Source organism: Mirounga leonina, unplaced genomic scaffold, assembly GCF_011800145.1.
Source record: "Mirounga leonina isolate KUSES-001 unplaced genomic scaffold, KU_Mleo_1.0 Mir_152, whole genome shotgun sequence".
Lineage (NCBI taxonomy): Eukaryota > Metazoa > Chordata > Mammalia > Carnivora > Phocidae > Mirounga > Mirounga leonina.
In genome coordinates, this window is record NW_023270380.1 from 2510211 (window position 1) to 2568870 (window position 58660).

The 58660-nt window shown below is 37.9% G+C and overlaps 1 protein-coding gene across 1 annotated transcript; it reads left to right on the forward strand.

Annotated features, from left to right (window-relative positions):
• Positions 1-19142: 19142 nt before the first annotated feature.
• Positions 19143-52545, forward strand: TSNAX (translin associated factor X). The gene is made up of 6 exons (XM_035008462.1): positions 19143-19342; positions 19813-19917; positions 22231-22345; positions 25253-25383; positions 46836-46963; positions 50692-52545. The coding sequence occupies exons 1-6, from the start codon at positions 19327-19329 to the stop codon at positions 51067-51069; spliced, it is 873 nt and encodes a 290-aa protein (XP_034864353.1). The 5' UTR covers positions 19143-19326; the 3' UTR covers positions 51070-52545.
• The last annotated feature ends 6115 nt before the right edge of the window (positions 52546-58660 follow it).

Consider the following 58660-nt stretch of genomic DNA (forward strand, 5'->3'; position numbering starts at 1 on the left):
TTCCTTCCTTCCTTCCTTCCTTCCTTCCTTCCTTCCTTCCTTCCTTCCTTCCTTCCTTCCTTCCTTTTCTTTTTAGAAAGGGAGAGGAAGTGGGGCGAGGGGCAGAGGGAGAGGGAGAGAGAGAATCTTGAGCCCCAATGTGGGGCTCCATCTCATTACCTGAGATCATGACCTGAGCCAAACAAGAGTGATGCTTAACTGACTGAGCCACCCAGGCACCCCCATCAGTGAGATTCTTAATTCTCTGGGCAAATTAGTTATGTACAAGCAGATACCTTTTGGGGGGTCCTCTGTGCTATCCAAAGTTTGTGATTTCTATTCTTAGGCATTCAGAAAGGTTTGATTTCTCAAGAAATTCTTATTTTGAATTTAATCTTTGTGCCACTTGATAGACTTGGAAGAAAAAAATATTCCAAGTGATACAGTGGGCGACTGTTCCCTGAATTCAAGATCTTCTTAGTTCACTTCTAACCGTAATTTATGGCCAATACCATCTCCATACATACGGACATAGGAATGTAACAAACGTTATTATACCATAGGTTGATACAATGACATGGGTAAAGAAAAAGAAAGAAAAAATTTTTATGTAAGATACAACAGCAAGGAAGTAGAGGTAGAGCATATAGTTCTTGTTTCTGCAGCTGGTCTTGAGACTATAACTGGCATTTCCCTCCCTTACCACATATTTCATGTTTTGCCTATCTTTGGCTAACACTGTGGCTAGTTGGAGTGTTTTGCTTAACAGGACAACTTATATCTTTATTTCCATGGGGCTTAAATCCTTAAATCCTTAGTGGTCCTGTCTGCAAAGGGCTGCAATAGTCTGCTGATAATTTTGATCACTGCACACAGTATACAACAAAGGAGCCCTGGGAATACTATTCTAGCTGTACTTCTCCCAGCACTTATTGTGAAACAACAATCCTATTTCCTTTTTTTTTTTTAAGATTTAAAAAAAAATTGTTTTAGAAAGAGAGAGTGGGGGAGGGGAGGAGCAGAGGGAGAGGGAATTTTTTATTTTTGATCGAGGTGGGGCTTGATCTCACGACCCTGAGATCATGACCTGTGCCAAAAATCAAGAATCAGATGCTTAACCGACTGAGCCTCCCAGGTGCCCCAGTCATATTTCCTTTTGATAGTCAAGTTTGGTTAGTAGATTTGCCCTTACCCCCTATTCCCTACCTGTTTACTGCTGGATTGCTCAACCTCTGTGCTATTGACATTTTGGATAGTTTTGTGCTGTGGCGTTGTTCTGTGCATTATAAAGTGTTTAGCAGTATCCTTAGCATCTATCCACTAGATGCTAGTAAGAACCGTGGCATCCCTAATTGTGACACCCAGAAAGGTCTCCAGCCATTGCCAAATGTCCCCTGAGAGGAAAATCACCTTTTCTTGGGTTTAGTCGTTTGAAGAGCCCCAAAGGGACAGGTGAGAGTCTCTGTCCAGTCTTCCCAGTGAATGTTTCTCATTACTATCACTTCTTGACCAGTGAAACCTATGCTTAGAATGCTGAAGATCCTCCAAATGTTGAAGGGCAAGTTACTACTAGAGTGTGAAGGGCTAATTCATGCAAGGAAGGGATGCTGGGCAGAACAAAGGAATAAAAGTTCACTGCATCCATTTTACAGTAATAGAAAATCTGAGTTATATGGAGAGGAGGGGGAAAAAAATCCCCATATCCAGACATTCAAAGACAAACAATATTTTTCTAAATAACATTTTCTCCCTTATCATAAATATAATGCATACTTATAAACAATTTGGGAAATGAAAATAAAACTTCCCATAATCATATCATTTAGGAAAAAAAAACACATTTAACCCTGAGACATATTTACTTCCATCTTTACAACAAAATTTAAAGCCTGTATTTTCAATTATAAAAGTAATACTCGGTTATTATAATATTTGAGCCTTATAGGAATTTATACTTTAGAAAATAAAAATTCTTGCTATTTCTGACTCCAGATACAATTCTTGCCCACACTTCTTTCTATATTTATAATCCTAAATTACATTTTTAAAAATTTATGAAATAAGATCTCACTCTAAATGCTGTTTTGCAAATTGTGTTTTTCTTCTGTTGATATATTTTGGATATCTTTTAACATAAATGCATTAATCTAGCTTATTCTTTTAAAAGTCAATATAGTATTCCAGTGTATGAGTACATCCAAATTTAGTTAATGCAATATGGCAGACATTAAAATAATTGAAATAATTTCCAATTTTTAAATATGATAAACAGAGATGGCAGGAGTATTGTGTGTGTGTATGTACATACATTTACACAAACCACGGTGTTTTTAAACTATTCTTTATAAATATACAAACATATATTACATCAGGGGTCCATTTCTCAAGGTTGTGTTTGCAGTGAGCAATCTTGAGAGAGAGGTAACATCTCTCTCTAGGAAGAAGCAAGCTTGCTTACTGATTATCTATAAAAGTAGTGGATTCTCCAATTCAGTGTTCTTCGGCTATGATACAAATATACTATGTGCACAGAATCCATCTGGGCTTCTCTGCATTGCTCTTGTGGAACTTGGGGAGCAAAGGCAATAAATAGAACATGATATATTGCTTGTCGTAAACAATAAAGTTCTTTATCTCTGACCCAGGAGTCTCACATCCTCTGCCAGCATCCATGAAATACTAATAGGCTAACTTATTAGCTTCTAAGTAGGGTAAACTTTCAGACCCTGACAAAAGTAACATATTGTAACTCTGTGAGATGAACACTAAAATACTTTTGTAAAACATGTTTATAATGGTTACATAATTATCCTTCAGATGGGTGCATCGTAATTTATACAACCTAACTTTACCTATTAATGTACATTAAATTTTCCCCAAAATTTTGCTAGTCTTATGTTGAATTTGTATTTAAGTCTTTGCCTACATTTCTAAAAGCTGCCTAGGATAAATTTCAAAAAGTACAATTGCTACTAGGTCAACTAGTATAAACATTTTAAAAAGTCTTAATACAAGCTGCCAAACTGCTTTCTAGAAGAGTTGCTCCATTAACTTTATTGTCCCCAATTCACTGCACACATGTAAACGATATGTTAAAAATGTTTTTCTGTGTATTTTTCTATGCTTAGTTGTGATCAAACTATATTCACCTTTTTTCACTTAGTCATATACTTCTGTGTGACAATATCTTAATATCATTTCCAAATACCTTAGTCATTCATTTATTGTTCAAATATTATTCACATTTTTCCTTCTTTTAATGCAGCCCTAAACATCTTAAATATCTTAAAAGTGAATCTTTGTACATAACATTATCCTTGACACAGACTTAGTATTCAGGCTTTTCTGGCTCAAAATAATATTATCTACTAGTTAGATACCCAATTTGATACATAAAAAATAAAGATTCCACTGACACTATTTACAAAAAGTGTAAAGTTCATAGCATAAAGCTAACAAAAACTATACGGAACCTAGGAATGAATCTAACCAAAGTTAAGTAAAATTCTATTTATGGAGAACATAAAAAAGGTAATAAATCAAGAGATACAGTATAGCCATAGTTTATAGAATGAATAGAAAACTCACTGCCATAAATTCTTCCCCAATAAATATATATATTCAGTGCTCTTTAACAGATGAACAAAGTTTTTCATAGAACTTAATAAGCCAATTAAAAATGGAGAGGAACCATATGACCTAGCCATTCTGCTCCTAGGTATACATACCCAAGAAAGCTGAAAGCATATATTCACACAGAGACTTGTAGGCAAAGGTTAATTATTCATAATAGCCCAAAGCAGAAACCCAAATGTCCATCAACTGATGAGTAGATCTACAAAACCAAGTGTACCTTTACAATGGAATATTATTCAGCCATGTAAAGGAATGAAGTACTGCTAGGTACTTTGAGGTAGATGAACTGTGAAAACATTATGCTATGTGAAAGAAACTAGACATAAAAGACCACACACTGCATGATTCCATTTGTATGAAATATCTAGAATAGGCAAATCCATAGAGGCATAAAATAGATTAGTGGTTGCCAGGATCTGAGGAGGGAGGATGGGAAGTGACTGCTAATGGGCATGGGTTTCTTTTTGGGGTGATGAAAATATTGTGGAATTAGGTAGTGATGATGGTTGTACCATCTTGTGAATACACGAAAAATCACTGAGTTACACACTTTTATTATTTTTTTAAAGAAGTCTTTTTTTTTTAAGATTTTATTTATTTATGCATGAGAGACAGAGAGAGGTGGAGGCAGAGGGAGAAGCAGGCTCCGTGTGGAGCAGGGAGCCCGATGTGGGACTCGATCCCAGAACCCTGGGATCACGACCTGAGCTGAAGACAGACGCTCAACTGACTGAGTCACCCAGGTGCCCTGAGTTACACACTTTTAAATGATGAATTTTATAGTGTGTGAATTATATCTCAATTAAAAAAATTGTTAAAAATGATATGAAAGAGTACGTATATATGTATGTATATACACATGTAAATGTATATAAAAGGGATAGAGGAAGGATATAGGAATATAGAAGGGATATAGGAAGTGCCAGGAAGGACATGGTTGCCATTTTAGATAGAATTGCTAAGAATTTATGTTTCTAGATAGATTCTATTGCTGCTATAACAAATGATCATAAACTCGTGGCTTAAAGCAACACAAATTTATTATATTTCTAGAGGTCAAAAGTCAGAAAAATTTTATTGGGTTAAAATCTAGTGTTTGCAGTGCTGCATTCCTTCTTGAAGCTCCAGGGAAGAATCGGCTTCCTTGCTGTTTTCCAGCTTCTTGAGATTTCTGCATTCGTTGCATCATGGCCTCCAGCAAACAATGTCATCATTGTTACTTCTTCTATCGTCATTACCTCCTTTTCTGACTCTCCTGCTCCCACCATTCACTTATAAGTATGTTTGTGATTACACTGGACCCACTTGGATAATCCAGGATAATTTCCCTATCTCAAGATACTTCATTTAATTACATTTACAAAGTCACTTTTGCCATTAAGGTAACATATTTATAAGTCCCGGTGATCAGGATGTGGACATCTTTGATTTTTTTTTTTTAATTTAAATTTTAGTTAACATACAGTTCAATACTGATTTCTGGAGTAGAATTCAGTGATTCATCACTTACATACAACACCCAGTGCTCAGCCCTTCTTAATATCATCCTCCATCTAGCCCATCCCCCACCTCCCTCCCTTCACCAATCTTCCCTTCTAAGAGTTTCTTAGGCTTTGTTTCCCCTTCTCCTTTTTCTCTCCCTTCCCATATGTTCTTCTGTTTTCTTTCTTAACTTCCACATATGAGTGAGATCATATGGTATTGTCTTTCCCTGACTGACTTATTCCACTTAGCATAATACATTCTAGCTCCATCCATGTCTTTGCAAATGGCAAGATTTCATTCATTTTGGTGAAGTAATATTCTGTTGTGTGTGTGTGTGTGTATATATATAAATATATATATATATATATATATATATAAAACATCTTTTTTTTCCATTCATCAGTTGATGGATATTTAGGCTCCTTCCATAGTTTGGCTATTGTTGATAATCCTGCTATAACATTGGGGTGCATGTACCCCTTTGGATCTGTGTTTTTCTATCCTTTGGGTAAATACCTAGTAGTGCAATTGCTGGGTCGTAGGGTAGTTCTACTTTTAACTTTTTGAGAAACCTCTATATTGTTCTCCAGAGTGGCTGCACCAGTTTGCATTCCTACCAACAGTGCAAGAGGTTTCCGCTTTCTAGGATGTGGACATCTTTGGAGGGCCATTATTTGGGTTACCACAGAAAGCCTCAATGAGAAGGTGCCATTTTCAGTGAGGATATGAAGGAAGAACAAGTCTTGAAGAAATCTGTGGAAAGAGCCATCCATGCTAAGAGAACAGTAGGTGCTAAGGCTTTGAGGCAGGACCATGTCTAGCCTGTCTGAGAACAAAAGGTTAAAGAGGAAGGAGCAGAGGTAGCAAATAGTAGATGAGAACAACGTAATGAGGTGGTGGTTAGGGCCAACTATGTAGGGTCTTGTAAAAACTTTGGCTTTTTCTCTGAGGGAGAAGAGTATCCTTGCAGTTTTTTTTTTTTTTCTTTGTTGATTTTTTTTTTTATCCTTATGTTAATCCCCATACATTACATCATTAATTTTAGATTTTAGTGTTCCATGATTCATTGTTTGTGCATAACACCCAGTGCTCCATGCAAGATGTGCCCTCCTCAATACCCACCACCAGGCTAACCCATCCTCCCACCCCCCTCCCCTCTAGAACCCTCAGTTTGTTTTTCAGTGTCCATCGTCTCTCATGGTTCGTCTACCCCTCCGATTTCCCCCGCTTCATTCTTCCTCTCCTGCTACCTTCTTCTTCTTCTTTTTATCTTAACATATATTGCATTATTTGTTTCAGAGGTACAGATCTGAGATTCAACAGTCTTGCACAATTCACAGCACTTACCAGAGCACATACCCTCCCCAGTGTCTATCACCCAGTCACCCCATCCCTCCCACCCCACACCCCACTCCAGCAACCCTTAGTTTGTTTCCTGCAATTAAGAATTCCTCATATCAGTGAGGTCATATGATACATATCTTTCTCTGTTTGACTTATTTCACTCAACATAATACCCTCCAGTTCCATCCACGTTGTTGCAAATGGCAAGATCTCATTCCTTTTGATGGCTGCATAATATTCCATTGTATATATATATACCCCACATCTTCTTTATCCATTCATCTGTCGATGGACATCTTGGCTCTTTCCACAGTTTGGCTATTGTGGACATTGCTGCTACAAACATTGGGGTGCACGTACCCTTTCGGATCCCTACTTTTGTATCTTTGGGGTAAATACCCAGTAGTGCAATTGCTGGATCATATGGTAGCTCTATTTTCAACTTTTTGAGGAACCTCCATACTGTTTTCCAGAGTGGCTGCACCAGCTTGCATTCCCACCAACAGTGTAGGATGGTTCCCCTTTCTCTGCATCCCCGCCAACATAGGTTGTTTCCTGACTTGTTAATTTTAGCCATTCTGACTGGTGTGAGGTGGTATCTCATTGAGGTTTTGATTTGGATTTCCCTGATGCCGAGCGATATTGAGCACTTTTTCATGTGTCTGTTGGCCATTTGGATGTCTTCTTTGGAAAAATGTCTGTTCATGTCTTCTGCCCATTTCTTGATTGGATTCTTTGTTCTTTGGGTGTTGAGTTTGATAAGTTCTTTATAGATTTTGGATACTAGCCCTTTATCTGATATGTCATTTGCAAATATCTTCTCCCATTCTGTCGGTTGTCTTTTGGTTTTGTTGACTGTTTCCTTTGCTTTGCAAAAGTTTTTTTATCTTGATGAAGTCCCAATAGTTCATTTTGGCCCTTGCTTCCCTTGCCTTTGGCGATGTTTCTAGGAAGAAGTTGCATCAGCTGAGGTCAAAGAGGTTGCTGCCTGTGTTCTCCTTTAGGATTTGGATGGACTCCTGTCTCACATTGAGGTCTTTCAACCATTTGGAGTCTATTTTTGTGTGTGGTGTAAGGAAATGGTCCAGTTTCATTCTTCTGCATGTGGCTGTCCAATTTTCCCAACACCATTTGTTGAAGAGACTGTCTTTTTTCCATTGGACTTTCTTTCCTGCTTTGTCAAACATGAGTTGACCATAGAGTTGAGGGTCCATTTCTGGGCTCTCTATTCTGTTCCATTGATCTATGTGTCTGTTTTTGTGCCAGTACCATGCTATCTTGATGATGACAGCTTTGTAATAGAGCTGGAAGTCTGGAATTGTGATGCCTCCAGCTTTGCTTTTCTTTTTTCCCCTGGCTATGCGGGGTCTTTTCTGGTTCCATACAAATTTTAAGATGATTTGTTCCATTTCTTTGAAAAAAGTGGATGGTATTTTGATGGGGATTGCATTGAATGTGTAGATTGCTCTAGGTAGCATTGACATCTTCACAATATTTGTTCTTCCAATCCATGAGCATGGAATGTTTTTCCATTTCTTTGTGTCTTCCTCAATTTCTTTCATGAGTATTTTATAGTTTTCTGAGTACAGATCCTTTGTCTCTTTGGTTAGATTTATTCCTAGGTATCTTACGGTTTTGGGTGCAATTGTAAATGGGATTGACTCCTTAATTTCTCTTTCTTCTGTCTTGTTGTTGGTGTATAGGAATGCCACTGATTTCTGTGCATTGATTTTATATCCTGCCACTTTACTGAATTCCTGTATGAGTTCTAGCAGTTTTGGGGTGGAGTCTTTGGGGTTTTCCACATAAAGTATCATATCATCTGCAAAGAGTGAGAGTTTGACTTCTTCTTTGCCGATTTGGATGCCTTTTATTTCTTTTCGTTGTCTGATTGCTGTGGCTAGGACTTCCAATACTATGTTGAATAGCAGTGGTGATAGTGGACATCCCTGCCGCGTTCCTGACCTTAGGGGGAAAGCTCTGTTTTTCCCCACTGAGAATGATATTTGCTGTAGGTTTTTCCTAGATGGCTTTTATGATATTGAGGTATGTACCCTCTATGCCTATACTCTGAAGAGTTTTGATCAAGAAAGGATGCTGTACTTTGTCAAAAGCTTTTTCTGCATCTATTGAGAGGATCATATGATTCTTGTTCTTTCTTTTGTTAATGTATTGTATCACATTGATTGATTTGCGGATGTTGAACCAACCTTGCAGCCCAGGGATAAATCCCACTTGGTCGTGGTGAATAATCCTTTTAATGTACTGTTGGATCCTATTGGCTAGTATTTTGGTGAGAATTTTTGCATCCACGTTCATCAGGGATATTGGTCTGTAATTCTCCTTTTTGATGGGGTCTTTGTCTGGTTTTGGGATCAAGGTAATGCTGGCCTCATAAAATGAGTTTGGAAGTTTTCCTTCCATTTCTATTTTTTGGAACAGTTTCAGAAGAATAGGTATTAATTCTTCTTGAAATGTTTGGTAGAATTCCCCTGGGAGGCCATCTGGCCCTGGGCTTTTGTTTTTTGGGAGATTTTTGATGACTGCTTCAATTTCCTTAGTGGTTATAGGTCTGTTCAGGCTTTCTATTTCTTCCTGGTTCAGTTTTGGTAGTTGATACATCTCTAGGAATGCATCCATTTCTTCCAGGTTATCTAATTTGCTGGCATAGAGTTGCTCATAATATGTTCTTATAATTATTTGTATTTCTTTGGTGTTGGTTGTGATCTCTCCTCTTTCATTCATGATTTTGTTGATTTGGGTCATTGCTCTTTTCTTTTTGATAAGTCTGGCCAGAGGTTTATCAATCTTGTTAATTCTTTCAAATAACCAGCTCTTAGTTTCATTGATCTGTTCTACTGTTCTTTTAGTTTCTATTTCATTGATTTCTGCTTTGATCTTTATGATTTCTCTTCTCCTGCTGGGTTTAGGCTTTATTTGCTGTTCTTTCTCCAGCTCCTTTAGGTGTAGGGTTAGGTTGTGTACTTGAGACCTTTCTTGTTTCTTGAGAAAGGCTTATATTGCTATATACTTTCCTCTTAGGACTGCCTTTGCTGCATCCCAAAGATTTTGAATAGTTGTGTTTTCATTTTCATTGGTTTCCATGAATTTTTTTAATTCTTCTTTAATTTCCTGGTTGACCCATTCATTCTTCAGTAGGATGCTCTTTAGCCTCCATGTATTTGAGTTCTTTCTGACTTTCCTCTTGTGATTGAGTTCTAGTTTCGAAGCATTGTGGTCTGAAAATAGGCAGGGAATGATCCCAATCTTTTGGTACCGGTTGAGACCTGATTTATGACCTAGGATGTGATCTATTCTGGAGAATGTTCCATGGGGACTAGAGAAGAATGTGTATTCCGTTGCTTTGGGATGGAATGTTCTGAATATGTCTGTGAAGTCCATTTGGTCCAGTGTGTCATTTAAAGTCTTTATTTCCTTGTTGATCTTTGCTTAGACGATCTGTCCATTTCAGTGAGGGGGGTGTTAAAGTCCCCCCCATTATTGTATTGTTGTTGATGTGTTTCTTTGCTTTTGTTATTAATTGCCTTATATAATTGGCTGCTCCCATGTTAGGGGCATAGATATTTACAATTGTTAGATCTTCTTGTTGGATAGACCCTTTAAGTAGGATATAATGTCCTTCCTCATCTCTTATTACAGTCTTTGGTTTAAAATCTAATTTGTCTGATATAAGGATTGCCACCCCAGCTTTCTTTTGGTGTCCATTAGCATGGTAAATGGTTTTCCACCCTCTCACTTTCAATCTGGGGGTTTCTTTGGTTCTAAAATGAGTCTCTTGCAGACAGCATATCGATGGGTCTTGTTTTTTAATCCAGTCTGATAGCCTGTGTCTTTTGATTGGGGCATTGAGCCCATTTACATTCAGGGTACTATTGAAAGATAGGAATTTAGTGCCATTGTATTGCCTGTAAGGTGACTGTTACCGTATATTGTCTGTGTTCCTTTCTGGTCTATGTTGCTTTTAGGCTCTCTCTTTGCTTAGAGGACCCCTTTCAAGATTTCTTGTAGGGCTGGTTTTGTGTTTGCAAATTCCTTTAGTTTTTGTTTGTCCTGGAAGCTTTTTATCTCTCTTTCAATTTTCAATGACAGCCTAGCTGGATATAGTATTCTTGGCTGCATATTTTTCTCATTTAGTGCTCTGAATATATCCTGCCAGTCCTTTCTGACCTTCCAGGTCTCTGTGGATAGGTGTGTTGCCAATCTAATGTTTCTACCATTGTAGGTTACATATCTCTTCTCCCGAGCTGCTTTCAGGATTTTCTCTTTGTCTATGAGACTCGTAAGTTTTACTATTAGATGTCGAGGTGTTGACCTATTTTTATTGATTTTGAGAGGGGTTCTCTGTGCTTCCTGGATTTTGATGCCTGTTTCCTCCCCCAAATTAGGGAAGTTCTCTGCTATAATTTGCTCCATTATACCTTCTGGCCCTCTCTCTCTTTCTTCTTCTTCTGGGATCCCAATTATTCTAATGTTGTTTCGTCTTATGGTATCGCTTATCTCTCGAATTCTGCCCTCGTGATCCAGTAGTTGTTTCTCTCTCTTTTTCTCAGCTTCTTTATTTTCCATCATTTGGTCTTCTATATTACTGATTCTCTCTTCTGCCTCATTTATCCTAGCAGTTAGCACCCCCATTTTTGATTGCACCTCATTAATAGCCTTTTTGATTTCTACTTGGTTGGATTTTAGTTCTTTTACTTCTCCAGAAAGGGTTTCTCTAATAACTTCCATATTTTTTTCAAGCCCAGCTAGTATCTTTAAAGTGATGATTCTGAACTCTAGATCTGACATTGTACTAATGTCTGTATTGAGTAGGTCCCTGGCAGTCGGTACTACCTCTTGATCTTTTTGTTGAGGTGATTTTTTCCGTCTTGTCATTTTGTGCAGAGGAGTATAGATTAATGAGAGAACAAAATGCTAGCAGAGTAACAACGTCCCCAGAAAATATACTCTAAACAAATCAGAAAAGACCTGAAGCAGTGGGAAAAGAAAGGGAAAGAGAGAAAAAAGAAAAAGAAAAAAAAGAAAAAGAAAAAGATAAAGATAAAAACAAACAAAAAAACAAGACAAAACAACAACAACAACAAAAACCAGAATGTGATCAAATATGATCAGGCTGGTATATAGATCCGTGCCACACACTAGATTTGGGGTGTATTTTGGTCTTTTAGAAGAAAGTGACTCCCAAAATTTTAAAGAAAGAAAAACTTATATATGTACAAAAATAAGGGTTGATATGATGAAGGGATGGAATATGACTGTAAAGATGGAAATTATAAAAAATTTTATAAAAGGAATTGATAAGAAGTTGTTTGAAAAAAGAAAGAAGAGGATTTAAAAAAAGAGAAAAAAGAAAAAAAAAAGGGACAGAATGTGATCAGGCAGGGCAGTAGAAAAAACCATATACTAGAGATTTAGGGTATATTTTAATCTAGGAATCCAGGAAACTATCTCGAAATTTTAAAGAGAGAACAACTTATATATATATGCCAAAAATACGGGTAACTACTATGAAGGGATAGAATATGACTCTAAAAATGAAAAATAAAAATGTTTTTTTTTTAAAAAAGGGATTGATAAGATGTTGGTTGAAAAAGGGAAAAAGAAAAATTCAAAAAGAAAAAAAAAAAGACAGTTAAAAAAAATAACTTTGAAAGACTAAAGAATCATGGTAAAAAAGCCATGATTTCTATGTGCAGTATTCCCCTAGCACTGGAGTTCTGCCGTTCTCATTGATCGGTAAACTTGGTCTTGACTGGCTGTTCTCTCTGATCTTCTGGGTGGGACCTGTTGCTGTGGTTTCCAAATGTCTTTGCCAGAGGCGGAATTGCCCCGCCCTTGCCCCCTCCCGGCTAAGTAATCTGCTCGGGTTTGCTCTCCGGGGCTTTTGTTCCCTGCGAGCTTTCCCTACAGCTTTGGAGGTGGAGAGTGAAAATGGCGGCCTCCCAATCTCCGTCCTGGAAGAGCCGAGAACTCGGGGCCCCGCTCCTCAGTGAGCCCCCAGAGAAAAGCCGTCAGTCGCTCCCGTCTCCCTGGTCTCCGGCTGCACTCCGTGCTCACCCGGCCTGTGACCGCGCGTTTCTATCTCTGGCACCCGACCCCGGGTGGAGTCTCCAAACCCAGCTGATCCCTGCGGTGCACTCCCATGCCACTCCTCCCGGGGGAGGAAGGTGAGTCTCCCCGGATCTGCCGCTTGTTGGGTCCCTGCTGGAGGAGCAGTGGCCCGACTGGGCCGCGGATCACGGTTTATGGCCACCCCGAGCTGAGAGCCCGCGCCTGGGCTCCGCCTCTGCAGCCGGCTTCCCTGCTCTGTTACCTGGGAGCTCTACCACACTCAGGCACCCCCGGTCTTTCTGTGACCCCAAGGGTCCTGAGACCACACTGTCCCGGAGGGTTCCACCCCCCGCTTAGCCACCAGAGTGACATCCCTCAGCGGAGCAGACTTTTAAAAGTTCCGATTTTGTGCTCCGCGGCTCTATCACTTGCCAGAAGCAGCCGACGGAGGCCCCTCCCCCGCCGTCTATCCTCCCGAATATCGCCTCGGATTCACTTCTCCACACGTCCTACCTTCCAGAAAGTGGTCGCTTTTCTGATGAGAGAGTTATTGCTATTGTTTTCTTCGATCTCCTGTTGAGTTTGTAGGTGTTCAGAATGGTTTGATCCCTATCCAGCTGAATTCCTGAGAGGAGACTCCTCTGCCATCTTGCTCTGCCCCTTATCCTTGCAGTTTTAAGTAGAGGAGTAACATCATCTATATTTTAATGGAATCATTGACTGCTGTGTGGAAAATTTACTGAAAGTTGGGCAAAACTGAAAGCAGGACACCAGTGTGTATCGGTTATCTATTGCTGCATAACAAACTACCCTAAAACTTAAGGGCTTTAAAATGACTGATTGGTTTTCATGATTTTGTGGGTTGGATGGATGGTTCTTTTGCTCCATGGTGGTGATTGCTCGTGTCATCTTCCTGTTGCGTTCAGAAGGGAGTTCAGCTGGGACTGGAATATCCAAGATAGCTTCACTCGCATGGCTGGCACCTCAGCTGGGTTGGTTGTAAGGAATGGGGCTGATCAGGCCTCTCTCCCCAACAGAATAGTCAGACATCTTACATAGTGGCTTACGGATCCAAGAGAGCTAAAACAGAAGCTGTTGGGTCTTTTAAGGTCTAGGCTTGGAATTGATGCAGTACCACTTCCTCCATATTCTATTAGTCAAAACAAGTCAAAAGGCCAACTCAGTTTTAAGGGGAGAGAAAATTGACTCCACCTGTTGATGAGGAGGACTGACATCTATATTTAGTTAGGAGAGTACTGCAGTATTTCAGGTGAGAGATGATGGTAGTTTGGGTAATGGGAAAACAGAATTTGGGGAGATTGGTTGTAATATGAATATATGTGGAAGGTAGAGCCAATAGGATATAGTAATGAATAGTGGCTTAGTCTGCTTGGGCTGCCATTAAAAAATACCATAAACTGGCTTGCTTAAATAACAGAAATTTATTTTCTCACACTCTCGAGGCTTGAGGTCCAAGATCAGGGTTCCAAGATGGTCAGGTGGTGGTGAAACTTCTCTTCCTGGCTTGCAGATGGCCACCTTTTTGCTGTGTCCTCATATGGCCTTTCCTTGGTGTATGCACATGGAGAAAGAGAGCGCTCTCTCCCATGTTTTTAAGGTCACCAGTCCTATCAGATTAGGACTCCATCCCATGAACTTACTTAACCTTAATTACCTCTTAAAAGCCCTATCTCCAAAGATAGTCACATTGAGGGTTAGGGTTCCCACAAAGCCATTTTGGGGGATGCAATTCAGTCCATAGCAAACAGGAGGTAGAATGTGAAAGAAAGAGGAGTCAAGGATGAGTCTAGTTTTTCAGTCTGATCAATTGGAAAAAGAGATTTACATTAACTTAAATAGGGAATAATGCCGAAGATAATGAAGATAATAATGCTGTTTGGGGGGACTGGGATGTTCAATTTTGGACATGTTAATTTAGAGATAAATATTAGACACTCAAGAGATAGGTGAATAAGGTAATGGGATACGGGTTTTGACTGGATATGAATTTTCTAGACCGGAGACATAAAGTGGGGTTTTATTAGATTATTGATGGCATTTAAAACCATCAGAATGAGGGGAAACAGGGTGGCTCAGTCAGTTAAGCATCTGCCTTCGGCTGGGATCATGATCCCAGTCTTGGGATAGAGCCCTGCATCAGGGCTCTCTGCTCAGTGGGGAGTCTGCTTCTCCCTCTTCCTCTGCCACTCTCCCAGCTCATTCTCTCTCTCTCAAATAAATAAAATCTTAAAAAAAAATCAGAATGAGGTCAACATGAGACTAAGTGTAATAGAGAGGAAGTCTTTTGAGAAATTGATTGTTGAGTTTGTGGAGACAAGGATGAACAACAAAGGATTGAGAATTGGCTAGTGAGGGAGAAGGAGGGCCAAGAGAATGTGGTGTCTGGAAGTGGCACTGATAAGAACTGTGTTAAATGCTGCTTATAGGTCAAGTGAGATGAGGAATAAGTATTGATCACCAGATTTGGCATTGTGGAAGTCATTACTGATATGGCAGCAGGAATTTCTGAGCAGTGATAGCCTGATTAGAGATGAACCAGGAGGAATGGGAATAGAGGTAGTATAAAGGTTTTACTGCAAAGAGGAGAGAGAAATGGTGGGTAAGTTGAGGTAGAAGTGGTTAGGAGACTCCTTTAAGATGATGTTATGACAGCAAGTTTGTATTGTGATGGGAATGATGCAGTAGAGAGCAGAAGAAAAAAAGAATAATATAGGAGAGAAAGGGGAGAATTACTAGCACACAGGGAAGAGAAAATACCCCAGCTATTTGCATGGCCCACTTGTTCACTTCCATTAGATCTATGCCCACATGTCCCCTTCTCAATGAGGTATTTTCCAATTACCCTATTTCAATTGCAACTCACCCTCACCCCTGGCAACCCTATCCTTCATCTTTTTCTTTCCTTCACTTTATTTTTCTCTATACCAGTGATCAATTTCTAATGCTACATACTTATTTTGTCCTTGTCTGTCTCATCTCACTAGAAAACAAGCTTTATGTGAACAGGGATCTTTAATCCTTAGAACAGTACCTGTGACATGGTAGGTGCTCAAAAAATATTTGTTGAATCGTTAAGAAAATGGCTGTATCCTCTATGGCACAAACCATATTGCCAGGCATAAATTAGGCATGGAGATATTTGTGAAGATTATCAGATCTGTAAGGTTAAAGTACTTCACATCTTTTTATAGATTATTAAAAAATAAATTTAAGCCACATTGTTTAAATGCTCTTCCTTAATGACACTTAAGTATGTCTATATATCTACATGTATATACCTATAGGATTTAAAATGAATGTTTACATCACTCTTTCCAAAAAAAATTTTCAACAGCTTTATTGAGATACAATTCACTTATTTACAATTCATTCATCTAAAGTGACAAATTCCATAGTTTTAAATATATTCACAGATATGTGCAACCATCATCACAATTTTAGAACATCTTTATCACCTAAAAAAGAAACCCCATATACTTTAGCTATCCTTCTATTCCTCTGCTCCATCTCATGCCTCTCAACCCAAGGAACTGTAAATCTACTTTGTATAGATCTGTGTATTCTAAACATTTCAAATAAATGGAATCATATAATTCGTGATCTTTTGTGACGGGCTTATTTCACTTAGTATGTTTTCAAGGTTCATTCATATTGTTAGCATGATAACAGTCATTCATACTGTTAGCTATTGCTAAACAGTATTCTATTGTAGAGATGTTTCACATTTTGTTTACCTATTCATTTGTTGCTGGACATTTGGCTGGTTTCCACCTCTTCATTATTGTGAATAATGCTGCTATGAACTTTCATGTACAGGGTATATACTTAGCAGTGGAATTATTGGGTCATATGATAAATCCCTGTTTAACTTTTTGAGACTGCCAAACTGTTTTCTTACAGTGGCTAAACCGTTTTACATTCCTACCAGCAATGAGAATTCCAATTTCTTCATATCTCCACTAACACTTGTTATTTATTAAAAAAAATTTTTTTTATTATAGCCATCCTCCTGATTGTGCTCTCTCATTGTGATTTTGCCCATCCCTTTTTATTCCCTCAAATACCAGCTTTCCCTCCAGTAAAGAACTGGAAGGAAAATAATTTTCTCCTACTACATCCTAGAATTGCTTGAAAAATAAATCTGTGAATTGGTATGTATACACTTCACAATACCACTTCAGACCCTATAGATAGCTTTTAAATATTATGGTTATTTTAAAAATGGTCACTCGAGATTCTGGCAATTTCCCCAATCCCCCCCCCCCCGCAGAATTTATTTAACAGCTACGTAATAAGGTAAAGGCTAAAATAGAAAATATCTTGGGAACCTGTATTTCTTCTCTTAGGTGATTATATGCTTTTTAAAAACCTCAATCCAATTTTGATATCAGATTTTTTTTCCTATAAAGGTGACAAATGTGAGAATTTATAAAAACAGGTGCGCTGGAAAGCTTAGTTTTATTCAGAGTCAAATGTGGGCAATTAAAATGCAGTAAGAGGAGGAGGAGGAAGGAAAACCTTTCCAAAAAGTAAGGTCTTACCAAAAATGTTTACCTTCCGCTTCCCAACTTGGGGTGGTAGTTTTCCTTTAAAAACAAACAAAAATATGTTTTTCCAAATACCAAAATTATGTGTATGCATCTGAAGCAACAAAACAAGAAGACAAGGTGGAGATGCCTTCTGCAGGTTACCAGAGCTTGAAAGGTATTTCCTGACAAAGGAGCAGCTTCAGATGGGACACCTGGCGAAACTGCATATGCAAATAAGTGCTGGGAAAGTGTCCCTGGGATTCACCTCCTTTGGTTACTTTGAGAAGTCATTACAGGTTATGAAACTTTGTGTTCTAATGCAAACAGGTACGGGAAGCAGTGAAAAGCAGTTCAAGTAACACAGCTGTAGTTAAACATCTGAACAGTAGTGGTGGCTGGAGAAAGAAATATGGCTGATCCAGGTTTTGGACAGTTGGGGTCTTCAGAGCTGCTATTCCAGTAGCATTAGGAAAAAAATACCCTTTTCTCAGACTGTGGTATAATAAATATTGACCCTAAAAATGTTCATAAGTTACTGGCTTCCTTGGACCTAGAGGGAGTCACATGAAAATGATTCTATTTATATCAGAGGACCCCCCCCCCACCTCCTGGTCAATTTCTCTCTAATCAGAAAAGGGGGATACTGGTGGATGTCAGCAGGCTCAGACCTCCCACAAACTCGGAATTATTTCCCCCAAATCTACAAAGCAAGAGTCCTGAGTAGCCTATTTTATCCGCAAGGAAATTGTTAAATCAATTCATATATTTGAAGAGCTGCAAAGAAATGGATGGGTGGTGGCTACTTTCTTGCTTCAGAGTTGGGAGAGACTCTAGAGATAAGCCAGAGCAGAAAGCCTTCCTACTACACACTCTCGTCTCGGGTTTGAAAATACCACCGTATTCTAGCCAAATTGTTTCATTTACTATTCCTTTATTCCTAAATTAACGAGGAGGTATTAACAAGGACTGTGTGTACAATATGTGCCCACAATATGGTGACTATTAAGGGACAGCGTAATAAAAGTTTTCCCCACTAGACCTAGGCCACCCAATTTATCAAGCCCTACCCTGGGTTTATATCTAGAAGATGCTGGATTGCTACTTAGGTACCCATAATGATGATGGGAAGAGCATTCTTCAACAAACACACCGGCTTACAAGCGCTGTGGGTTCCGGGGGTGAGGGTGGGAGCTTATAAAATGCATAAAGTCTAATAAGATATGGCAGTACCTGCCCCAAATAAAAAGCTCACAACTTGATGGTGCACACCTGTTATTACCAACCTCTCTTCTTTTTTGGAGCACGACGCTGGAAAAGGGTATGATGGCTAATGTTTAATTGAGCATTTACTGTGCGAAAGGACATTCTTCAGGGGGCCTTCGTATTAACTCCATTTGGTTCTCAAATAAGCCTACGACGCAGGTACTATTCTATCCCTATTGTACAGGTAAACAGGACAGAGGTTAATTACCCGCAAGGTCACACATCCGTGAAACGGAGTAAAGCGAGACCCCGCGGAGCGGGAGGCGCAGAAGGGAGGGGAGGGGCAGGGGGAGGAGCATAGAGGGGGGGCTTTACCTTCGTCCGGACGCCGCTAACGCCATCCGCCCACTGATTTGCATATCCCCATCTCTTTACCTGCTAGCGTCACCGGTAGGGCTGGAAACCCTCCGTAGGGTTCGGCCTCGATCCTGAGAAGACCTTCCCATAGGCGATGGAGGGTTCGCTTCTTCCTCACAGCCTGGTCGGGAGAGCCGGAGGGCCGGCTCCCGCAGGCGAACTACAACCCCCATTACTCCCCGCGCGGAAGGCTGGGTCCACGCGGAGGGAACGTGGGGGTGTTCCGAAGGTGCCTTGACGGGAAAAAAAAAAAAAAATCACGTACATCTTCCGTCGCCTTTCTACCTTCACACAGGCCTCGCCTCCATCATCTGTTTTATCAACAGAGCGTGCAATGAAGCGTGTAGAGTCGCTCTGTCTTCAGGCGCAGCAGAGGGCAGGCACGACGACGGCGCGCGGGCGCGAGGTCCCCGGGCCGCGCGCGGGGCGGAGCCAGTGGCGGTGGGGCTGGGGCGCAGGCCGGAAGTGTGCGAGGGCGGAGGAAGAGGCGTGAGTGGCTGCGGGCGCGCGCTTCCGGGCAGTGCGTCGACGTCGGCGGGCTGCAAAGGGGTCCTCGGAAGGCTCTCCGGCCAGCACCTTACGCATTCCGCTGGCTGCAAGGCCCTCAGTCTCCGTTCATCTCGCAGTAGGCCGTGACGACATGAGCAGCAAAGAAGGTGGCGTCCTCAGCGGCCCTGGGCGTTATTTATTCAGAGGGGGCGGATCTCCATCCTTTTTGTCGGATTTTTCCACTTCTCTTCACCCTTGAGGGATGCCCTCTCCCCATACAGGCTCCGGGGCGGCGGCCCCGGTGATTCCCTGGCCACGTTGGTTTACTTTACACCTCGCCTTTTTTTTTTTTTTTTTTTTAAATCCTCGAGCTGTATTTTTTAATCTTAGTTCGGTAATTGCTCCACCTTGTGCCAGATCAGGGAAGCCATTGGTGGAGGCCCGGGTGAGGTGAGCTTAAGGTTTGGGGGGAAAAGAGGCAGGGCTGTCGTTCTGTCAGTCCGCTGAGAGAGCCTCTAAGGCGAGGGCCCCGTGGGCGCAGGTTTGAGAGAAAGGAAGGGGTTAGCAGACCTTACGTTTTGTCAGCTCTTGATGGTGGAAGAGTCCTCTCCAACTTTTTTCTCCTTCTCTACGTAAGGATCAGGAGGGTTCAGGAAAAGGAAGCATGACAATTTCCCACATAACCAGAGAAGAGAAGGGAAGGATGTTAATTCATCTTCACCTGTGATGTTGGCCTTCAAATGTAAGTTCTCTGTAACGGAAGTTGGCGAAGGGAAGAGGACGAAAGAGGTTGTAGCAAGGATAATTTAGGCATGTTGTGCACACAAAAGAACAGTCCGTCAGAATGTGAGATATGCCTTGTGACTCTTTTTTACTTTCCCTGGAGGTTTGCTGGGGTGCTGGGTCTGCCATTAAAGTCGAGATCACTCAAGTGTTGACTTTTTTTTTTTTATTACAGTTCTACAGGTAAACATTAGTTAACAAACATCAGAAATGCCACATAACTAAAAATTACTGTGTACCCGGTATACAAATATGTATCAGCTGTATATGTCAGGTACATATACACACACATATATTTGATTAGTTGACTCTTAAGCATGTATTGGTTTTGTTTCCTCAACTAGACTTTTGAAGACAGGGATTACAATTTTTGTTTTGACTGTTAACACTTTGCACAGAGTGGGAACTCATCTATTAGTAAATCATACACATGTTAAATACACACTATACATACATAATGTGTATGTGTGTGTATATATGTTACAGTCCTCCTTTTAACTTGGTCAAGTTGCTCCTCATTTCAAAACAAAACAAAACAAAATTCTCCTTCCTGTCATTCTGGATCCACCCTCCTATAGCTTATGGTTTCTGTGGTTCAGGAACCTGAGAATGCCTGAGCTGTTGATTCTAACTCCCACTTATCTGAAGGCTGGATTGGGGCCGGAGGATCCACAGCAATTGACAAGTTAGGCCGTCTGCCAACAACCAGCTCTCAGTCCTCACATGGAGCCCCCCATCGTGCTACTTGAGTGTCCTAACGTCATGGCATCTAGCTTCCCCAGTTAGCAAGGAGGAAACCACAATCTCCTTATGTCCTGATCATAATACATGGTCACTTTTGCTACATTCTGTTTGTTAGAAATGAGGCAATTTAAAAACTGCTTCATGTTTAAAGGGAAGGGAATTAGGTTCCACCTTTTGAAGGGAGTCTCAAATAATTTCTGGGCATATTTTAAAACTGCTGCACCTACAGTGATCTTAAGAGGTATAAGACACCTTGTAATTGAGAGTGTATTGATAAAATTGTATACACAGTGGAGAAAATGTAGTGGGCCAAGTATTCCCTATCCTTATACTCTTGACACAACCTATACAGAGCTGCTTGTTTCCAAGCATATGTTGCTTTTGTATGTTTCTGTTTGCCTTTTCACACATAGTTCTTTAAGCTCGAGATTGCTTCTAAATTGCTGCCCCCATTGTCTGTCTGGTGAACTATGGTTTTTTTCATGACCTAACTCAAGTATCTTCTTCCTTGGAAGCTGTTTTGATTTTTCTTTCAAGCAGATTTATTGACAGACATTGCATTTATTCATTATCCATCCATTTAGTTATGAAATATTTATTGAGCGTCTACTCTAGAATGTGTTAGTAGTAAACAAGAAAAATGTGGTTCCTGCTTTCGTGAACCTTTACATGTATTTATTATGTATTTTATTTATTTGTTTACATATTTGTCTTTAACTGGACTATGCTCCTTGAGGATAGGAATTGTCTTATTTAACTTTGTAATCATAGTACCTAATTCACAATGGTCATTAATATTTATAATAAATAATGAAAGCTTTTGATTGCCTTTAAGTATCAGGCAAAATCCCAGCTTAATTATTATCTCAGTAATAAAAGAGCAGATGTATTTGGTCCTTGTCAACCTGTTAATTTGGTTAATAGTTTACTCAAGTTCTGGGTTTTTTTAATTCATGCAAAATACACCTCTGTACTCCCTGTAGGACAGGCAATTTGCTAGGTCTTTAGCATGACAATGCTTCTGAAGGAAAGTGGTGACTAATTAAGAGTTAAGTGGTTTATGGGTATTTCAGTGACTGGGGCTTGGAAATTCAGAAAGTTAATGTCCTTAAAAGTTATAAACTTTTAATTTAAAAAAATCCAGGTTTTTGTGGGGAGAGATAATATTGCATGTGGTAGGGTGATTAAAAAAAAGTTAGGTAACTTAGGTAGTTGGAAGTAATTTTTGTAAGTCTGTGATAATTCTATGATAACAATCTCATATTTACTAGATGAGGTGTTTTTGTTTTTAACAATATATACATCTTACTGTGAGGCTGTGAGTGGTAAAACCCAGTTAAAGCATACCTGTGTTTAAATAAAGAATATTTTGGTTACTAGCAGTCTTTGGTTTCCAGATACTTTAAAAATAGATGATATGCTCTTCATTTTTATAAAGTAAGAGTTGCTTTATTGTGCGTAACAGTGCTGTTTGATAGGCTTGAAGCATAGAATGTGCATGCTTATGGTTGTAATAATGTGTTGTTAGCATTTCAGCAGGAACTTGATGCAAGACATGACAAATATGAGAGACTTGTGAAACTTAGTCGGGATATAACTGTTGAAAGTAAAAGGACAATTTTTCTCCTCCACAGGATTACAAGGTGAGTAAATATCTTAAAAATTTGTTACAGTTGCATACAGTTTGATATGTACTATGTATTTTGTAATGCTTTATACCTCAGTGGACAGTAACTTGCTGTTAGAATATTCCATGATTTATTCTATGAACCCTGGGATCAGAAGAAGTTAGCAGCAAGTAGATTTTTTTTTTTTAAGAGAATCAGCCAGCATGAGCTGAGGGGGAGGGGAAAAGGGAGAGGGAGAGAGAGAATCTTAAGCAGGCTCCATGCACACTGTGGAGCTAATGTGGGGCTCAGTCCCACAACCCTGAGATCATGACCTGAGCCAAAAACCAAGATTCAGACACCCAGTGGACTGAGCCACTTAGGCATCCCAGTAGCAAGTAGGTTTTAAGAATAAATATTTTAATCAGTATAGGAAGGGAAAGTTCTTATTTTCAGAGCAGCTAGGGATTTTGTGTTAAGATCACTTAGTGTTACAGGTGTTGTTTGTGAAAATATTAAATTTCTAATGGTTTATTAGAGCCTGTTAAAGCTTTACTAGTTGATACATGCAAAATTTTATATTAGATCAGTGTTGCAATCTGCTTTATTTATCTTCCTATTCATTGTTTAACTCATTGCAATCTGCTTTTCTGCCTCACAACTATTGAAATTGCCCAGTTACTCTCATATTGCTAAATCTAGCGCATACTCTTCTTATTTTACATTTTTGTAGCATATGCTACTATTGACTGCTTAATTCTTCTTTAGAACTTCCTTTTCCTTCAGCTCTGAGGCATCTTTTCTTTGAAATTTCTTTCTGTAAGATTATTTTATTTTATTTTTCTAGGTAGGCTCTGTATATATCCTGGATTCCTTGTTTGCAAATAAAAGAAACCAGCTGATGAGGCGCCTGGTGGCTCAGTTGGTTAAGTGTCCAACTCTTGGTTTTGGCTCAGGTTGTGCTCTCCTGGTCAGGAGATCGAGCCCCATGTTGGGCTCTGCACTCAGGGTGGAGTCTGCTTGAGACTGTCCACCCCCCCACCCCCCCCCCCCCCGCTCATGTGCGTATATGTTCTCTCTCAAATAAATAAAATTTAAAAAAAAAAAAAAAAGGGAAAGAAACCAGCTTAAACTACCCCAAGCAGAAGAGGGAAATGAATTACAGAGATTCAGGAATATCTTATGAATGCAGATAGGTATCTCTATCTTCCATCTTTGCTTTGTGTTTACTTCCTATTTCATTTAATTGGCTTTCTTTGCTTCTCTGTTGTACCTGAGGTTAGAAGGTGCCCACCCGGTAACTAACTCCCAAAGAGAGACTCTTGTTAAAAATTACAAATGCCTTTAGAAGGATTTACAGTGTATGTCTTATAAAGTGTTTAAGGAAGTCCAGATATAATTTATCATCTTTTTATTACTAAAAATATTACTGGGGGCATGGGGGTGGCTCAGTCAGTGAAGCCTCTGCCTTTGGCTCAGGTCATGATTTCCGGGTTCTGGGATCGAGCCCTGCATCGGGCTCCCTGCTGAGCGGGGAGCCTGCTTCTCCCTCTCCCCCTCCCCCTGCTTGTGCTGTCTCTCGCACTGTCTCTCTCTGTCAAATGAATAAATAAAATCTTTAAAAAAAATATTACTGAAGTATTCTAGTCACTCATTTACAACTTTTTTTCATTTACAACTTTTAAGATAATGTGCTAATAGTTTAATTTTTATACTATTTTATTTATTTTATTCTATTAAGTGGAAGTGAATTTGCCATACATAGATTTACTGGAATGTGGTACTGTTAACTTTCTTTTATCTTACCTGACTCTAAAATTAGTTTTTGCTTGTTTTTTTAATGAGTTCTCAGCTTATATTACAGAAAGATTTTAAGTTATTCTTGAACTTGAGCTTGTATTACGGAAAGAAGCAACACTGTTTCGACTAATTATGAACACTTTTTCAATACAAATTGCAATTTTATTTTTTTATTTTTTATTTTATTTTTTTTTAAAGATTTATTTATTTATTTGAGAGAGCGAGAATGAGAGAGAGTACATGAGAGGGGGGAGGGTCAGAGGGAGAGGCAGGCTCCTCGCTGAGCAGGGAGCCCGATGCGGGACTCCATCCCGGTGCCCACAAATTGCAATTTTAAAAGAATTGGCGTCAGTATTCAGCAGTTTAAGAAATAATAGAACTGTGACAGGGGATCTTAATATTTTAGAAAAAGCCATGTGTTGTGTAAAGTCATCTTTTAAGTATTTCTCCCATCAAAAACAGTACATTGTTACAGTAAACTTAGAAAGTTATAATCTTTAGGGGTGCCTGGGTGGCTCAGTTGGTTAAGCGACTGCCTTCGGCTCAGGTCATGATCCTGGAGTCCCGGGATCGAGTCCCGCATCGGGCTACCTGCTCAGCAGGGAGTCTTCTTCTCCCTTCCTGCTCCCCCCTCTTGTGCTCTTTCTCTCTCTCACTCTCTCTCTCAAATAAGTGAATAAAATCTTTAAAAAAAAAAAACAAACTTAAAAAAAAAAAGAGTTATAATCTTTAGGAAAATAACAAATTGTATAAAAGTAAAGATACTGAATGAAAGAAGTCAGTCACAATACCCAAAGACAGCTACTGTAAGTGGGCAGATTTCATATTTTATACACATATTTTATATATATATACATATATATGTATTATTATTATTATTATTATTTTTTTTTACAGCTCTTTGCCCAATGTGAGGCTTGAACTCCTGACCCTGAGATTAAGAGTTGCATGCTCTACCAATGAGCCAGCCAGGCATCCCTGATTTTACGTATTTCTAATAAAATATAATTGTGGTTTTGAGTTAGAAGCATCCAGATACAATATTTATTTAGCCCTGTGTTCATTGGTATTTAGATTATTTCAGTTTTTCACTAACAAAGCATCTGGCTGATATTCTAAAAGTTCCCAATATCTTGATTATAGTGCTCCTGATACGGAAGAGATATTGACTGATTCAGAAATTAAATTGGATGGTGTTAGACAAAAGATATTGCAAGTAGCCCAAGAGCTCTCAGGAGAAGACATGCATCAATTTCATAGAGCCATTACTACAGGTAAGTGTAGGTTCACTTCAGTGGTAATATTAAAAAAAAAACAACAGTGTGTTACATGATTAATGTGTGAGTTGCATGAATTTTAATTGACACTTGGTGAAATGTTATTGGCTTTAAAAATTGGGACTTTGGAATAATAATACAAAGATAATCCAAAAACATTTAATTGGCTTTATTATTCCAATTATGTAGAATAGTCATTGATAGATTTTAATAAAGTCATTGAAAAAACAGACCTAACAGAATGAACTGTATTCTTGATTGTGTAGGGTGTATTCAGACTGGGCACATCTGTGGGTATATCTCACTGGTGGTTCTGAGTTTCAATTTAAGTAGGCTTATAAAAGAGAATATACTGCCTAGCCAGGTGGACCCAGCATCTCATAGTGTGACTCCATACTGGAATTTTAGGATAGTACTGGGTTTTATATAAACACAAATCACTTTATATATATACACAGATCGGTCACATAAATATTTAAAGTATGTGGTTCTTTTCATCCTTTTCTTGATGTGAATCCATTGACAGGAGAGATACTATATAATTCAAAAAGGTAAAGTCAAAGGTTGATTCATATTTATAGAAGAATGTGAAAGTTCTCTGTTTCTATCATATAGCTGGTTCCACTGAACTCAGAGCATTTCATCATGAGAAATGAATTTATGTGGTACCTGCTCAGTGTGTCTGGTTTTGCTATGAATTTATGTGGTACAATACGAATTTATGTGGTAAATGCTCAGTGTGAACATTTATAATTTCAACTTGTTTTTCAGAAATGTCAACCTGTAGTATGTTTAAATGTCTTTTGTTGTTGCTCAGTAATTATATATATAGTTGACCCTTGAACAATGGGTCAGGACTAGGGGTGCTGACTCCTCACACAGCCATAAATCTACATAAAACTTTTGACTCCCCCAAAACTTAACTACCAATAGCCTCCTATTGACTGGAGGTGGTACTGATAATATGAACAGTCTGTTAACACGTTATTTTTTTTTTTTTAAGATTTTATTTATTTATTTGACAGAGAGACACAGCGAGAGAGGGAACACAAGCAGGGGGAGTGGGAGAGGGAGAAGCAGGCTTCCCGCGGAGCAGGGAGCCTGATGCGGGGCTCTATCCCAGGACCCTGAGATCATGACGTGAGCCGAAGGCAGATGCTTAACGACTGAGCCACCCAGGCACCCCTAAAACAAGCCTCTTGAACAAAACATGAGAATATCTTCGTGATCTTGTAGTATAAAAGATTTTTTTTGAAATGACACTAACATTAACTGATAAAGGATAAATGGATCAATTGGATTTCATTAAAAGTAAGACATCATTTATCAGAAGACATCATTAAAGTGAAAAGGCAAGGTGAAGTCTGAAGAGAAGACACATACATATCTTGGATAAAGGACTCACATAGAGAATATATGAAGAATTCCTACAAATCAACAAGAAGACATGCAATTTTAAAAATTGGACAGGGGTGCCTGGCTGGCTCAGTGGGCAGAGCTTGTTATTTATTTATTTTTTTTAAAGATTTTATTTATTTATTTGTGAGAGAGAGAATGAGAGAGAGCACATGAGAGGGGGGAGGATCAGAGGGAGAAGCAGACTCCCTGCCGAGCAGGGAGCCCGATGCGGGACTCGATCCAGGGACTCCAGGATCATGACCTGAGCCGAAGGCAGTCACTTAACCAACTGAGCCACCCAGGCGCCCCAGAGCTTGTTATTCTTGATCTCTCGGTCATGAGTTCGAGCCCCATGTTGGGTGTTGAGATTACTTTAGAAAAAATGGACAAAAAACTTCAACAGGGCCTCATAATGAATATTCATATAGCTAATAAGCATATGAAAAGGTGCTGAGCATATTCACTAGAGTCATGCAAAGTAAAGCCAAATGAGATACCATTTACTCACCTGCAAGCTTAAATTATAAAGGGTGACAATACCACTTTAAAAAGCTTTGGCAGTATTTAGCTAAAAATTTGTGTCTACTGCATGATCCCTTCTGGGGATGTACCCAATAGTGAGGCTCATGTCACCAAAAGACATGCAAGAAAGCTGGTAACAGCTGTAGTGATAATATCCTAAAACTGAAAAATGACCCAAGATGTCCATCAACAGGAGGTTGGATAAATAAATTGTGGTATATTTGTACAGTGTAATAACTACATAGCAATAATAAATGATAAGCATACATGCCAGCAAATATGAATCTCACATACATTCTGTTGGATGAAATAAGCAGACACAAAGGAGTATCTGCTGTATAATTCCATTTAAGTGACGTTCAAAAAGAGGCAAAATTAATATAAGGAGTTAAAAGGCAGGATAGTGGTTACCTGGGAGTGGAGGTTGGGGGCAGGGGTTATTGATTAGAGGCATGAAGGAACCTTCTGGAGTGATAGAAATGTTTTGTACTTTTAGCTGGGTGGTGTTACATAGTGTACACATATGTAAAAATTCACTGAGTTACATATTTAAGATTTATATAATTTATATAAATTATAACTCATTTTTTTTTTTACAAAGTCACTATTGACAAATTCTTAGTTCCTTTTTCCAGAGCAGTTCTTTTTATCAGGAGATCATATCAATAATCTCTTTATGGTATAGGGGTGCCTGGCTGGCTTAGAAGAGCCTGTGACTCTTGATCTTGGGGTTGTGAGTTTGAGCCCCACATTGGGTATAGAGATTAGTTAAATAAATAGTCTCTTCATGGCAGTCTTGTGGTGAAAATAAATGCCATGTTTAGGGAAAACAGCTATGCCATTTGTATTGATGATATTCTTTGTCAGAATCCTTTTGGTGAGGTTTCTCTTGGGTACCCTGACATTTCTAGTTGTTAGGCAGGGCAGATAATGTTTTTTGTTTGTTTTGTTTAGATTTTATATATTTATTTGACAGAGAGAGTGAGAGCATGTGCACAAGCAAGGGGAGTGGCAGGCAGAGGGAGAGGGAGAAGCAGGTTCCCCGCTGAGCAGGGAGGCCTATGCTCTTGAGCAAAGGCAGATGCTTTACCCACTGAGCTACCCAGGCACCCCATGGGGCAGATAATGTTTGTGGCAATGTTTGCCTTGTTCTTTTTGATTTCCTGAAATTTTTATCTGCCTCTTCTAGTGGAAGTGGATTGGGAAGGAGGTAAGCTTGAACATCTAGCACATTTCCCTTTGTCAGTTCTCAGGGTTGACTGCAATCCAAAAGTGGCATTTTTAGGCTGCAGGTATGTTATAGATCTTTTCAGGGATATAGATCAAGAGCGGTGGTATTGGGGTGCCTGGCTAGAGTTGGTTGGAAAAGCATGTGACTCTTGATCTCAGGCTCCTGAGTTTGAGCCCCATTTTGGGAGTAGAGGTTACTTTAAAAAAAAAATAAAATAAACAGGAGCAGTGGTGTTTATCATTTGTTGATATGTATTATACTGCCATGAGAAGTCCCAGTGACGTATTGCTATTGTTCCTCCCTGAGAGCTGGAGTAGTAGCTTGAACCATACTAGTGACAGATCCATGGCAGACTTATATTTCAGTCAGAGTGGTCCTGCCATGTATAAATAGGTATGCATGTATAATCCAAAGGGCTACTGGGTGGTGGAATTGGTGGTGGGGAGCAAGTTGGATCTCTCAGTTTCTAGAAAGTCCTTGATCTGAAGAAGCAGTATGGTCTAAATGTCTTACTGCATCTACAGCTTCTAAGTATCCTATTAACTTGGGTAACTGAAGGCAAGAGTTTGAATAACTTCCATAAGCTTGATCATTTTTATGTTATATCATGCAATAAGCTTATCTTGTAAAAATTCATGGCAGTGTAATACATATAATAAAAGCTGGCTACAGTAGTCTTCACTTTTGACTTCAGTCCATGCTTAAAACTTTTGTACTTCTGTAAGAACTGGTATATTTTCCTCACAATGTTGGTGCTTTGTCATGATGATGTGTTTAGATTAAACTTCTCAATTCCATATTAGTTCAAGGTTAAGCCCTGCTAATCCTGATAACTTAAAGTTCTGGTGGAACAGTGTAGATTTGCTTTATTTCGCCCAGTAATCTATTTTGTATGTTCGTTGTCAATGAGTAAAGTGTAAGGAAAGACTTTAAACAAGAGCGAGGACCATATGGATAGTGACATGAAAAGAAACCTAGAAAGTTGCACTTGGCTTTTAGAACGAAACAGAGAAATGAAGAAAAAAGATAAAAGGGACATTTCATTGAATCAATAGAATGTTTCTTAAGTCAGGAAGGAGACAATGGACTCTTGGAAAGAGTTTAGATAGGGCATTAATAAAATGGAAGCAGTGTTCAGATTTTCCCTCTTCAGTGTATCATTGAGGATTATTTGAAGCACCAGTTCCATTTTAGGCCTTTATCTGTTTTTTGTAAGTTTTTTTGAAGATTGCCTACTTGTGGGTTAAAAATTTAAGGATTCCTTGTATTATCTCACTTTTCTGTCGTTAAGTCCTTAAAATGAGATTCTTTGGGGCGCCTGGGTGGCTCAGTCGTTAAGCGTCTGCCTTCAGCTCAGGTCATGATCCCGGGGTTCTGGGATCGAGCCCCACATCGGGCTCCCTGCTCGGCGGGAAGCCTGCTTCTCCCTCTCCCACTCCCCCTGCTTGGGTTCCCTCTCTCGCTGTGTCTCTCTCTATCAAATAAAAAATCTTTAAAAAAAAAAATGAGATTCTTTAAGCTGAAGCAATAAAATTGTTTTTTTCTTAAAGTTAAGGAATAAAGCAGTTAAATACAGAGGTAACTGGGACTTAAAATTTTGCTGACAGGTATTTTGTTTGATAAAATAAGGTTACTTATAATTAGAGTAGCATTAACAATATGATGTTTATGAATAGCTTGCTGCTTGTAATTGTTAGATGCTTGTTTTGGTGTTACTCCAAATAGTTGTTCTTTTGACTTGAAGATAAAACAATTCTGGCATTGAACTAAAGGAGTTCTGTGCTTTTCCTCATTAAGAATAGTGCTAATGGCACGCAGAGCATTTCCCTAAGGGATACTTGTGTGAGCTTAAACATCGAGTATCCTCCTAATAATTGAACAACAACAAAAAGTTAGGTCTGTTTTCTACACATTTCTTATCAGAGTAGATTACAGATCGTCCCAAGGGATGGTTAAACAAATGAACGAATAATTAGTTGCTTGAAATAAGTCACTTAAAAAAATATTGGGTTCTGTCATGTTTTTGTTTTGTGTTTTTCTCTTGTTGAAAAATTAACAGTTGGGGGAATATATTCTCCATCTCAAAGAAAAAAAATTTTTTTTTGTTTAGTTTATATCACTCTGATAATGATAAAAATTATCATTTAATTTTGAGACATTTTGGTGTACATAACTAAGTTCAGACCCAAACTAATATTTTAATTCTCCTATTTAGGAATGTGAATGATGGGTTAAGTGGATGTTTTGGGCCAGTTAGAGATTTTTTTTTTAAGCTGTTGTTCTTTATGACCTTTGCAGTATCTCTAAGTTATAGATATTCTTACTGCTAAATAAGTGGGAAAATTGAGTTACACAGGAGTTAAGCAACTTGCCCAAGGTAAGCTAGTAAGTGGTACCATTGGTTTCTTACCATATGGATTTAATTTATGTATTGACTTTAGAATCTACCTAACTCTTAGTAAAGGCTTAATCTTGCTTTAAGTCCCCTTCCCCCCAATATTAGGGTTTTCCTTACAAACCCAGCACACATTATATAGTTCTTATGTTGCTCTTTTTGTCCATAGCACTTAAAACCTTCTCACATACTATGTAGTTTCTTTATATATTATATTGTCTCTCTTTCCTGTATTAGAATGTGGATTCTACAAGTCTCTACAGATTTTGTTGTTGTTCACTGATGTATCCCAGACACATAACAGGTGTTTGATAAATGTTGAAAGAATGAAGAACAAAACTATTTTAAAAGGGCTTTTATTTTTTTGTTCAACCAAATCCTTTATCTGATGATTTGCTTTTGCAAATTTTTATTTGACTTTTTGTTCATTCCAAAAGAAAACGTGTTTCCAGTGGCTATTACTTATACATGGTAGTAGAAGTAGAAACAGGATCAGTATTAATATTTAGGAAATTCTAAACTTTATTATATCAGTACAGAGAAATTTGATACAGATTCAGCCTATCAGCAAAATTCAGAAGGCTCACTGAGAAAATGAACTAGGATACGAAGAGTCATAAGCCTTTGTAATGATAGTAGAATTTAGTGAAGGGAAAGATATGGCTGAAAATTGAATTTATCTGAATATGTATGAGATTCAGTATGCCAGAGATGTTATGATAAAGCTAAGAACTGAAACAGATGAATAAACTGTGACATTTTGGTGGCTTAACAAAACAGGAGTTGTTTCTTTCTCACTTTAAAGTCCAGGCTTTGTGATGGTAGTTTGCACGTGCTCTGCCAGCTTAGTCATTCAGGGACCCAGGGTCATGGGGCTCTGGTATTATCAATACATGGTTTCCAAGATGAGCTAGGGCATCAAAATAAAGCCGGTGGGTTGTGGGAAAGAAGAGTGCAGGGTGATGCCTGAGGTTTTTGTGGGCCAGCCCTGCAAAAGATAGATCACGTCTGTCCACATTTTATTGGCCAGTCACGTGGCCACATCTAACTTCAAGGGAGAATGAGAAATATGGTCTCTTCCTGTGCCAAGGATAATGAAATATGTTTGGTGAATAGTCAGTTTTTCTCTGCCCAGTATGGCAATTTGATGTCCATTTGCTTTAGTGGAAATTCCAGGTATATGCATGATGATGGATTTAAATTTTTTTTCTGAATATATTTTAATTTTGTTTGAAAACATTCATTTTACCTAATTTGAGAATAATTTTATAACTGAAAGAATGGTTAGAGGATACCTAGTCCTGCTACCTCATTTTCTTCTTTTTTTTTTTATTTAAAGATTTTATTTATTTATTTGAGACAGAGAGAATGAGAGAGACAGAGAGCACATGAGAGGGGGGAGGGTCAGAGGGAGAAGCAGACTCGATCCAGGGACTCCAGGATCATGACCTGAGCTGAAGGCAGTCGCTTAACCAACTGAGCCACCCAGGCGCTCCCCGCTACCTCATTTTCTAAATGAGCTTAGTGATGGTATCGGAATTGAAATCTGATTTGTTTCATCTGCTCTGATACATTTTCTGCTAGACCACCTCTTCTCTGATAGCTAGTATTTAGTGCTTTTTCCTATAATTGTTTTTTCCAAAGCCAAAGGCTTTTACTTGACTATCTCAGATCCTGTATTTGGTTAAAGAGACTCGTACTTCCATTAATTTTACCTATACATGTAAGTAAAATAAATGTGAGATGGTTCAGTAGACATTTTTTCTGACTATTTTAATCACAATTTAGGGGTGCCTGGGTGGTTCAGTCAATTAAGCATCTGCCTTAGGCTCAGGTCATGATCCTGGGGTCCTGGGATCGAGCCCCATGTTGGGCTCTCTGCTTGGCGGGGAGCCCACTTCTCCCTCTCCCTCTGCCTACCACTCTGCCTGCTTGTTCTGTCTCTGTCAAATGGGTGAATAAAATCTTTTAAAACAAAATCACAATTTAATAAGTGTATATGTCATAGTGCAAACCCCTGTGGTGAATAGTATGACTATGAGAAAGTCTCTATAGGCATTTCCTGGGTTACAAAAGCTCCGTTTGTAAACATTCTTTTAGATAAATGTCTGGTTCGTACAACTTAGACTGTCCAAGTATGAGGTCTTTTAGCCTAGTTTCTCTTTTCACCTTTGAACATTCCTATTTTCTGAAATCCTGTTTGAGAAAGCTACTTTTTTGAGCTAAGGTCTGTCAGTTGATAAGGATGGAGCTAAGTAGGGAACATGGAAGAGACAGCTTCTTGCTTAGTTTTGTACAAATGCACCAAGTCAAAGAGCATCTTATTCCACGACAAACTATTTTAATTTAATATGCCTTAATAGGATAAACAGTAGTGTTCCATTAATATAATTTGCCATTATTTAGTTTTTTAAATTTTATTATTTATTTATTTGTTTATTTTTAAAAGATTTTATTTATTTATTTGACAGAGAGAGACACAGCGAGAGAGGGAACACAAGCAGGGGGAGTGGGAGAGGGAGAAGCAGGCTTCCCGAGGAGCAGGGAGCCCGATGGGGGGCTCAATCCCAGGACCCTGGGATCATGACCAGAGCCAAAGGCAGACGCTTAACGACTGAGCCACCCAGGCGCCCCTGCCATTACTTAGAATTATAGTGCATGTTGGGTTAGGGTAACATTTCAAAAGAACGGCCTCTTTTAATGTGAGTTAATACACTGCAAAGAAAACAGTAACAGAAAAATCATTGATTTCTTTAAAGAAGTTAGAAAATGTTGTCTAACAAAAATTAATCACCTTCATTCTTTTTTTTTTAAGACATGATGGCAAATGCATTGTGAGCTTTATTTTTCCAAAGATAATGCCCTCATTCTTATTTTAATTATTCTCATTTCAGTTTAATTCAACAGTTTCAGAGGGCCCTTGTCCAGACACTTAACATTATTCCATATAAATCCTGCAGTGTGGGTAGTTGTCTGTTCTTCACAAATAGGAAATTGAAGTGTAGTAAAGTTAATAAATGACCTTAGTTCACACAGCTAATGAGACTGAGTTAGCTTTTGAACCTCATTTCAGGTCTGCCTTTCTTTTATGCCATTCTCATATTTTATTTGGAGGAAGGCTAGAGGCAGGGAGGTAAGGAGGCATGGTCATCATTCTAGGTGTGAAATGAATAGAGCCTCCAGGTTGGTGTTCGCAATGTGGATGGAAAGGGAAGAACATACTACTTAGAGGATATGGTTTTTTAAAATGTGCAAGAGAAAGGAAAAGTCTCAGGACAACCTTTAGGTTTCTGGTTTGGCCAGCTGGTTGTATGGGCATGTTATTTAAGAGAAGAAAACTGGAGGGTGGAATGGGTTTTGGGATGATTAATTGGAAATTATGGGGCATCCAAGTAGCTGCCTAATAGGCAATTGGATATATGGGTCTGGAGAACTGATAATACAATACAGGACTGATCTTCAGTTACAGCCTTAGAGTCATCAGCTTATCAGCTGCTCTTGGGTTTACACATATGAATAAAATTATCCAAGGAGAGCATAGCGTGAGAAGAAAGTCAAAGACTTGGTCCTGTGGAACTTTACAGGGAATAGAATATTTGATAGAATAAGATCCCAGAAGAACCAGGAGAGGGTGGGATCCAGAGTTTAGGTGGATTGACAAGCCTTATAGGAGAGGAAAGCCACCTCTTCGGAGATGGGCAGTTAAGGATGAGTATAGAGGTAGGCAGTGGAGGAAATTTTTGCTTAATATCTCTCTTTTTCTGTTGTGTGCTAAAGGAAAAAGGATGGGAGGTGAGGCAGTGGTTTGGAATTGATGGGAGACTGGAGATAAAAGAAGGACTGTGAGGGGAGTGGGGGTCAGAACTTAACCAGGGATATTTATTGTGATTGTTAATCATTTTTGAAAGTTTACCTGATCAGTAAATTTGATCTTTTCTGTATAACAGTAGGAGTGAATGAGATAAAAAGTTAGATTAATTTGTGGTTAGGGTTTTGCTAATTAGTTGCAGCAGGATGACAATGGGAGAAGTAGGACAAGATACTCTGCTCAATCAACTATTATGGCCATTTTGGTTGTTAAAAGAATACCTCTGTGTCTGTTGGTAAGTAGTATATTATTAACTGGGATGAGTAGCAAAGTCAATAAATACGAATTTCAACATACCCGGTTTATCTCCTAAGCCAAACAGACACTGTGATTCCAAGATACTGTAGTAGTTTGTAGTTTGCCATAGTAAAATACCACAGACTGGGTGGCTTAAACAATAGGAATTTATTTTTCCCCATTCTGGAGCCTTAAAGTCCAATATCAAGGTGTTGGCAGGGGTGGTTTTTTTCTGAGGCCTCTCCCCGGTATAAAGATGGCCCCTTTCTTTCTGTGTCCTTACATGGTCTTTCCTCTGTGCACAGGCATCCCTGGTGTTTGTCTCTGTATGCTAATCTCCTCTTCTTATAAGGACACCAGTCAGGTTGAATTAATGCTCTGAGTCACCAGAGTTAGGGCTTCAACATATAAATTTGGGGGAGGTACATAGTTAAGCCCATGACCTACTTTCTGGTTTTGTGCAGTGCAGCTAGGGGGCAAACTGCAAAATTAATAATGTTATTTTGGGGTGGGGAGACTGGGGAGTTGCTTTAAGTCCAGAGGTGCAGTTGGGGGGATTTGTGTTGTGCAGCGGATCCCCCCCCTTCTGTGAACCTCTGAAGAAATGCCCTTTCTAAGGGGACAAGCAGATAGCATTTGGGAAGTCTGCCAGGAACCAGGGATATAAACAGGTATTTCATGCAAAGCATATTTCCTCAGGTTGCAGTAATAGTCTTTGAGGTAGGTTCAGGAGAGCTTTACTTCAGTTGAGACATACCGCCTGATGGTGAAGGGAGAGGTCTGGGGGGAGGAATCTGCCCTAGGTCTTAAAGAATGACCGAAGGACAGCACACCTCTCCCACCCGATAAGTGGCATCCAAACCTTTCTCTTTTTCTTCTACTCCCTTTATTTATATCTCTTGGCTAGAGTGGCTAGAGTGAGGATGATGAGAGAGGAACAGAGATTTGATGAGTAGTGGAGAGAGTAGAAGTAGAGACAGGCCTGTGAATCCCCACATAGGCAGGATCCCCAGTCACTGAATGACTGTCATTTTAATGGAGGAAGTCAGGGGAAGAGTTTGATGATGTTATCAAATCATGCCTCAGTGGCTTCATTTAGCTAGAGAAAGACAGATTAAACAAAAGACTTTTCCACCAGCATCTAAAAATCCAGAAACAATTCGATAAGTAACTTATGTTTATATCTTACGGCACTTGGTAAGCAGTTTTATAATAAATATAGTTTAATATAGTAAGACAGTAAAAGAATGTATTTAGAATTTGGGGTTTATACTGATTTATATAATAATTTATGTTCCTGTTAAATATCTTGAATATCACTGCAAGGGACAAGGGAGTTGAAAATGCTGACAGGAGATGTTTAAGGGATTACTGTGGTGATTAAGTGAGATAGGAAGAGAATGGGATCCTTTGGTATTAGCAGAGTCCTCTTGGAGGGATTTAGAAGATCTCCAGATTACTATTAACTTTTCTACTCATTCAGGTTTGCTTTTTAAACATAAAATTTACTCACTGGGGTGAAGTAGAAAGAGAGCCTTTGCGTCATACAATCCTGGGTTTATGTGTTTGCTCTGATATTCCTTAGATCTGTGACCTTGGAGCATACAGTATACAACCTGTTTGAATTTCAGCTTTCTCACCTGTTATGTGGGAATAGGAATAGCTGCCTTCTGGGTTGATTTGAAAACTGAAGTATGTTTATGGAAGGCATATAACCGTTAATAAATGTTTATTCTCTTCCAGAATTTAGCAGAATTAATCTGTAATAGTGTGCTAAATTTTTAAAATTTATTCTCATTTTGGGTTAAAAACTCAGTAGTACTTTCTCAGCATACACTCTTCATTGTTAAAGTAAAAGCCATGCTCAAATAGACAACATCCAAATTAGGCAAAATCCAAATTAATGAAATTGTGCTTAAGTTTTACTGTTGGTAGTATAATTGCGTGTACTTTATAAGACTAAGGCTTATGGATGTATTTTCAGTGTATAATTTATGTATTTGTGGGTAGATTTTTTTAGCAGAGTGGCATGTGACTCAAACCTGGATCTGACTTTACTTTAACATTTCAGTGATCTAATAAAGCTAACTTCTGAAGAAATTCAGGTGGTAGTCTTAAAAATAGTTATAAATGCAGTTCTAAAAATTGACATGCAATTTATACACCATAAAATTAACCCACTTAAATTGTATAATTCACTGGTTTTTAATATAACCACAAGTTGTACGCTGTTACCACTAATTCCAGAATGTTTTCATCATCCCAAAAGGACACCCCTTACCCATTCGCAGTCACTCCTCATCTTCCTTCCCCCCACGCCAATATGCCTAAGCCTAGGCAACCACTAATTTACCTCCTGTCTCCATGGATTTGCCTCTTCTGGATATTTCTTATAAATAGAATCATACAATATGTGGCCTTTTGTGTCTGTTTTTTGTCATTTAGCATAATGTTGTCAAGGCTCTTATATATGTCGTAGCATGTATCAGAACTTTATTCTTGGGATGCCTGGGTGGCTCAGTCAGTTAAGTGTCTGCCTTTGCCTCAGGTTATGATCCCAGGGTCCTAGGATCGAATCCCACATTGGGCTCCTTGCTCAGCCAGGAACTTGCTTCTCCCTCTGCCTGCCACTCCCTCTGTTCGTGCATGTGTGCTCTCTCTCTTTGACAAATAAATAAATAAATCTTAAAAAAAAAAAAAAAAAACCTTTATTCTTTTTTAAGGCTAAATAATATTCCATTGTACATATATACCACATTTTGTTTATCCATTCATCAGTTGATGACATTTGGGTGTTTCTACTCTTTGGTTATTGTGAACAGTACTGCATTTGTCTACAAGTCTTTGTGTGAACCTCTGCTTTCAGTTTCTTGGGTATATACCTAGGAGTGGAATTGCTGGGTCATATGGCAAGCAATTTTTTAAAACACTGAAAGCCTGGAAAGAGAGTTGAGATGCAAAATTTGAATTTAGAATGAAACATCTGTTTTGTCTATTTACCTTTATATATGGTTTTTGATGGAGATTTGGACTAGATATATATTGCTTAAATATTATAAGAATAAGTAAAAATAATCAGAAGTCTTTAATTGGGTTTCCTTGTATATGTTCTAATAGGGGAACAAGGAGAAAAATAACAAATTACATAAAAGCAATCTACAGACTTCTCTCTTACTGGCAGCTGATTCTGTAAATAATTCTAGTTGGATTTCGTCCAAGGTAAAAGCAGAAGGGGAAGACATTGTTTGATGGAATATGGCAGTAGGTTGAAATTTTTCACCTTGGGGATTATTCACTGAAAATAGCGGATGTCCTTTTCATCAAGTTGAAACATAACTTGTTTAAACATCCTTTTATCTAGATGTGACCAAAACTGCTTTTCAGTGTTTTGGGCCAGATGTCCTTGAACTTTGTGTGTGGTATATCATGAAACCTAATTGCCATGGAGCAGAAATGGCCACCTCATCTCTGAAGTAACTTTAATCAAACACATTCCAAGGACAACTTAAATAATGACTTTAAATATGCTTGAAAATGCAATGTTTGACAGGCATCCATATTAAAATAGACTGACACCACAGATGAATTTTGAGGGCTGTTGTTCTGTACCCTCTTTTTTCTCCCATAAAAAATAAATAAGATAACTTTAGGACCTCTAATTCTGAACTTCATCAGTTTGAACTTTAATCTTGTAAGAATATTTCTCTCTTAATGGACTTAAATCCAGAGTACTATAAATTAAGTATAATTAGATTATTCTGAACATTTGAATACCAGATTTTAAAATATTTTTATCAAAGCACTTATAGTTTCATAAAACCAGTGAGGAAGAACTGGGGAAATTATCTTAAAGGATTTACTAAACATTTGAGTCTCTTCTCAAGGTACTTTTGGGGGTGGTGAAAGGAGACAGTTGTAAAGGCGTCCTTTTCCTTCAAAACTCTGTGGTGCAAAAAATAGGTGTTCATAACTCAGAGCTCGCTGAAACATTTAGCTGATGTTTAAGTTTTATGTAATGGGTATGGAGAAACGAGTGATGCCTTGACTGGTCATATCAGAACATTTAAACTTTTTTTACAGGTAGAAAAAGATTTGAGAGAAGGCAGTTTAGGCGCAGAATAGCATGGAGTCATGAAAGTATGGTATGAGAGACTAGAGAATAAAGTTGAACAAAGCACGGAGAATAGCTGAACTGGGGATTTAGTGGGAGAAAAAGTGATTAAAAGTGATTATGTTTTATGTGGAATTGAATGTAAAGAAGCAGGTAAGGTAGGAAGAACATGAACTTTTGAATTAGATATGTTTTTTTACTTTGTGACATGGGTGAATTTCTTAATTTCTCAATGTCTGTGAGCCTCAGTTCATCTATAAAGGAAGAATAGTAATACAGTCATGTAAGGTTATAATGTACATGAAAAAGACGGATGTAAAGTACCAGATACATTATCTTACATATAACTGACACTCGGGACTTAGTAAGCTACTACTCATATTTTATTTATATTTTTAAAAAGTCTTGTTGGAGGCTTCTAGTATACATGCAAAAACAATTAAAAGCAGGGATTTGAGCAGATATTTGTATACTCATGTTCATAGCAGCATTATTCGCAATATTCTACCAAAAGGTGGAAGCGACCTAAGTGTCCATTGATGGATGAATGGATAAACAAAATGTCATATGTCCGTATCATGGAATACTCTACAGCCTCAAAAAGGAAGAAAATTCTGACACAATCTACAACATGGATGAACCCTGAGGGCATTGTGCTAACCGAAGTAAGCCGATCACAAAAGGATAAATACTGTACGATTCCCCTTCTATGAGGTACATAGAGTAGTCAAATCCAGAGACTGAAAATAGAATCCTGGTTGTTAGGGGCTTGAGGGAAAGGGGATTGAGAGGTTGTTTAATGGTTATAGAGTTTCAGTTTTGTAAAATAACAGTTCTGGAAATAGATGGTTGTGATGGTTGTACAGTAGTGTGAATGAATGCCATGGAACTATGCACTTAAAAATATCCACTTAAAATGGTAAGTTTTATGTTTTTACCTTGTTTGTTGAGTTAAATACTACTTCATATGCATTTATTTGTAAGAATGCAAACACTTTAGCAAAAGCATACTATTAATTTCTGTGTCATTCAGCAGTGCTTTGTTCCAGAAGCAAGTGACGTTCCTATTTAGTTGCCATATCGTTTAGTTTCACTAAACGGATTTTTTTTTTTCTGATGTTTCAGTAGGAAGAATAGTTCCTACCATTCTGAATTTGAAAATTACCATAGAGATCATTGTGTCTAGTACTTCTGTTTTACAAGTGAGGGGCAGACATGGAAGTTGGTTGTACTTAGTTGATTTTATTAACTACAAATCATTTTAAGAATGTATTCACTGGAACTGTTTTCCATGCTTTGGATTGGCTCAACTGGATAAAATAATTGGACAACTAATGAATTCAGCCAAATATTTTTTTCCATTCACAGAGGAATATTGTTTTACCATATGTTCTCCTGTGGATAGCTTCTTGGTTAAATAAAGTTCATTAAGATTCAGGAATAGTTTTTATAATACTGGTTTGCTGTATTCACGGTTTGTCCCTCTCTCCCTCCATAGTTGAACTCTGGAACTTAAAATTATTTTTCTTTGATTATGGAAAGCATTTCAACTGTATGGTCCCTGTTCTGAATTTAGGTCCATTTCTACCCTTGGATGTCCCAACAGTCCTTACAGGAATCTTAAACAAAGGGACATCTACTCTGGGCTGCTTTCTGCATCATGAAGTAGGTCCTGGAATTTCAGTCTTTTTTTTTTTTTTTTTAAAGATTTTATTTATTTATTTGACAGAGAGACAGTGAGAGAGGGAATATAAGCAGGGGGAGTGCGAGAGGGAGAAGCAGGCTTCCTGCTGAGCAGGGAGCCCGATGCGATGCGGGGCTTGATCCCAGGACCCTGGGATCATGACCTGAGCTGAAGGCAGACGCTTAACAACTGAGCTACCCAGGTGCCTCTGGAATTTCAGTCTTGAACAGGATCAAGTCCTTAGGATTTGCCCTTGCCAGTGTTTATAATACAGCAATATTTGTTCCCACTAGAATGATTTAAGCCACTTTGCTTAGAGAGCTGAGGTGGTTAGAATCCTTTTGATGTTGTTTTAAGTAGCACGTTTTCCCTATTTCCCATTGGTTTTTTAAAAAATTTATAATTATATATATTTTAATTATTTATATTTTGTGTTTTTTTCAAAATGGGCATTTTTCTCTTGATTGAATGTTCTCATAAAACATAATTTAAAATAAAATTACTAAATAGTTTCTAAAAAATGGACCTACCTCATTTAATCATGTTTTTCTGCCTGTTTGCTCAAGACATATTAGCCACTAGGGGTATAACTATGAGCAAGGTAGTCAAGGTATTGCCTTCCTAGCAAGGGATCAGTGCTAGACATTAGATAAGGAATTTTACATCATTTAAACACACCTTTGATTAGTGCTATAAAGGAAGGGCATATGGTACTAGGAGAACATATAATAAGGGTTTGGCTTAGAATGGGGTGGTGTCGGGCAGTTTCTTCAGAAGATGACATTTCATGGAACTTGAAAGGATTAGTAAGAGTTTATTAGGTGAAGGAGTGAGGAGAGCATGGAATGATGCTGAGGGAACAGCATATAAGATCCCTTGAAGCAAGAGAGAGGGCACAGTATAGATGAGGAACTGAAAATGATAGGGTACAGAAGGGGAAGGAGAGATGACAGAAGTTTTATGTTATATACACACTTATGTTACGTGCATTTGGCGAAAGCATTCTGCCTTACCAGGTATGCCATTCTGCCATTTCACAGTCGAGATTCTCCAGAGAAGCAGGACAGAGAGAGCGAGTGAGGGATTGATTTATGTATTTTAAAGAATTGGCTCTTGTGATTTTGGGGGCTAGCAAATATGAAATTTCCAGAATAGACTGGCAGACTGGAATTTCAGTAAGGAGTTGATGTTGCAGTCTTGAATCTGAAATCTGCAGGCTGGAAGTACAGCCTGTTGCAGTTGTGGGGCAGAATTGCTGCTTCTTTGGGAAACCTTATTCTTTATTCTTAAGACCTTCAACCTCTCCTCACCCTCATTATGGAGGGTAACCTGCTTTATTCAGATTTATTGATTTAAATATTAATCACATTTAAAAAAATATTTTCACAGCCATATCTGGACTGATGTTTGACCAAACAAGTAATCACCATAAGCAAGCCAAATTGACAGATTAATCATTACGCACAGTATTGCCATAGGAGAATAGAGAGTAGGCTGGTTCAGTTTAAGAGATAACCTCATTTCTGATATCTTCTACCTTGAATTGCCCACTGGAATTCATACCTTGACTATCAAATCAGCTTGAGATTATATGTGTATAGATGTGATTATCCTCCAATTTCAAGCTTACATTGGCTTATACCCATTAATCCAAGATAATGATTGCTTGGCAATGTAAACCTTAGCTTGAAGGTTCAGGAAAATTTATGTTGCCACCTTCAGTTGATACATGATACAGTCACCGTTCTTATGCTCTCTCCCATCCCTATCAATTAACACGTGTAGAACAAGAACCTTGCCACTTGTGTTTGATTCTAACATTTAAAGTACTGCTATTTTTGCTTAACATGGCCCTGAAAGGTAAGCCAGCTGTAGGAATTTGGGGACAGGTTATACCTAAAATATTGAAGTAGTGATTTATACTAACGGAAAATTCGTATTGTAGACTACATACAAGTCTTGTACTTTTGTTTTTAAGGATTTTAAGAACAATTCTGACATTACACAAATATGGGTTTGTGTACCCATCTTTGAAATTTAACCTTTTGTGAGTTATAACTTGCCTATAGCACTAGTTGAGGCTGATGTAGGTGGGGGATGAAATTAAGCATGTCTTATTAAGCCATGTTAATGATTTTGCTCTGTATTCTGAGAGCCATGGAAAGCATTTGGGCTTTAAGCAGAGGAGTGATGGGATAGTTCTTTATTAAAAAGACAAACATTCAGTGGTGTGAGAATGGATGAGAAGAAGTCAAAAAGTGGATGCAGGGAAGGCCTTAGAATTGGCAAAACAAAGAGGGGGACTGCATTTGGAAGGAAGATTGTGAATTCATTGTTGGACATGTTGATTTTGAGGTCCCTCTGATGGGATTGTCAAGTATGTATTTGAATATATGTGACTCTAAGCCAGAGATGTAAAATTGAGGGATGGCAGGGGTAATTGAAGCCAAGTGTAGGTGAATTTGAGAGAGCTTGGGACTAATAGAGGCAGAGAGTAAGAAGATCTGTCCAGAGAGGTGGAAAAAAAGGGAAATCAGGAGATGATGCTATCAAAGGGACCAAAGGGAAACTTGCTTAAAGAATTCCTCCTGGGGTCCCTGGGTGGCTCAGTCGGTTAAGTGTCTGCCTTTGGCTCAGGTCATGATCCTGGGGTCCTGGGATCAGGTCCCCTGTGGGGCCCCCTGCTCAGTGCGGAGTCTGCTTTTCCAACCTCTTCCCCTCCCCCCTGCTCATCCATGTGTTCTCTCTGTCTCTCAAATAAATAAATAATAAATCTTAAAAAAGACCCAAAGAATTCCTCCTTTAAAGTGGTCAGAATGCTGACTGCTGCTAAGATTGAGACCGAAAAAAATGTCCCTTAACCTTATTAAATAGTATAATCTTTGTGAGAGCTGTTGTGGTGTAGAGATAGGCTCAGGGTAGGATGAAGTAGGTTGAGAAGTACGAGGTAAGGTTATTGAGGAATGTTGTAGCCAGCTACTTCAAGAAATTTAGCTCTGAAGGGGAAAAGAGAGATGGGGCAATAGTTGGGAGGAAAGAAGACCAATAGATGGGAGAGATCTGAGCATGTTTGAATATTGACCATTAGGATCAGATAGAGAACATAAGGTGGAACATTGAAGGGAGAATCCATTTTAAGCTTCCTGCTGGGATTGCATCTTAATCCTGATTATAGGTATAGTGACTGGCCTCAAAAGATAGAATACCTCCTCTATAGTGATAGGGGTAAAGAAGAAATAATATAATTATTTATTTTCCTAATTCCCTATTGTATTCGTCAGGGTCCAACAGGAAACAAGCTGCACAGTAATTTGAATAGTGTAAGTTTAATGTAAAGAATGAACTGTGTAAGGGATTACCTGATAAGAGGAAAAGTATATTCTAAAAAGTATAGGAATCTCAGAGGGGGCAGCCACTACCCCAGAGTTAAGGCAGGGCATCTAAGAAAGGAGCAAATCCAGAAGGGTATACCCCTCACCCCCTTGAAGGCATGGCCCATTGAATGGCGGAGAAGTCTGCTCACTGGGAAGCCACACTCAAGGAAATGCCGTGTGCTACTGGCCGCCTCAAGCAGCTGGTTGCTCCCATGGAGGAGGCTGCTAGGAGGGACACACAACAGGGAAGAGAGCTTTTTCCTCCTTTGCTTTCCTAACAGTGCTCTCTGCCAACAAAGTTTAATATTGTGCCAGCTGAAACGTTTTAAAGTCCACCTCCATTATCTGAAATAGTGGAGCTGAGGGGCGCCTGGGTGGCTTAGTCTTTAAGCTTTTCCAAAGACCTGCCTTCTGCTCAGGTCATGATCCCAGGGTCCTGGGATCGAGCCCCGCTTCTGGCTCCCTGCTCAGCGGGGGAGCCTGCTTCTCCCTCTCCCACTCGCCCTGTTTGTGTTCCCTCTCTCGCTGTCTCTCTCTCTGTCAAATAAATACATAAAATCTTAAAAAAATAAAAAAATTAAAAAAATGAAATAGTGGAGATGAGAGACAGTAAATTGACAAGTGACATCAATTATTGATCTTTTAAACTTTTTCTGGGCGCCTGGGTGGCTCAGACGGTTAAGCGTCTGCCTTCGGCTCAGGTCATGACCTGAGGGTCCTGGGATCGAGTCCCGCATCGGGCTCCCTGCTCCTTGGGAGCCTGCTTCTCCCTCTGCCTCTCTCTCTCTCTCATGAATAAATAAATAAAATCTTAAAAAAAAAAAAAAAGAAAAACTTTTTCTACTTTTTTGCTGTAATGATGATAATGATGAATACCCTTGTATGTAAATCTTTGTGCACATATCTTCTGTTTAGCCCATTCATAAGAGCTGACCATGGTAGAGCATATTCAGAGATGCAATGAGTGGTCCTTAGGTTTTGTTCTTCCCTTTTGTGTGCACGAAGTTATTTCTGGAAGGAAATGAGAAGTACAGATTGTCTTTGGGAAAGAGAACTGGGTGGTCACCTATTCTTAAAACTAAAATTTTACACAAATATTTTTTATTGTAAATGTAAAAGATGTTATCTGTTCTGTTAAACTTAACTTTATTGTTTCATTTCTCAGCATGCTATGGTTTATGAAACAGTGTCCTATTCTATCATGTCCTGTTCTGTCAGCTGACGGCACCGATTTCTGACCTTGCGTTAACATCACTGTGGCTCAAAATGAGTCAGGATATTTTCATTTAGTAGTTTCCTCTTACTGCTATCAAAACCAGGTCATCTACTTCCCTTTGTTTCTTTGACCCTTACGTGGCATTTGATGTGATGATACCACAATGGGGTGAGTCTGGCAATGTTGCTGCCAAGCCTGACTTTGAGTGTCAGCACTGGGGGGGCTCTTCACAAGAAGTGTTAGAGAGACAGCTTGAGTGTGATGATTCTACTCAGTTCTGATTTTCTTTCTGTACTCAGAATTCATTCTCCTCTTCTTGTTTTTAAAACAAAGCGTTTACAAAGAACACGAAGTTTCCCAACAATCATAACAGTCATTTTAAGAAATATTTTTCCCTATAAATACCATCTTATAGATTATGTCATAGTAAAATAACATTGAAAATTGTGGCTAGAGACTTTAGTTGTTTTAAAACACTTGAACAAGTATTTATAGCACTATTTTTGACCTTTACCAAAATGTGTTTTTATTTCAGTGTTAATTTTGTAGAACTTAGATCTGGTACAAAATTGTATTGCTCATTAGGTTTTTGTTTGTTTTTTTAAACTTAAATTACTAAAGCAGAAAAGAGTTACCTATTCTTAGATCCATTCTGGAGTAGGAGGAGAAAAACAGTATTTTGACACTTAATTCTGTATTATATAGTGCTTTCTGCCTATTAAAATTTCAAGAAAGATCCAAATGATATTTAATTTTATGCCTTGTTTGATTAAATCATCTGTTTTGCTGCTTCAGGGAGCAAAAAATAACCCACTGTATAGTTTCTGTTAAAGCCTTAAAGACTTTTTATAATAGCATTTTCTTAAATTCTTTAAACAGTTTTTTTTCCAAATATCTTTGATGTTTCTCCGTAGAAAGAGAGTAGAATTTTAAGACTAATGATTCATGAAGTAGAAAGAGCTTGAATACATTTGTATTTGAGCTGTCTATAAAGTTCAGTCACAGAAATGTTTGTTGTGTTCAGTACTAATCCTTACCATCTACCCCAAGTAATTCTTTGTAGTCTAAGTATTGAATCCAGTGTTACCATTATACTCAGCATCCATTAAGCTTTAAAAAAAATTATTTATTTGAGAGAGAGAGAGAGAGAGCGAGTGGGAGGGAGAGGAAGAGAGAATCTGAAGCAGACTCCACACTGAGCGCAGAGCCTGATGCAGAGCTGGATCTCACAACTGTGAGATCAGAACCTGAGCCGAAATCAAAGAGTCGGACACTTAACTGACTGAGCCACCCAGGTGCCGCTCCATTAAGCTCTTGTTGAGCTAGGTGATGAGCAATTTGAAGTTCTTTATTAATGACAGTCTGACTAATTCAATGGTTGTTCCTTAGTAATTTTCTTGGTTGGTATTTCAGGACTGCAGGAATATGTGGAGGCTGTCTCTTTTCAACACTTCATCAAAACACGATCACTTATCAGTATGGATGAAATTAATAAACAATTGATATTTACAACAGAAGAATATGGAAAAGAAAATAAGACCGTAAGAATTTAAAATCATTTCACATGTATTACATAATTTATATAACAGTATAGTGATGGTGGGAGATTTGCTGGCTAACAATGCTGAGAATATTGAGATGGCAGCATCCTTTCTAAAGTGTGGTTTCATAGTTACCCAGCTAAGGAAATGGCCTTTTAAAAATTTTTGCTAGTGGATGGAACAAGAATAACTGTGGCAATGTTGGGGGAAAATAATACTATTATCTAAAGCACTGCTAAGTGATTACTGATAAGTCAGCTTTTGGTTTTATTGTGTTATTTACAATGTGCCCTTTGTAAGCACTATCTCATTTAGTTTTTTTATTAACCGTATGAGGTAAGAATTGTCACCCTCATTTTACAGAGTAGGAAACAGGCTTTAGAGAGTTGAAATAACTTATCAAAAGCCACACAACTAATTAAGGGTGACAGCTAAACTTTGAAACCAGGTGTTTTGAAATCTAAGCCAGTGCCCTTGTCCACTCTGCCAGTATTTCTCAAAGTATGCTACAGAAACCCCTGCACCAAGTATCTACCTCAAAGGAGTGTTTTATAGGATTTGATTTCAGAGTTTTAAATTAGGCAGTGTATAGAATATGACATGTAAGTGCTCACTAGTTGTCTTTATAAAAGTTAATATAAAATTGTTACTATATAGGGAGAGCTGTTAATCACTTACTAAATTCATAAAGCTTGTATCTGGAAATTATGTAGCTGTTCTGAATTAAGAAAAGAGCAACTTTTGCAGTTTGACTTTTAAATAAATACAGTTTTTTCCCTGGGTTTCAGTATGTAATATTCAGGCAACAAAAGGTGAGATTTTGACTATTTGATACTTCCTGAGATACCAGTACACTTAAGGATACAATTGGACAGTTTTTCCTATCTTAATTTTTCATAATTTTTTATTACTTTTTTAAACATTACTCAGCCAGGATGGTCAGGCAGAAGATGGAGGAAGCTGTAGAAATAATGTTTTCTTGAGTATTAACTAAAATGTTAACATTGAAAGGTCAGACTTAATTTGGCATGACAAATATAACTTTCTCAGTTTTTAAAATTATATGAAGTTCATTACGGAGGACATTCATTTTTGAGAAGTAAAATTCCTTTAGATTTTTTATTTATTTAGGGAAGATTGAGTTATGGAAAGAAAGTAAGCCTATTTGATCTTGCTTCTTAAATATATTAGAGAAGTTACCACACCCTCTTTCAATTCAAAATGGAAATATCAGGGCAAAATGTAAAGAAAAACTGAGAGTAAATGCATTGTTCTCAGGATTTAGGTAGTAAATTATTCAAAGATTATGGTGTCATAAAAATTCATATATACTTTCAAATTAAGACCGCATTCATAAATAATTTTTCCTTTTAGTGCTAAAGATTCTTGGTGCTAAAAATTCTGGGAATTTGATAGGGGAAGGTATTTTGTTCTGACTTGCCTACTGAGAATATTGTCAAGACCATTTAAATTTTTAAAAATGTTTTACTAGGAAAAATTTCAAACATACAGAAAAGTAGAGAGAATAGTAACATATAGACACCCAGGTACCCACTACCTGGATTCAATAATTGTTAATATTTTGCCATACTTGCTTTATCAAAATACTTTTCACTATACTACTTTAAAGTCAGTTATAGATGCCATGATATTTCACCCCTAAATACTTCAGACACATCTTGAAAAATTGCATTTCAAGTAATTTTCTTTTATCTAATTTCTAATACACATTATCAGTAAAGCAGAATTTATTTCCTTGACAATTAGTTGAAATTTGTTAAATTTTTAACATGCTTTTTTCTCTAAAATCAACTTCTTAGTCATAACCAGGGAACTCTTTCTGTCTAATGATAGAAACAAAGAACATTAATATTTGCTTAAGCCAAAGTTATTTTTATAAACAACCTATAAAATGCAGTCTAAAATACATCTACCCTTTCTAAAAAGATGACAGTTCTCCTAACAGTTAATAAAAATAAAACAGGTAGTTTTATGTCATGATGTTGTTTCAAAGGCATCAGAAAAATTAGGAAGCTGACTTTGGGTACTTACTTGGTTCTGTCATTAACTAGCTCTATTACCTACTGCATTCTTGGACCTCACTTTTTATATCTACACTGAAAGGATTAGACCAGATGGTCTCTGAAGAGTCCAACGATATTGAGTGATGTTAATAAAACCTAACTTTGACTCTGTCATTTCCTTGCTTAATTCTCAGTGACTGTCTGTTACCCATAGGTAAAGTTCACCTTCCTTAATGTACTTTCTTTCTAGAGTCATCCTATACTACTACTCATTTTAAACTTTACCCAAGGAAATAACTCATGAGTTCCTCAAATACACAACACCGTTCTCACCTGCACACCTTTGCAGTTCTCTCTACCTAAAATGTCTTCCAGTGTGATTGCAACCTCACCCAGCTATGTCTCATACAGACTTTTAATAATAATGTAGGCCTCTCCTCTTCCAGAAAGGCTGCAGTAGAGAGAGGGAAAAGTTGATGTGGAGAGAGGAGATGGACGTGATGGTGACGGTGATAGCAGCTAACATTTATTGAGTATTTACTCTGTGTGGGCATTATGCCAAGAACTTGGTAAATGTTATCTCATCCTTAAAATAAACCTCTGAGGTAGGTACTGTTATCCCATTTTACAGATGAGGAAACTGAGGTTTTAGAGAGATGAAATAACTTGCCCAAGGGCATACACCTTATGAAGCAAGGTCCTGGAAGAGGTGGGAGGAGATGGGTCAAGGTCATTTGGAAGAGTTAACCTCAAACAAGAGGAGGGACAACTCATCATCTGAGACTGGAGGATAGAAGGTAAAGATGGATGTGGACATAAATAAGTTTTTTTTATTTTGTTTTGTTTTGTAGGATAAGGTCATTCAGAGAGCTTGTGCCAGGTGATCTGGCAAATGGCCAGGTCAGTGAAAGTAGACAAGGTCAGATTGTCTACTGAGAGTGGAGAGATTTGGGATTGTGTAGGGGGCTGAAGAGAGTGGTAAATGTTTGGAGTAGTGTTTGAAGAGACAGGAGAGAGAACTATAGGAATAAGTAAAAGGGATTGGTGAGTATTTGTAGCAGTACCAACTCTGTATAGTTGTGATTACTTTTCTTTTTTTTTTTTTTTTAGTTTGGTGGTACTCAGCCACTTGAATAAAGCGCTAGCATGAGTAGGTTTTAACAGCGATTCAGGTTTGTGTCTTTGTTGGGCAGGTGCAGAAAAAAACAACAACAAAGGAGTCTAAAGGAACTGAGGAGGATGTAGCAAAAGAGTAGTAAATCATGGTGGTCAGTGCTAAGTGGGGATGGAAGAGGCCAGAAAGGGACTAAATGACTTAGGAAAACATGAGTGGATCACAAACCTGGAGGGTTTTCTGATTTGTCATTTAAATAAGTAAGTGACTGTCATGCAATAAAGTCATTAGGCTTTTTTAAAGAATGTTTTAATTTTACTTTGTATGTCAAGTGAAGTTGGGAATAGTTAATTTTAAAATGATACAGTATATTAGATTACAAAATTATCTTGAAGTCATTTACTTCAACTTTCTACTCAGGGCATGAATTCTTCTTGTAACATCCCAAATGGTCATTAAACAAAAAAGACTTTTTATTTAGAGATTAGTATGACTGATCTGCTTTTGATTTTGTACCTTATAATAAATACATGCATATTCACTCTTTTTCACGTTGTATTTTCTTTGTGTGTGTGTGTTTTCTTTACCAGCCCTCCTCTGATGCACAGGATAAGCAGTTTGGTACTTGGAGACTGAAAATCACACCTGTTGATTACCTGCTGGGAGTGGCTGATTTAACTGGAGAGTTGATGCGGATGTGTATTAACAGTGTGGGGAATGGGGACATTGACACCCCCTTTGAAGTGAGCCAGTTTTTACGTCAGGTTTATGATGGGTTCTCATTCATTGGCAATACTGGACCTTATGAGGTTTCTAAGAAGTTGTATACCCTGAAACAAAGTCTGGCCAAAGTGGAGAATGCTTGTTATGCCTTGAAAGTCAGAGGTTCAGAAATTCCAAAACATATGCTGGCAGATGTCTTTTCAGTTAAAACAGAAATGATTGATCAAGAAGAGGGCATTTCTTAGAATACCATACTTGGTGGTTATTCTCTTGAGAGACCAGTTTGTAAGACTGTTATTTAGTATTTCATTTGACTTTATTGTGGCTTTTACGTAGAAATGTTTTCAGTTGTTTGTACTTGTTTTAAATTGTAAACAAGCTGTACATAAATTATGGAGATGAATCATTTCTTATATCTTACTCATGAAAGTTTGCATACAAATGTTTGCATATATGCCTATTTCAATTTTTGCTGGCTAAGTTTCATCATTTATCTTTGTAATGTGAACATGCTTAAGAGTGCACTTTCTACCATACCTATTTTAATTTACATTGTGTGAAGTTTGGCGTGGTAATATTTAGTGGAAGCCATTTATAATTTAAGTGGGTGATTTTGTTATATATAGAAAAGATGTCTTAGTTATACATCTGGACTTGAGCTTCCTGTTTAAATTTCTTGGTAATATTTTGCCAAGCCTCCAATATAGGCTTTTCTATAGAACACGAATTAAAAAGTATTAAGTTATCAATAGGCTTAATTTTATGAGGTATATTAGTGAGAATTCATATTATATTCTGGCCAATTTTTAGGCCAATTTGAATTCATTTAAAAGAGCCTTCCAGAAAAATTGACAGACACCCAGACTTTAGTTTTTACATTTAATTTTTATCCTTTATCACAGAAAGTCTGATAGTGAATTGGAGCTAACGTTATAATATTTTCACTGGTGTTTGAGTTCAACTATATAATTGTACATAGATCTGAAAAGCTTTTACTAATGATTATTTAGCAATTCTTTTGTTGTCATTATATTACATTAGGCATGTTTCTTATAGATGCATCTATAAGAAATTACATTTAAATAATTATAATGAAGTTTGAAATTTTTAAAATAGTTAATTCAAACCTTAATAGTTGTCCAGTTGTGTTACTTGATAGTATAAAAAGTTGCCAAAGAAAATTTATCATGTACAATTCAGCAATAAAACAATTGTCAACAGTTGGGAATAACAATGGTAGTCTCTAGTAATACTTAGAATTGGAATTTGCCAACTGAAATTAGTTATAGATTATTCCCTGTGATATGAAACTGACTTGAGCATGACACTGTTGGCTGACAACCAGACGTTTCCATTTGGTTTTGAGTTTTAAGAATCTAGATACTGGATTTTATTTGTGGAAAGACTTGCTCTGTTTGCAAGGGCTGATTCTTTGAAAATGAAATTTAAAAAAAAAAAAATATATATATACATATCATGTAAAGGAAAATGAAACGTAGACATGCCTAATAAATTAGGTTGGCTGGTTTGTTTTGGTGGTAGTAAGTTGTTTGGTTTCCCTATTTGAAGGCATTGCTAAAATATAGTCTCATTACATATTTTTGTTTCTTTGCCACTCGAAGTTAAATTTATAATGTTAAAAGTAAAATAATAAATGGATTGATGAATGTCTTACAGATGTTTAAAACTGAAGTCTTTAAATAAAATATTAAAAGATAAAAGTTAAGCTTATTTTTTGATCATATTGAGACATACTTAATGGTTCTAGAATTTTTGGGCTAAATAGGAAACCTAATGTAGAGTAGCTTAATGTGGAGATTTATTATTTCTTAAAGTAAGTCCAGAGGTAGGGAGAATTTCAGGAAGGACATCTCTTTACATCAATCATTGACCCAAACTGGGTAACATTCTCATCTTTCTAAAGCAGTTAGTGGAAAGGAGAAGGAGATCACTTTGATGGCTCAAGATACCTTTTTTCTGAGAGGATAAGGGCAAACACAAGAAACCGAGTTAGGGCATTGTCATCATAGGAGGAGGGGAAAATGGCCTTTTGGGTAGGCAGTCAACAGTATTTACTACAGGTGGATTGGTGCCATTGCTGTTGATACATTTCCACATTGCGTATCATACTAATATGGTGGGTGTTAGACCACACATAGTAGAAGATCTCTAAGTATATCTGAATGTCCCTCAGTTTTAAAATACTTGCTCTGATAGCATCATCTGTCGTAATGTTTTTCATCTTTACTATAAAAAGAAGCTGGTTTAGGTTACATGGCAAGTTACTGACAGAATTCTGAAATAAAATTGGGTTATTTCCTTCATTCATGCATAATTCCTGCATGTTTTAAATCAGTGGGTTTCAGAATGCACATTGCAGAGCCTTAAGGCTTTTTGAGGATACCTCAAAGAAAGATGCTATGTAAATGAGTGATTTGGCAGAATGGATTTAAAAACTGGATTCAAACTCTTTGCTCTCTACAAAGACTCACCTTAGATTCAAATACACAAATAGATTTAAAGTAAAAGAATAGAATAAGATATTTCATGAGAATAGTAACCAAAAGAGAGGTACACAACATAGATTTTAAGGCTAATTTTTTTTTGTTTTTTGCTGGAGACCTGAACAACATGTACTGGTTAAAGGCCCGCTCCATTGAGAATATATGGCAGTTAAAAACACACACACACCTGCACACACACACATTAACCACAGAGCCCCAGGATACACGAAGCAAAATCTGAGAGAACTGAAAGGAGAAATGGACAACTCAAATAGTTGGAGACTTCCATACCTCTCTTTCTTTTTTATTTATTTATTATTATTTTTATTATTTTTATTTTTTATTTACTTGATAGAGAGAGACAGCGAGAGAGGGAACACAAGCATAGGGAGTGGGAGAGGGAGAAGCAGACTCCGTGCTGAGCAGAGAGCCCGATGTGGGGCTTGATCCCAGGACCCCGGGATCATGACCTGAGCCGAAGGCTGACGCCTAAAGACTGAGCCACCCAGGCGCCCCACCTCACTTTCAGTAATAGAAGAATAAGACTGATGAGTAAGAAAATCGAGGACTTGGACAACACTATAGACCAGTTAGACCTAGACCTACACAGAGCACTCCAACCAACAACAAAAGACACATTTTTCTCAAGTGCATGTGGAACATAATCTATAAAATGTCAGGTTACAAAACAAGTCTCAATACATTTGAAAAGATTGAAACCATACAAAGTATATGACCACAAATGGAATGAAATTAGAAATTAATAACAATTAAATTGGGAAAATTCACAAATAGGTAGAAATTAAGCAACATATTTCTGAATAACCAGTGGATCAAAGGTGTAATCACAGGGAAATTAGAAAATATTTCAAGAGGAATGAAAAACAAAACTTACAGGATGCAACAAAAGCGTTACTCAGAGGGAATTTCTTGATAGCTTCAAATCTCTAAAAAGAATGAAGTCAAATCAATATTCTAACATCTGCCTTTAAGAAACTAGAAAAAGAATAGCAAACTAAACTACAAAACAATTAAAAGAAAGGAAATAACAAATATTTGAGTAGAAATAAATGAAATAGGAAATAAGAGACTATCAGACCAAAAAATGGTTCTTTGAAACGATCAACCAAATTAGCACAATGGGGGTAGGAATTGGGAGTGACTGCTAGCCAGTATGGGATTTATTGTTGAGGTGATAGAAATGTTCTAGAATTAGTGGGAATGGTTGCACAACCATGTGAATATACTAATACCTATTGAATTGTATACTTTAAGATGGTGAAATTTGTGTTTTGTGAATTGTATCTTTGTATTAGTTTTTTAATGCTAAAAGTAGATTGCTTTGTTGAAATTTTGCTACAAATTGCGTATGAAACTGGGTATGATATTTTGCTTGTGGGAGGATTTTTTTCTAAAACGATTTGTTCAGTTTCTTTAATTGTATAGGACTATTCAAGCTTTTATCATTTCTTAATGGTAAGTTTCAATAAGTTATATTTTTCTCAGGATTAGTCCATTTTATCTTTTCAAAATTTTTTATACAAAGTGTTGTTAGTATTATTACATTTATATCCTGGCTACATCTGTATTCATAATATATATTTGTGTCTCTATGTTTATACATTTTTCTTAGTTGGTTTTGCCAGGTGTATCTCCATTATGTTAGTCTTTTCAAAGAGTTGCCTTTTGCTTTTTAATTTTTATTTTTCTTTCTTTTTTTAAATTTTAATGTCAATATGGTTAACATACAGTTATATTAGTTTCAGGTGTACAGTATAGTGATTCAGCCCTTCTATACATTACTCAGTGCTCATCGTGATAGGTATACTCTTAATCCCCTTCACCCATTTCCCCCATACCCCTTCCACCTCTCCTCTGGTAACTATCTATTCTCTACAGGTAAGAGCTTTTTTTGGTTTGTCTCCTTTTTCTTTGTTCATTTGTTTTGTTTCTTAAATTCTACATATGAGTGAAATCATGTGGTATTTGTCTTTCTCTGACTTACTTCACTTAGTATTATAGTCTCTAGATCCATCCATGTTGTGTCAAATGGGAAGATTTCATTTTTTTTAATGACTGAATGATATTCTATTGTATATATGTGTGTATACACACACACCACTTCTTTTTCCATTCATCTATCGATGGACACTTGGGCCACTTCCATGCTTTGGCTATTGTAAGTAATGTTGCAGTGAACATAGGGGTACACATAACTTTTTGAATTAGTGTTTTCATATTTCTTGGGTAGATACCCAGTAGTGGAATTGCTGGGTCATATGGTAATTCTATTTTTAATTTTTTGAGGAACCTCCATACCATCTTCCACAGTGGCTGCACCAGTTTTTATTCCCACCAACAAAGCATGAGGATTCCTTTTTCTGCGCATCCTCGCCAACACTTGTTGTTCCTTGTGGTTTTGATTTTAGCCATTCTGACAGGAGTGAGATGGTATCTCATCATGGTTTTGATTTGCATTTCCCTGATGATGAGTGATGTTGAGCATCTTTTCATGTGTCTGTTAGCCATCTGAATGTCTTTTGAGAAGTGTCTGTTATGTCTTCTGCCCATTTTTTAATTGAGTTGTTTTTTTGGTATTGAGTTGTATGAGTTCTTTATATATTTTGGATACTAACCCTTTATCAGATATGGCACTTGTAAATATCTTCTCCCATTCAGTAGGTTGTCTTTTAGTTTTGTTGATTGTTTCTTTTGCTGTGCAGAAGCTTTTTATTTTGTTGTAGTCCCAATAGTTTATTTTAGCTTTTATTTCCCCTGCCTCTCAGAGAAATTACTATTTGTACTCTCTTCTAGGATTTTTATTTCAGGTTTCACATTTAGGTCCTTAATCTGCTTATTTTTGTGTATGATGTGGGAAAATGGTCCAGTTTCACTTTCTAAGTGGTCCAGTTTCATTCTTTTGCGTGTCGCTGTCCAGGTTTCCCAGCACCATTTGTTGAAGATTGGCTTTGTTTTTGATAGTCTGTTTTCTATTTCCTTGATTTATACTCTTATTATTTACTTTATTCAGATTTATGTTTTAGTATCTTTAATGATTATAGTATTTTTTACATTCTTGTTTAGTTTTTTTTAGATTTTTTTCTGAGTCTTGAATAAATGCTTCTGGAGTGCTTATTAGTAAGATATGGTGCTGACTAGTCTACTTTCTTTATAGCCCTGGATTGATCCACCTTGATTTCCTAGTTTTAGAGGTCTAAATGTCCCTCCCCCCCCCCATTTGGGAATTAGTAGTTGCCTGATTAGCTATTATTGGCTGATGTTTATTGTTTTTCTCCCCAATTTTGATGTTAATTCTGTGGCTTCTCTTAGTATTCATACAGTCTTTCCAAAAGCCTATTCAGAAAACTACAGCCACATCTCAGCCCTTCAACCTCACAGCCACATCACCCATACCCAATCCAGTGATGGTGGGGGGGGAGGGGGTGTGTGTGAAGGGAGATAAAGGGGAACTGTGAGGACCATGGGGGTGGGGAGGCTGTGACCTCGTCTCCACAGGCCTGCACTCCCTTGGTCCTTGGCCTCTGCCCTGCCTCCGGGGCCCTCATCCCCAGAGCCCCTAGCCATTCACTTGGGGGGGGGGGGGCAGGGCCCAGGCATCAGCCCCACCTTATGCCTAGGCCAGCCTAGACCTTCTCCCCATCAGCCTTGGGCTGCTTAGGAATTACGAAATAGTGAGATTTTCTTTTGGTCATTTGTTTTTATTTTTAAAAATTTTTTGAAGATATTATTTATTTATATGAGAGAGCAGAGCTAGAGAGAGAGCACAAGGTGGGGGAAGGAGCAGAGGGAGAGGGAGAAACAGGCTCCCCACTGAGCAAGGAGCCTGATTTGATGAGGGACTGGATCCCAGGACCCTGGGTCATGACCTGAACTGAAGGCAGACGCTTAACTAACTAACCCAGGTGCCCCAGTCATTTGTTTTTAAACAATAAATGAAGTTTTGTTGAATGAATGTCCCAAAGTTGTCCTCTAATAAAAGTTCTTATTTGTAGAATAACATTGATATTTTAAGTCAGACATTACCTGTTGTGACTGTTCCTTATGTTCATATAATTTATGTCTCAAGAGAAAGGTTTTTTGCTTTTGTGGAAAAAGTAAATATATATAGTTAATTTTCAGTCATACCATCTTCAAATTTTAGGGTAAAAATGTTCTTTTTTTTTTTTTACCTTTATTATCATTTGATATTTTTTTTCCAGCTTGAGATATAATTGAAGGCAACACTGTAAGTTTAAGGTGTACAAAGTTGATTTGATACATTTATAAATTGCAAAATTATTACCACCATAGCATTAGCTACCATCTCCATCCCATCACAGTTACCCTTTTTTTTTTACATCCATTATCATAGTTACACACCATTTTTTTTTGTGGTTACAGCATTTAAGATTGACTCTTCTAGCAATATTTAAGTATATTAAACAGTATTATTAGGTATAATCCATGATGTATAGTTAGTTGTTAGTCTTTGTGTACCTCTGAGCAAACTCCCTGTTTCTCCCACTCCCCAGTCACCACTTTATTCTCTCTGTCCTTTTAGACTATATAAAGGTGATATCATGTAGTATTTGTATTTCTCTCTCTGACTTAGTTCACTTAGCATAATGCTCCTCAAGGTCTTTCCAAGTTATCACAAACGGCAGGATTTCCTTTTTTCTCATGGCTGAATAATACTATATTGTGTGTGTGTGTGTGTGTGTGCACTGCATCTTTATCCATACACCCATTGATGGACACTTAGGTTGCTTCCATATTTTGGCTATTGTGAATGTGTAGTGAGCATAGGAGTGCAGACATTCTCAATAGCCAGTTTTCATTTCCTTTGTGTATATACCTTGAAGTGGGATTGCTAGATCATATGGTAGTTCTTTGTTTAATATTTTTGAGGAATCTCCATGCTGTTTTCCATAGTGGCTGCACCCATTTACATTCCCACCAATAATGCACTAGGATTCCCTTTTCTCCGCCCCCTCACTAACACTTATTATCTCTTGTCTTTTTGGTTATAGCCATTCTAACACGTGAGGTGATAACTCATTGTGATTTTGATTTGCTTTTCTCTGATGATGAGTGATGTTGAGCATCTTTTCATGTGCCTGTTGGCCATCTGGATGTCTTCTTCAGAAAACTGTTCAGTTCTTCTGCCCATTTAAAAGAGTTGTTAGTGTTTTTGGTTTTGAGTTGTACGAGTTCTTTATATATTTTGGATATTAATCCCTTATCAGATATATGATTTACAAATATTTTCTTCCATTCAGTAGGTTGCCTTCTCATTTTGTTGGTTCTTTTTTTTTATTTTTTATTTTTATTT

Bases quoted from the DNA above. Each gene is read 5' to 3' on its own strand.
- TSNAX (XM_035008462.1), top strand. The intron at 19,918-22,230 runs GTAAGTTCTCTG...ATGTGTTGTTAG, and splicing joins TGTGATGTTGGCCTTCAAAT to CATTTCAGCAGGAACTTGAT. The intron at 46,964-50,691 runs GTAAGAATTTAA...TTTCTTTACCAG, and splicing joins ATGGAAAAGAAAATAAGACC to CCCTCCTCTGATGCACAGGA.